Below are 64348 nucleotides of genomic sequence, written 5' to 3'. Positions count from 1 at the left end.
CCCTAAAATTTTGATGTAAATGGATGGGACATGGACATGGACACATCAGGGTTGTTCAAAGGTCCCAGGAAGTTCTAATGTGCAGCCAAAGTTAAGAACCACTTGGATAAGAGGAGGGAGGTCCAGAGATTAAAAGAGATTTTGAAAATTTAAAATATGTTTTCTAAAATTAAGCAAAAAAAAAATCACTGAAATAATTGCAATGGAAGCAGTTAGAAAATGCCCTAGAAAGTAGAACAAAAAGACAGAAACCAAAATATGAGGAGAAAAAGTAAATGAGAGTGGTTTAGCCTACCAAGCAGCTGGAGTTCTGAGCAGAGAGAACAGAGGAAATGGAGGAGAGACATTTTCAGACGGATGAGAAATTTTACTAGCACCAGAGGCCATGAATCACCAGAGGACTCGCTGAGAATCAAACATAACGAATGGTAACGGACTCAGAGCTGGCTACATCACTGTGAAATTTTGGCACAGCAAAGAAAAAGAGAACGTCCCAAGAGATGGTGGAGAGTAAAAACCAAACCAAACCAGGATATATATATATATATATATATATATATATATATATATATATATATATATATAAAGGAATATGAAAATGACTGGCATCAGAGTTCTTAAGAGCAGTACTGAAATTTGGAAGAAAATGAAAGTATTTTAATTTTAAGAGAAGTTTGTTTTAAACCATACTCAGGAAAACTATGAATTAAATATGTGTGTGTGTGTGTGGGGGGGAGGGTGAATAAAGCCAGATGTAGACATAAAGGACTCAGATACGTTACCCCTCATTCATCCCTTCCTAGAAAGTTATTTCCTGAATAAAGGAACAAATCAAGAAGGAGGAAGACATGGGACACTGAAAATTAGGGATGCTACATGGGAGAGTATTAAAAGCCATCCTGGAATTACACTCATGCTGGGACCCCTATTGCATCTGGAGTGTTCCAGGAAAGAGCTCGGGTGCTGATCTCATATAATGGAATAATTTTTTTTAAATGAAGATAAATGAAGACACTAGAGAGGAAAAGAAAAACAGTCAGAAATTCTAAGGAAACAGAAGAGCTGACTAAGAAAGGAAATTTATCATAATACTGACATTTAGAATTCTTTGATCTACAAAGTCTTTTTATGTAACCAATTGATGTTTTTTAAAAAATGTTTTCTGCTGATACCATGCTTAGAAAGGCCATCCCAACTCAATATTAAACACGTACTTACCTGTCTTTTTCTCTAGTGCACTTATTATTTTTCTTTAAATCTTTAAACCACATGAAATATATTCTGGAGGACTCGTGGGGGAACAGCTCTGTGCTGGCACCCGGGAGGGACCTTGCACGCATCTCCTTTGGCCACCTAGGCAGGACTTGAATGCAGCTGATCTGAATCCTGGCAGAAAGCCTTGGGAGCCTCCTGGAATGTGGGAACATGGGAGGCTTGCGAGGAGCTGCTACAAGGCTATTTCTCACTCACTTGCTTCTCTGTCCCCTAAGGGGGATGCAGAGATGGCTTCCCATGGCCAGGTTCTGATGAGGTCTGAGGCTTTCTGTCTCACCTCCCTTAGGGCACAGCTGGAAGCTCTGAAGCGTAGCTGCAGCTGACACTGGCTTCTCTGCACCAGGGTGTCCTGTCATCGGCGCTGCTGTCATCTGGTCCTTTTTGTTTTGCAGTTGCCCTGCTCAAGGGCCATAGGAAGCTAGCACCCTTGGTTACTTCCTTCCACGGACTATGAAAGTACTCAAATATCTAAATCTAAAAAAGAGCTTCTTTCTTTACTGGCTGGCTCTTTCAGTCTTCCTCTGGCCTCGTGCATGAAAGTTTATTGACTTTCATAAAGTCAATAAACTTTCCTGACACAATTTACTGAATAGTTCGTTCTTTCCCTATTGATTTTCCTATTGTTTCTTTTTAAACATTTTCTTATCTATGAAATTATTTCACATATTTGCATTTGTGTCTGGACTATGATTATTTTACCCCAGTCTGTGGTATTTTGGGGGTTTTTTGTTTTGTTTTTTAATGGAAGTACTGGGGATTGAATCCAGGACCTCGTGCATGCTGAGCACATACTCTACCACTGAACTACTACCCTCCCCCTTGGATTCTTTATTGTGTTACATCCCTCCCCATTCTGTTGCCAGCACCATGCTCATTTTTGTATATTTCTAATGCATTTTTAATTGGTGGGTAAAACCCCTCTCATTATTCCTTGCCAGATTTTTTTCTGGATATTCTTACAGATTTATTTTAACAGAAAATTCTACAGTGATTTGGTCAAAACGTCAATTAAAAAAAAAAAACCCAACCTCCTGAAATGTCATAATAATTTCTTTGGGGTAGGGAACTGGTATCTTTACATTATTGCATCCTCGCAACCAGGAATAGGTATTTCTCTCCATTTATTGTCTTTTTCAATACCCCACAATGAACTATCAGAATTTTCTTCAAGGAGATTCTGCATATTTCTTATTAAGTTTATGACTATGTATTTTACATTTTCTGTAACTATCTTGAGTGGGATCACTTTCCATCGTATTTCTTAAATGGGGCTTGCTTGTTGAAGGCTTTAAACAGCGAAATGGCAAGTTAGCAGTTCTTCCAGGGATGGTGGGAGGGCGTGGCCTGGCGGGAGGGCGTGGCCTGCGGGAGGGCGTGGCCTGCGGGAGGCAGGGAACCCGGTTAGGAACCAAAGGTCTGTTGGACCCGCTGCCCCCGGGGAACGTGCTTTGATGCTCTGTGAGCTTTACCACCCTGTCATCCTAGTTTCTTCTCATCCGCAGCTTTTTCTTCCCTTGTGGCTTCTCTGAGGTAGACACTTCCAGAGAGTGACTGCCCAGTGCTCATTTAACCCACACTCTGGAAATAGGCCTCTGAGATCAAGAATTAGACTTTCAAGGAGGTATGAGTATTGAGGAAATTTCAGGATGAAATCAGAACACTTCCCTCTGAAAAAGTCACAAGGTTATTCAAGTCCCCAGACTTTTCCCCTCCGTCCTCAGACTTTAGTACAGAGACGGCATCTCCCAGGAAGCTGCTTCCAATGAGCCTGGGGCCGTTAGGAGACATTACTCTGCCTGTTTTTCCAAAGGAAGGCCGTTTGAAAATGTGGTGAGATGAAGAGATGACCCTGGAGAGGGAGCCTGGAAGAGGCCTCTCCTACGAGGTGAGCACGACTGCTTTCTTCCTCCTCCTGTCCCCTCTCGTACAGCGCCTCTGAGAACGAGGCCAGGTGAGAACAGGACATGTTAAAAAATGAAAAACACTGAAAGGAGCTTCTGTATAAAAATTCCAAGAGCTAGGATATGTGTAGGGGGCCCCGGGGCGTGTGATTTAGAGAAAGGTGTGAGTGCTGCGTCCCAGTGACACCAGCACAGACGAAATGGCGCCCTGCCTTTATTGAAAGACAGCTCCCAGGCTCGTCCTGTTTCTTCGGTGCTCCTTGGACCTTGGCCCAGAGAAGAGGGGTTTGGGGCCAGTATCCCAGCCCTCAGAGGCTCCAGCTGAGCTCCTCTGCCTTTCACTTGCTCCACACTCTCCCCCCAGGAGTGGTTCAAGCCAATTAGTCCTAAGAAGGTGTCTCAGAAATAGGACAAGCCCCCCACTGCTCCCTGCTGCTGGTGCTTCCAAGTACCCAGCAGGAAACTGACCCAGCAGGGCCTGCCCCTGGCAGGACTCCTGGGCCTCTGCTTTCTAGGTCCCAGCTCTTCCGCGCATGCCTGGTGGGTGCCTATGCCCAGGCCTGCACTGGGGCGGGGGGAGCAGAGGGCAGCCCTTGTTAGATGTCCAGCATGGTGCCAGATCCTGAGGGGAGACGCAGGTATTACCCCTGAGACGAGTTACAGCTGTCAAGTCTCAGTTTCTAGATTTTGTCTACCATGTGAGTAGCTGAGTATCTCAATCCGTGTTGGTACTGGAGGTTGTACTGTCAATGCCTCCCTGCTCTTGTCCACATTTGTACTAGGTAACCTGGTCCCTGCCCACTGCACCAACTTTGTCTCAGGACACAGAGGCTCTATTAGTCAGTGGACCTATAAGATCATGAAGACTCCTTTCCAGGGAAGCCGGGAGCAGAAATGAACGAACGACCTCTAATCTTGCAGGAATCTAGTCTTGCAGAGGAAGTGGGCACATGCAGAGAGAAGCAGAGTAAGAGCTGAACAAGAAGTACCTTTTAACTATTCTTAAGATAAACTTCCATTGCACTTTGAGTTTCTGTTACGGGTTTCTAATCCTAGCAACCCATAAAACAATCCCTGTCAAGGCCACACCTATCCCCCAACCCAAACTCTGAGGCACTAGGGAACTTCTTAATACAGAACTAGACCTTTATGATCGAACAAAACAACAGGCTTTCAAACTTTTAGGCAGCCCTTGCTATATGCTAGTAGAGGCAGGTAGAAAGGGAACATGAATGAAATCCCTACTATGTGCCCACCAAGTACTTAACCCTTATATGAATTCCCACCTAACCCCTTCCTCATTACTTTCATGACTGTTGTTTCAAAGGTAAGAAATGTCAGAAAGGCTGTTTAAAACAAAGTCAAGAATAGGCTTCTAATAAAAGACACTTGAAAGTCTGAATCCTGGCCCTATCCCCTTAAAGATTTATGACTGCTGGTTTTGAAATCTCTCTTACAAACTGCTATTTTCTTGTTTATGAAAAGGGGGAAATAATAATGCCTGCCTTACAGGGAGTGGTGTTGGTTAAACGGATGCAGCACAAGCACACCTGGGAACGTTCACTTCGCCTCAGTTAAAGCCCAGGTGACAGCTGGGCATCACACCCAGGTCCATCTGGCTGCCATGCCCGGCTCTGGGCACTCAGCACGGGCCCTTGAAGGGACTGGTTCCCTCACTGACCTGCGCAAGATGTTTTGCAAGGAGGGCGTCAGGCGTTTTCACTAGGAAGGCTGTTACTGGCTTTATAAATCTAGGAGCTGAAACTGGCATTTATGTGTGTGTCCTGGATCTAAGACCAGGAAAAGGGATAAAGAAATCACTGAAATTAGCTTTCCTCTGATTCTTCCTGAAACTATTGGGCTCAAACAGGGAAGGTGAAGGAAGTGGGTTTTGGAGTTAACAGTGCACCCGAATCAGGCACCTGGGCATGATACATGCCTTTCAGAAGCTAAGTTTATATTACTAAGTGCTCTTACTTCTTTCCCTCAAGGCTTTAGCCATAATCCCAAGAGCTAGTTTTGCAAATTTAGATGCTTACTTCCATAAGCACATTTTCATGTAGTTTCAAGGCACTCACGTGAGCCCCATGACGTAGTCACATTGACCTACTCAGCCTGAATTTCATTTCCTTAACTTTGAATAGCCCAGTATTTCCTTCCTAAGTGTTGCTATGAACAAAATAGAAAATGAATGTAAAGGCACTTTATAAATTGAGAAGTTGGAAATAAAAATGTTTCAATATTATTTTTTTCAGCATTAATAAAAAAAAACACTTGTCAAGGTATTTGAAATTTTGTATAAATAAATAGCTCAGTTGGAAAAAAAAAAAGCAGGGTATGAACCTGGTCAAGACCTGGGCTACGTTTGCAGCTCTCCTCCTGACTCAGGTTACATACAACCTGTGTCCAAGCTTCCACTGGAGGTCCTAGAGACAGGGGTTTAAATAGCCAGGGAAAAATAATGTTACTTTTGCTTTAAAAGCTTTATCTTTAACCTTACCCAGCTCAACATCATTCACAGCTGAGGAATCCTGTGACTGGGTCCCTACCTGTAGAAGGCCTGATTTCAAATTTTCTATCAAAAATGACATCCTTAAAATCACAGGCCAGGTGTAGGAAAACTTTATTTCCCAGCTGTATAGACACCCCCACTTCCCATATACATGTCCTCCAAGATAAAAAACAAACAGAATCCTATTTCCAGAAGTTTTATTTCATGTATTGTTTGACGCTAAACTTTCCTAGGCTTTGCACCTAATGTGTGTCAATGTGCAAACTCTACCTCACACAGAGGAACACGGCAGCCGAGTACCTAGAACATGGGAGAGTGCCACATGCCTCCTAGGTGTGCTTACAGAGCTCTTGTCCTGGGCCAAGAGAAAAGGAAGGAAGCCCGCAGAAGTGAGGGGTACCCCATGGTCCCTCAGACACACACTTGGGGAGCTTCTTGCTTGATGACACTCTTCCATCCCAACGTGGTGACTCAAGATGGAATCCCTTTCATCATTTGTCACACTCTTAAAAGACACAGAGAAGATACTACGAATTAACTGACCTTAAATCAATGTTAGATGAAAGAGGAGAAATTAGTACACAAAGAAACACAATACACAGAAGAAAATATGCAATGTTTCATAAGCTGCATACATTTCAACAAAAATGTTGGGGACACAGTTTGGTTATTTAGATTATTAAAAATATTTATTACAAGCGGATTTCCTTTCCCATATTCAAAAGAAAACACATGACTGGAAATATTCAGAGATGGAAACTGGTTTAAACCACTTCCCAAGTCCTCATCAAATATAAGGTATCAATAAAGAAAAAGATATTTTGGAACTTAGAATTAGGGAAGCCTGCACACAATTTAGATGGGGGGAAAGAGAAAAAACAAACTAACCAAAATAAAGACAGATCGTTTACAATTTACAGCCTTTAATTAAGCACATAAAACTGTACTATTTAATATATTTCTCCATGAACTTTTTGTGAAATTCAGATCGCAGTGTATCATTTACAAATCTTTTGTCTTTCTTCTGATCATCTACACCTTTTGCACAGTTCTTGAAAACAACATCATCATCCCATCTGAAGGAGAAAAAGAAAATAGAAGAATCTTAAAATGCTTATATCAAGGCAAGAACACCATGTGTGAACTGCAAAGCTCAGTCATTACACAGAAAGATGCACAACATGTACATCATTTGATGCCACAATTACACCCAAAAGAATAAAGTGTTTCTTAATAGGTTGTTAGCTTGCTTTTTTATAACAGGAAGGGTAATCCCTATCTAGAACCTACACAACAGTCTTATTTCTCCAGGATAAGAAACTTTGGGTTAGAAAGCAGAAACACACCAAGTTTAATTGCATCAGTATTTAATGTCTGCGGGTCTAAGATGAAGAGGCAGCACCTAGTACTACCCCGACTCGTATGAACAGCTCTAGACGGTAAAGGGCCGACTGACTGCAGTTCAGCTTATGTGGTTTAAGGATTTCATACATACTCTTTCATCAGTTAACATCTAGCAGTCATTCACTGCAGTATTTACATTTAGGACAACAAACGAAGAAACCATTGTGTATAATAATTAAGGCTTATATATTGGCCCACATCTATTAACCATGAAGAAAGAGCAGCCGAAGAGCTTAGGGCAGGACTCTGGTTGGAGTCTACTGGTTGGGTTTCATAATGTATAAGCTTAAGAAAAGAAAACCACCCATGGGTGAGCAATAAAATACACAGTTTTATAGAAATTACAGAGTATTTCAAAATAGCATCTAGCATATAAAAAGAAACCCATGTATGTCATATATATACCCTCACAAACGTAAGTAAAGTGAAAGCATACATAACGTGTGTCTGTGTGTAGGTGTATGAATGCCAGTAGAAACTACGTGTGGAAAACAAGCCAAGAACGTGGGCATCTTCAAAAACAGTGTTGTTAAGCCATCACTGGTGCAGTGCAGACATGTGAAAAGCTGAGCAGAGCGAGGTCAAACGTGACCTGCATATTAAGAGATGTTTCAATCCCCAATTTTATCTGCATCCAAGCGAGGCAGAACAATTGTCTAGTCAATACGAACAGAAATGTACTTTTTTTTTTTTTCCCTCTATGCACCCTCTCAACTCACTCCCAAGAGTTTTACCTCTCCTCTTCAACACCAAACGGCTCTTCCCCGGTGCTAACCCCAAAGGTCACCTTGGAAGAATTCACGTCACTTGCTGTCATCAATACCTGGCCCAGATAATCACTCCCCTCCTCTTGACCCGCTTTGTTTGTGTGGCTCCAAGACACTCACCGGCCTTTTTTGGTTCAACCCTTCCTCACTGGCTCTTTCTCAGCCTAGTTTTTTTCATTCAAAATTCATTTAATCAGTATTTGCTGAGCACCTAGCATGTACCGATTATTGCTACCTACGAATAATATGGTTTTCCTTCCAGGAGTCTCGATTTTGCTATGTGCTTGGCAGAGGTTGCCTCTATGATTAGCCAATAAAAACCTTGGGCACCGAGTCTCTCATGGTTTTTCTGGGCAGAAACACTGCGCACATGGAAAAGAATGTGCTCTGTGTGACCCCTCGGGGGGTGGGGGGGTCAGAGCACAAGGAGGCGCGCACGTGGAGGCCCTCAGTGCCACTTCCCTGCATGCTCGGGCTGTGGGTCTTCACTGGGCTACTCAGGAGAACAACTGTGTGCTGAGTCCTGAGTCCTTCCAGTGAGTCTCCCAGTGTGGAGGGTGGTCTTGGGGACCCTTGACACACACACACCTACAGTGTAAGCTTTGTAGGGTCAGAGGCCTGGTGCATTGTTCTGTCTCTAGTATTTAGAGCAGTATCTGGTACATAGCTGGTTATTTTAAGTATATCCTGAAAATAAGTTTCTTTCATTCTCTTTCCATTATTCCAAAATTTCATAGAGAAGAGTATCAGTGGAAAGTGGGAATTAGAAGCTTTACATAGTACAGTTTGCATAAAACTCATACTCTATTATGTGTGTATGTGTATATACCCAACTCATTACTGTACCTTCTCTTAACTTTGAAGTTGGCCTGAGGCTGGGATGGGCCAGTGAGGTTAAGGAGAGGGTTTCCACTCAGAATGTTTTCCATTCGAATCCTTTCTTCTTCAGCTTTTTGTTCTTGTTCCTGTCAACGACAGGGGAAGGTTCATATTTACTTACATTAACTCTGGGGTCAGTCTTATTATATAGCTCGTATTTCAAATGACTTAGGATTTTATGAGGGAGATGGGATAAGCATCAAAGTAGCATTGTTTTTTATTTGTTTTTTAAGACATGACAGAAAAGTTCTCACTAATCCAAATAAAATAATTGGGCACTTTCATTATAAACATTTCATGCTTGCCATCATACATTCATAGCCCATTTCCGACTTTGAAATTCTTAAGCTGCGTATTTAAATCTATTCTCTTTTCTTGAAATACAAAGTTCCGTACTTGTTTATTTCAAGAGTACACCAAGTAAACATATTCTAATTATTTAAGAATGTGTTAAACATGAAAAAGACACATTTACCAGTGATTATCTCAATTTTTAAGAAAGGGTTATACATAACTGTGATTAAAAGTAATTTTACTTTGGATTATTAACAATGTAAACTTGCATCTCTAGGACTGGTGACAAGTTACTGTTAACTAAGAATCACCTTCTAAAATAAGACAAACCATTATGTAAAAAATTGTATTCAGTTAACATGCATTTCTACTAATTTACCTGAGGTTTATCCATTTTACTCTTATGATTTATTGTTACTGACCTTCTATTTTTATGCCTCTCACCTGTCATTAGTCACATGCTTGTCTTCACTTTTATTTCAGCATTAATCTCTTTAAACTCAAATTACCCTCAGTTTGATTCTTAGAAATATAAAATGTCTAAAATCATTAGCTGTAGCTTCTAGATCTACCTGATTCCATGCTATCTTAAACCAAAGATAAATCCCACTTTGCTGTGTTTTGGGGATGACAGAAAATTGCTGACTTAATAGATCAAGGAAAAAAAGACTTTCTGAGAGTCCATTTAAAACGAACCTGTGTTAGACCACTTGGAAAAATAACCTGATTTTCTACACAGGTTAAAGATACTTCATTTTAATAATCAAATGTGAACATCAGATTTCATTTTTACAGGGCCAAATAATTGGGAGGTGAGAAGATGCAATTTTCAGGGAAATAAACAGGAAAATTCCTTTAGGTCATTTTCATACCTTAAGCAAACAAAAGTCAGGAGCATCCACCATAGACTAAGAACAGACAGTTTCCTAAAAGCTATTTTCAACAAATTATACTGATGCTGAAAGTAAAAAGACTTATCTCTGAGGTGCTAGAAAAATTGGGTATCAAGTATACAACGTATCCAAACTTATGACAACATGTGTGATGAAATACAGTCCGGGCCGTTTGACGTTTGGAATGCTGTCTCCTTCAGGGTTACTGGCTGGCTGCCACCCACAGCACTGGGAGAAAAGAAGCCAACTCTTCCCATATTCAAGCACCAGGTACACTGTTTCATGAACATGGGTATAAGGGCTAGACAGCCTGCGGATTGGTCAAATCCGAACCATCCTGCCCTGTAAATAAAATTTTATTATTATCCAATCACATGCATTTATTTCAGTATTGCCTACGGCTGCTTGTACTACAACTAGCAGAACTGAATAGATAAGACAGAGGCCATATGGCCTGCAGCCTGAAATACTTATTATCTGACCCTTTACAGAAAGTTTCCCAGCCCCTGACACAGGCTGACTGGTTTGAAAGCATTTTGGAACGCCTCAAAGATGGGCCATTAAAAGCCAGAAAGTGAAACAGGGATGAAAGAAATAAAGCTGTCATTCAACTCCAAAAACCACCAATATATTCTTGTACAAAGAAATCAGATGAACCCTGCAAAATTGCTAAGATCTTCTGTCTAAAATGTTTACGTTCCCTAAAGGTCAACCAAATGCATTTAAATGTCTCTTTGTGTATCCAGGGCTGTTGGCGAGGCCAAGAAGAACCCTGAATAGAACACCTGCCCTCTTGTGGTGTGCAAGCAGTATCAGGAATGGTCTTACAATTCTTTAGGACTTACGCTCTCCTATGCTAAATTCTGATGAAAAATGGTTTTTTAAAACATATTCTTCTTCTTCCAATCTGAATTCTGGCAGTCTTCAAAGCCTATCACAAGTTCTACTTCTTTTCTGAATTCTTCCCTGATCCTTCTGACCCACATGAACTCTACCTCCCTAGGTTCCAAGCATTAACCTACGTCAGGGCTTTGCATTCTTTTAAATAACAGAACAATTTCTGGCTCAAATAAAATCTTATACAGAAGCCCCTAAAAAGAGCTGCTCTGTTCTGGTTGAAAGTAGAGGCAGATATACGTACTTGAATGTCTCACAGTGCATCAAATTCAGTATGTTCCAAACAGAAATCATCTCTTTTCTCTCCACCGAAACATGCCACTGCTTCCACATTCCCTGAATTAGTGTCCGGCACCATCACCCGGAAACTGCCACATCTGATCACTCACTTTCTCTGGACAATTCTACCTCCTTGATAGGTCTAGCAGCATCTGTTTACTTACTGCCTAATAGGAGTTGGATTTGAGAAAGCTCCTCTATTCCTAAACTCATTACCGCACATGAGAATTACTGGAACAGCCTCCTAGTCAGTTTTTTTTTCTCCACCCACCCTCCACTCCTCGGCCAGAGAAGTCTTTCTAAAATGCATATCCAACCTTACCACCTCCTGCTGAATCCACCAGCTCCAAGTGTCCTTCAGAACAGAGTCCAAACTCCTTCAGCTTTGGTCTACAAACCTCTACTGCTCAGACCTGGTCTTGCCTCCCAAGTTTTCTCTTTTATTGTTACTACTATGCGTAATTCACTAGGAGTTTAAAAGTACCTACTATGGACCCTGTTTACTCCTTCTAACTATCTTTGAGTTAGACTTTCTTTTCTTTCATTGTGTAAGTGCAGAGACTGTGGACTCAGAGAAGCTAGGGAAATTGCCCTCGGTGATACCAAATCTATTGACAGACAGCCTCAGCAAGTGCCTGGAAACAAGGCTGGGGCAGAAGACAAGGAGAGGGAGAAAGATGGCCTCATTATACCTGGGGGTTCTTTGTAGGTGATGACTACATCTTAATCATCTCTGGTTCTTCTGAAACTTAACAGACCCTGACTAAATGTCTGCTGAACAAATAAGTGAATGAAGAGCAACTTAACAAGTACTATCAAGTGTGTCTGAATTAGCTAGAAGAATTTCCAACAAAACCAAAAGACTTAGGGTGTCACAGAAATTACAGGTACTTGCAACATCGAGACACGGCAAGGACGATTTCTAACACAAGGTGATGTTACTTGAATTAAAAAAGCTTTTTTCTGCTTTTGTTCACATGAGAAAAGGTAAATATTTAACACATTGATTCTACCTTCCTGGCCTGCTCCTCAGCGCGTTCTTTTTTAATTTTTTCCAGCTCTGCGAGAAGGGCTGCAGTGTCGTCATCGTCACTCTCCTCTTCGAAGTCTTCATCTTCATCTTCCTCCTAAGACAGAATGGTGATGGCCCAGGAGATTGGAGACACAACATACGTTATTCATTTTTTTTCCCCATAAAAACTGCACTTATCAAATCTCTGGAGCAGAATTAATTTTCCTGGTCGGAAGGTAAATGTATCTAAATATGATTAAAATCAGCAACCAACCAAAATGCAAAACAAAATCCCACAAAAAAGCTTACAACTCCTTATTGAAATGTCAACCTCTGACATGGTTTAGACATTGTAACAGCAAGTGGTATAATAAAGTACCTTTCAAACGTACAGGGTCAAAAGGGAATTTACATACGAAAATATTCCTAAAGCCAGAAAACGAACACTTCACACTAATACACAGTACATACTTTGACGCTGGGAGTCAAAACAATTTTATACAGCTCCAAACAACCAGAAAGTTAAGGATAATCAAAAGTACAAAAAAAGGGGCTAAATTCTCAGAAGAAAATAATTTCAATTGAATAATCATTAAACCTCACTTAAAATTGGGTTCCCTATCTTTAATTACTGAGTTAATTTTTAATTCAGTCTGTTAACTCTAGAATGGCTAATATATATGCTTAATTAGATATTACCCTTGAAAAGTCACTCAGATTTTTCCTCTGTATATAGAAATCTGCAAATTAATTATAGACTGTGTGGCCCCACTAAACTTGAATGTTGAAGTGCCAACCATTAAAAACCTTTCACTTAGATCACTTCTTTCTTTGAGAAAAACACCATTAAGTGCACTGAACACCTGGAAGGGGCATCATCAGTAGCTAAGATGGAAGGGAAGGCCCCTGCGATCGCTGTGGGGGTTGCTATGGATAAGGAGCCCGGTCTGAAGCGTGCCCTCTGGAGGAGGATAACTAGTCAATCTCCATGGCTGAATATAGGGAATTATTTTTTAAGGAAGCATATCTTTTAGTAGATCTCTTCTTTTTTTGGTTCTGCAGAGAGCAAACTTGTTCTTGAAGTTTGATTAACCACAAGATAATGCTTTTTGTTTTAAAATAAACTATAAAGTTTAGTACTGAAGTCAGGGCTACAATTGAATAGCAGTAAGTAAAAATGAATACACAGCTCTTCTTAAAGCCAAAAGAATAAAAAAGTATTTCAGAAAAATGCTAAGTAAATTACTACATGGAGATGAGAGGAGGAAGTAAAACATACATCTGTCAGAGGATCATCTGCATCGAGGTTGGCAGCAGGAATCTGGTCTAAGCGAGGCTTCTTTGACACTGAAGAGGAGGTTGTATGTTCTGGGGAGAAATAAACATTGTTTAGCTTACTGAAACAAATTCCTGCATTTCTTCTAACATTTTAGGGACCCACTGGGCACAAAGAACTTATGTTTAAAGCATGACAGTAGGGAATTATAACCACAGTGCTTGGTAAACAAGTTCTTGGCAAATATTTGTTGAATGAGTTAATGAAAGGATTGATTTTAAAATGGGAACTGTAGCCTTTATCAGGAAAGTTAGGCAATAGTTTACAAATGCTAGAAATAAAAATGGGAGACTTTCACAGACAGAAATGATGGGACCTCAAAAAGTCTGGCTGCTGTAAATAGTCAAAAACTCCTTGATCTGAACTGAAACAGTAACTGCTAAATATCCTCAGATGACCCAGTTCTTTCTAACACAGAAGCATAAGATGGAACTGGAATCAATTTCATCATCATCTCTAATCTAATCCAATCTAATCTAACTAATCCAATCTAATCTAATCATTTAAGAGTGTTGTATCTCACACCAATATTTAAAGGCAAACAAACAAAAATAGTAATCTGTTCCAACTACCACATGAAAGACAAACTATTGTCAACATAATTCTATCCGAGAAATGTCTGGGGTAGTGTTGGTACCTCGGGCTGGGCGGTCTCTATTTTTCTCTCTTGCAGCAGCTCTTTCTCTCTCTTCCAACTCTCTCCTGAAGTCACGGTTCCGAACCTCTTCAGGGGCATCCTGAGTGGTCTGTCTAAAGTAGAAACAAACCCGGGCAACAGTGCTTCTAAAAACACATGGCTGTAGTAACGGAAGACAATTCACAAAAAGCAACTTTGTCCTTAGTCCCTGAAGCATCAAGGCCCATTATGGGAACTGGACAAGATCATTACCCTAATCTGAAGGTTACTAACAAGTATCCTGTGATGTTTCCAATATTTCAAGAACCTCAAACTGAATCACAAACTTTCCCATAATAAGGCTGCAAATTGATTAAAATATCTTTACTTTTTGCTGTATGTCAACTCAGGGCTTGTTACAGTAACACTTTTAATCTCATATTATTAGTACTGACAGTGCTGGTCCCTCAGAGGTAATGTAATAGTTCTTGTTCCATCTATATACAGAAATTCCTGGTTAACTGGAATTTCTGCTTAAGGAATATCCAGCAGCATTTTACAATCATATAGTATAATTTTAACATTAGATAGACTATTGCATTCTACTATGAAAACAGATTAACTTAAGTGATAATAACCCAAACATGCTACTATCTCAAGAACATGCCATTTAACAGATTTTGGTCTTGCTTTGTGAAACAAGAAAAACTTTAAATGTTCATTACCTATATTTTATCTTTGTATGAGAGGGTAGGTCTCTACTTGAATACTGCTTTGAGAGTTGGCTCAAATCACCTTCTCCTTTTCCTCTCCCACCTCTTGCAGGTTCAAAAGTTGGCCTAGCCGCTGTTGTCATCTTTTATGCTTTGAAGGAAAACAGTGTCAAGTTATTTCCAATACCACAAACTCTCATCTTATAAACTATTAATCAATATCCATTGATTCCATCGTGAAATAATTTCCATAGCTCAGTCCCAAAGACTTAGTTAAAATAATCTCAAAAGTTCTCAAGAAAACAAATAATGAGGCTCAGGGTGTTCAAGGAATAAAGCAGAAGTTTAGTACAAACAATTCTGTCACGAAGATCTGAGTCTGTGTTCCTGTTCTCCTGGCTCTGTGACCTTGGGCAAGCCACCAAGCTCTGCCATCTGTGGAATGGGGATATTCCTCACATAATATTATGAAATTATGGGACCTGACACGTCAAAGCCCTTGTAAAATACAGTACTGCCATGTCGGAGTTAAAAAAAAAATCTCAGCTCAACCTTACACCACCAGAATCCTTAAGGTTCCCATTTTATCTAAACTTCACACAGCAGAAAAATAGGCTAGCAACTACAAAAAGAAAAACAAAACAAAACAAAATCTAAAAAATTAACTGACAAAGTTACTTTGTGTGCTGAAAAGTGTGCTCTAACCTTCGATGACAGTTACATGCGCAAAGTTCTCCAACAACATTTTGTTGATTCAAATTTCTCCTGTAGCAGCCAACACAATATAAATCAGATCTTTTGCAAGTTACAATCTAAGGAATGCTCAAAACACAGGAACCCACCCACAGAGGAATCGGATAAACAAAAACCAGGGACCCGATCCTTCTGTTACTTTCGGTTTTGAGCAGCTAAAGGATACTGCATAGCAGATGTGGCCACAAAAAAAAAAAAAAAACAAACAAAACCCTTTCAAGCGTCGGAAAAGCAAGTGTCTGGGGAAACTTGGGGGGGACTGGTATACTTGTCTAGATTTTTTTTTTCAAAAAAGGGAAAGGGATGTATCCAAACAGGGAGAAACAGGGAGGGACGCCGCCGCCTCCCACACCCCTGGATTATTATCATTTTCGCCTCTGGGGAGATCGCCTTCGGGTAGTCACCCAGAATCCGCTGACTCTTCACCCAGGGTCCACTCGGCGAGGGACGGGGGCTCCCGGACCCTACTTAACGCCGTCTGCAGAGCCGCCTTCACGCTGCACCCTCCGTGGCCGGGCTCCGCCACCCGCCCGCCTCTCCGGGGCCTCCTCCGCCAGCGCTCAGGTTCTCCGCCTCCGCCCGCAACCGCCCTTTTCCGCTCCACTCACAGTCTGCTGTCCTGCCGCTCACGGTGGCGGAGGTCCGATACAGCAGCCTCCGGAGATGAAACAGACCCCAGTACGCTTCTTGCTTCCCAGAAACCTCTGCTTCCAGGGCCAAAACCCAAGACCCGGAAGCAAACCCTAAGTTCTCAGGCCGCCCTTCAGAGGCGGTGGCAGGAACCAATCGGCGGAGGCCAAGGCGGAAGTCGGCGTGACGACAGCAATAGGCGGGGCTGAAACGGCCCAGGGGGCGGGCGTTTGAAATCAGTGCTTTGGAGTAGACTCCAAACATCGTTTTATACCTTCAAGAACCAATTACTTAATATCTCTTCCGTCTTTTCCTTCCCCGACCCCCTCCCAGACTCCTTCATTCCGGTACTGCGCGGACGGAAAGCCCCGGGTAGCCGACAGCACGGCCCCGGCTAGCGAGAGAGCGTAGAAAAGGATTACACCAAACTGTTTAAATCCAACGGCTCCTGCTTCCTTTCTTCTGAGCTAGACCCAACAAGCCTAGAGAGTTGGGCTACGGAAAGACTAGTATTTTCATTTAATTGGATATGAAGAAAGAACAAATATGTACGGGGGCAACCACGATCTTTATAAAGGTACCATTCCTGCAAAAATGTTAGTCTTCAAAGCAAAGGATGTAATCGTATTGTTTGTTAAAAGTTTTATTTTTTGAAAAGCGTAAGTTCTAGTGGGAGGGGAGGTGTCACTATTAGAGGTTCATTCATTTATTAACCGATTTTGAACGTTTAGAACAGTGGGCCCAACTGCCAGGAGCACTAGATGCAATTATTATAAGATGGCTACTTATGCATTAGGTGAAGTTTTAATAAGAACGAACAGGAAAAAAAAAATGACCAATTGTCCTTACTCCGCCCCCCCTCCCCCCGAAAAAAAAAGTACTCTGGGAGCAGGGATTTTGTTTGCTTAGTTCATCTTGGTATCTAATCATATAGTCCTTGGCCACAGTAGATGCTCGATAAATATTTGTTAAGTAAATGAAAATTCAACTCCCCCAACTTAGTTTCAAATGTAAAGGGCTCATAAAATTGAACATAAGAAAGCTTTTCCCCCCAGAACTCTTTCTTTGAACTTCAAATGAAACGAAACAGTAGAAAAGGTCCCTTACCACCATAAAGTTCAAGATACAAATCTTGATATTTCTCACAGAAGGTGTTACTCCCCTAGTCTTACACAACTCTGTAAAGGACACTACTGTCATACTGGTTACTCAAACCAAAATCCCAAGGTTCCTAATTTTCCTTCACTCTTCACATCCAGTTTATTTGTAAGTCTTGGCAATTCTACTCTCAAAATATACCTTAAATATCATTCCACAGCAACAACCCTAGTTCAAGTCACCATCATTTTCTGCCTGGATTGTATTTGCTCCCAATGAATCTTCCTGCTTCCACTTTTGTCCTACAGTCAATTTTGCATGTAAGCAGTGAGAGTGCCCTTTTGAAATTGTGAATCAGGTAGTATTACTGTTCTGGCATAAAAATCCACTGCATTTAGATTAAAAGTTGGATTTCTTAATGTGACTTGAGGCTTCTTAGGGTCTGGTTTTTGTTTTGTTTTGTTTTGTTTTGTTTTGTTTTTACCTATTCCTGGCTTTGCTTCTAATCAGTCACTGTCCTGCACACTAAACTCTAGCCACAGCCAACCCAGCATTTCTGTTTCACAAACAAGATTCCTTTACACTAACTTTTCTGTCTGTGCCCCAAGATAGCTGTATTACCATTCTTCAAGTTTCAGCTCAAATATCACCTCCTCAGGTTTCCCCTGACATCTACATTTGTATTCCCATCCCCCCAACACACAAATATCATCATGTCACCTTGTTTTATTTTTTCATAGTACTGGACACTACTGAGTTTATTCTGTTTGTTGTTTATTGCCTTATTTCTTGGCTGAGAGGCAGCATAGCAAAGTCATTAAGAGAAAGGGGTCTATAACCTGACTATTTTGGTTTTAAAGTCTAGATCTGCCCTTTCCTAGCTGTGAAACCTCAGGCAAGTTATTTTCCCTTTCTGTGCCCTCAATTTCCTCATGTATCAAATGAGGATAATTCTAGTCTCTATTGCATAATGTTATTATAAGGATTAAGTGAATTAATACTTGTGCTTAAAACTGTCTCAGCAAACAATACTTGTTAAACAAATGTTAGCTACTATTATTATTAATATTATTTTTATTATTATTGTCTATCTTCCTGTATTAGAACATAAGTTCCAGGAAAGCAGGAACCTTGTCTCTCTTGTTCACTGGTGTATCCTCTGCATATAGAGCAGTGCCTGGCACATAATAGGTGCTGAGTAAGTATTTTTTGAATGAATGAATGATTGATGCACTGTGAAGTGGAGGATTGGTGTAACAATGGCAAAGTGGTGATGCAATTATAGATAACATCCCAGGGTTTTATGTTCCAACTGCTCTCATCAGCCCTGAGTCAATCACCTTGATTCGTTTATCTCCTGTTCTATCACCTAATCTTTTGCTCACCAACCATGATTAATTTCACTAACACTAATAAACAATATAATCAGTCTACAAAATTCAAAGCTTTGACTTAAATGGTCTGAAAGTATTAATAAGAAAAAGAAACTAAAAAGTTTACTTAAATGATTTTAAAGTACTAATAAAAAACCCAAAACTATGAACTTTTTGACTTAAATGGCTTGAAAGTATTAGAAAAAGAAAATAAGAGTAAGTCAAAAACTTACATTTGCCCTCTCAGCCATCTTTGCTGGCAGAAAATCTGTGTAACCTACCAAGAATTCTCATTTTAAACCCATTACCACAAAAATCTGGTTGGGCCCTTATTCTGCCTGCTAATCCTCTTACACTGTCCTTGTTTATTTTCCCCCTCTGCAATAATACAATTTCACACATTCTCCTCTTTCCTTAGAACTATACACTCTTCCACCTTCCTTTCCCTCCTCACTCTCTCCCCTAGGGATGGATGATCTTCTGACTTCTCTGAGATAACAGCTCTTAAACAGGACTCCTCATCTCCCCTCCAGCAGATCTAACCAGGCTGGCTTTGACTATGACCTTACCATCAGCTCTCCATGTGCTAGGAGAGATGAGGTGACCCTGACCCTCCCCCTTGTGTTCTGTATCTGAATCCCTCCAGCCTTCTTAGTAGCCGGCATCGTGCTGTATTGTAGTCTATCTCTCGGAATCTATGAATCTATTTCTTTCAGATCATTCTTATCAGCTTTGGATATGCTGTAGAAAAATGCTTCTTCATTTTAATATGACAAAGGTAGTATTTTTAATTCAATGTGAAAAGGGTGTTGTATATAATAACTGTGATCACAAAACTGACTATTCTTATGGCAGTATATAACATAGGAATTCCAGCTTCCAAGTTTACACAAGCACTGCGACCAGTTGAATTAAACACCCAAAAGGGAAAAAAAAGAAATCACAAAAACCTAGAAAGAAATTTAAGAGACTTTGTACTGTTTGGGGTCTGTAATGACCTTTTGATCAAGACAGAGCATCAAAGCTATAAAAGAAATAATTTTAAAGATTCATCTATATAAAAAGTTAATTTTATGGCAGAAGATGCCCATAAGGAAGTCAGAAGATGAATGCTAGATTGACAGGTAAATGCTGTAGTGCCTATAACATATAAAATGTTACTCCTGCTGCTGCTACTACTACTACTAATATGCATAATATAAAAAATGCAACAACCCAATTAAAAAATGGGCAAAGAATGTAAACAGGCCATTCAGAAAAAGTAATTCCAAGCAGATAAGCAACACGAATGACACTCAACTTCTCTATTAGGAAAACGAAAGTAAACTAGCAGTAAGTCCTCATACTACACCATCAGATTGGCAGCAGTTTTTTTTTTAAATTAATAATACAGTTGGATGGGATTGGGAAAACGGGGATCCAGGCAGACAGTGAGGAGGTGTTGGTTCCCATTTCCCTCACAGTAAAGCTTAAAGGTGCTCGTAGTGACCTATAAGGCTCTCCCCTACCTTCCTGTCTTGCTCATGTCCCTCCAGGCTGCATGCCTTCCTGGTGTTGTCTGAACATAGCTCTTGCCTTAGGCCCTTTGCACTAGCTGTTTACTTGTTCAAGAACACTCTTACCTGTCTTCAATTATTTGTCAAATGAGGTAAACTAACCATGACAATCCTAATTACAGTTGCAACCATTCTCTCACTTTGTCCCCCCAAATCTCGCACTCCTTGTCTCCCTCTCCCTTATCCTGCTCTTTCTACGTAGCACTTAATGACCATCTATGATTCTGTGTAATTTAGTTATATTTATTATTTCTTTCTGTATCTATCCCATGCAGAATATAAATTCTATAAGGGCAGGAATATGTTTTGCCTGGGGAGGTAGACTGAGCATATAAAACAGTGCCTGGATTGGTGCCTGTAAAATGTTTTCAAAATGAGTGAATGAATGAATGAGTAAGTTTTAACAGGAAAAGCAATCACATTTTGTTATAAAAAGTTACTGCCTTAACCACTTATATTTTAAAAGAAAAAAAGTAATTTTCATTCTGCTAGTCTGAAATCCAGATTTGAAATGAAGATATGTCAAGACCCAGAAAGATAATTTCTTTTCAGAAAAGAATCTCTAAATGAAAAAGCATGTGATTATCAGGCTGTATATGTTCCATCAGAATTCTGATTCAGTTAGCCCACTCCTCATCCAAGCACAACTCTAATTTAACCCAGCCTCCCTCCTCTTCTGATTGAATCACATCCTCAATTCTAGTACACCCTCTCTCTTATCTACAAAGTTACTAGCCCACAAAATGTGAAACTTTTGCTTGAAAGTGGAAGAAAAAACCCAACAGTCATGAGTCAGAATCACATTTTAAAGTAATATAAATAATGGCATCTGTTTTAAAATTTTAACCTGAAAATGACCAACTTTCTAATTTAAAAAGTTGATGCTTTCGTCTGTTTTGACAAGTAAAGAGATAAGAAACAGTAGCTTGCCTTCTACCAACAAAATCCTGATTTTAAATGAAGATGCTTTGGAGCCTAGAGAGATGATTTCCTGGTGATAACCTCAGTATGAAATTTGCTGATTGTCCAGGCTAGATTACTGGACAGTGTTATAATTTAACTACCTCTTAATCTGAGCACATGGCTACCTCACTAGCTGGCCAGTCCATTAACACTAAGAAAATTAAAAATAAACATAAAAAATAGTTAAAACTAGACAACAAAAATATAGGAAATAAAGTGACAGAAAAAGACATATCAAATAAATTCTAAACAATAGCAAAGAACTTTAGCAATATTAATTATCCAAAGTATTCTTTAAATAAAGTAGCATTTAATAAGGACGTTAATGTGGGCATCTTATTGCATCACAAAGAAAAATCCACTAGGAAATTATTACACTCATGAACATACATGCAACTAACTACAGTCTGGAAAAAATAAGCAGTAAAAATAAAGAATTAATAGGAAAAACTGCAAATCCACAATCGTGGTGGGAATTTGTTTAACATAAACTTCTCTTAGATTGATAGAGCAAGTAGGCAAATTAACAATATTGAAGCATAGAAGCAACATTGTGCATGGATATATGTGTTTATTGCACTTATATATGTACCATATGTATTTATACTCATTACATTTATATATATTACATTTATATATGTATATAAAATCCTTCAACCAAAACAAGAGAGTACATCCAATCTAATTAAACACCAGAGAGTTCACAGGGGAAAACAAAAACAAAAACAAGAGAATACACAGTCTTTTCAATAAACATTGAATATGTACAAAATTTAATCAAAGTCCCCAAATAAATTTTAATAAATGCCTATGGTTTCATTTCTAAATGATATTTAGTATTGCCAAGTTTTGAACTTTGTATAAATGCATCATATGTGTTCTTTTTTGTTTTGCTTTTTTACTTAATGTGTATTATGTGTAGCTTTTGTATAATCTGTAGAATTTCATTGCATAAAAAATACATAGTATAATTTACTTACTGTAATAATTATGTTTTTAGTATGTGGGTGTTACAAATAATGCCATCATGAGCATTCCTGTAAAAGTGCAGAGGTGCATGTGCATACATTTCATATATAGATCCCATCGTTAGGATAAGAGTTCTCCTTGTACTGTAATCACACCACACTTGATATTGTTCAGCTTTTCAGTTTTAGCTTATCTGCTGAGTGTATAGTGATATCTTATTGAGGTCTTAATTTTCATCTCCTTGATTACTAATCACCTTTTATAAGTTTATTGTCCATCTGGATTTCTTTTGTGAGGCATCTGTTCAGTCTTTCTATTGAATTGCCTTTTTCCTATTGATTTCTATGAGTTCTTAATACTTTAGGCATCAGTTCTCTTTCACTTACTTGTGCTACACATACATTTTCCATATCTTGGCTTCTCTTTTTGGTTTATTTTGATATATAAAAATTAATATTTGGGTAGTTCAATTTATTAATCCTTTCCTTTTTGCTTAGTGCATAGTATTCCTTGCTTTAGAAATTCTTCCCTACTTTTAGATTATATTAATATTCTCAGATATTATTTTCTGAAGGTTTTATAGTTAAGCTTTTCACAGTTCCATCTGGAATTCATTTTTGTGTGTGGTTTGATAGAGAGGTCTTGAAATCTGGTAAAGCAACTCTTCTTACCTTGTCCCTCTTTTTTGAGTACTATTCTCTGCCCTTTGCACTTCAGTATAAAATTTAAAATGTCATGTTCTGTGAAAATACTTCTGGGACTTTGATTGGGGTAACATTGAAACTATAGATCAAATTTAAGAATTGGCATTTCTACAATATTGAGTCTTCAAATCTAGTAATAGGTTATGTCTTTTCTAATTACTTAGGTCTTCTTTAATTGCCCCTAAGTAAATTTATGTTGTCTTCATAGAGATCTTGCAAATTTTTGTGAGCTTTAGTCTTAGATACCACTTAATTTTTAATACTATTGTAAATGATATCTTTCTTAAATTTTAGTTGTCTAATTGTTTACTGCTGGTATGTATAGATATAATTGTTTTTTTAATATTTGCTACTATAAATTCAGACTGTTCTAAACCCTCTTACTAATTAAAATAGTTTATTCATAGATCTTTTGGAGTTTTTACATATACAGTCGTACCTATGAATAATGACAGCTTTGTTTCTTCATTTCTGATCCCCTCCCCTTTTTCTTCCATTCCCTTCTTACATTGCATAGGACATCTAGCACGATGTTGAATAAAAGAGGCGATCACAGGCTTCCTTTTCTTTTTCCTGATCTGAAAGGCAAAGCTTTTAACTTTTAATTATTAAGTATGATATTTACTGAAGGTTTGGGGTAGATGCACTTTATTCAATTAGAAATTTCCCTACAATTTTTGGATTTGCCAAATGGATGACAGATATAATCAAAAACTTTTAAGCATCTGAGATTGTCTTTTAACCTTAGAGTGTGGTTGTTATATTCATTTATTTAACTAACAACTAACCTTTCATTCCTGGAATAAACCCATCTTGATCATGATGAATATATTACAAGAATCATTTACTCAGATTCTATTTAGCACTTTTGCATCTATGTTCATAAGTGAGATTGGCCTATTATTTTCCTTTCTCACAATGTCCTTATTGTAGACTTGTATATGCAGTTTGTATTGTAAGATATGTTGGGAAATACTCTTTCTTTTTCTGTTTTCTAGGAAACTTTGTCTAAGATTGGAATTACTTCTTCCTTGAATATTTGGTCAAATTTACTGGAGTAGCCATTTGGGATCTAGAGTTTACTTTATGAAGAGTTTTGATGACTGCTTTAGTTTATTTGATGATTATATAGACACTCAGCATTCTATTTCTTCTTGTGTCAATTTTACTATTTATATTGTTCTAAGAATTTATTTATTTCATCTGAATTTTAAAATATGTTGGCTTAAGGTTGTTTACACTGTCTTTATTTTCTTTTTTATGTCTGCAGCATCTATAGTGATGGCCTGTTTGTCTTTCCTAATATTCACGCCTTCTATTTTTAGTCTTTACATTTTCACCAGGGGTTTATTGATTTTTTAGACTTTTCAAAAAACCCAACTTTTGATTTTGTTCATCTTCTTTACTGTTTCATCAATTTTTGATCTCATTTTTATTATTTTCTTTCTTCTCCTTTCTTTACTGTACTTTTTTTCTGATTTTCTGCAATGGATACTTAGCTCATTTAGTTTTCCAGCCTTCCTTCTTTCTTTTCTTAGGTATTTATTTAAACCTATAAATCTCTCTTTTAATACTGTTTACCAGCATCCCACTAGATTTGAAATGTAGGATATTCACTCTCATTTAGTTAAAAATATTATTAAATTTTACTTCTATTTCTTTCTTAATAAAAGATTTATTTAGAAATATATTTTTAATTTTATAAAATCGGGGACTTTCTAGTTATCTTTTTAATATTAATTTCTAACTTTATTATTTTGTGGTCAGAGGACATGTTCTGCCTGCTTTCAATCCTTTGACATCTGTTGAAACTTGTTTTATGGCCACAATTTTATGGTCAATTTTGTAAAATTTTCGTAGTACTTGAAAAAAATTATATTCTGCCGTTTGGGAGTACAAAGTTCAATATATGCCCTTTAGGTCAGTTTTTAAATTGTCTCACTCAAATACTCTATATTGCTTTTCAACTACTTGATCATTTAATTGGGTCCTGTTTTATGCCTTTCTTCCCTGGGTCTCTGTCCTTCTGAAAAGCATCTCAGGTTAGGTGATAAATGATAGCATGTAACATGTTAAAAGTTTAGAACTGCTCATTAATATCTGAAATGTGTGTAGAATTTCTATGAACTGAGTCAACATTCAGCATTTTATTGGAGATCATATCTATATAAGACTTTCATTCCTAACTGGTTCAAAAAAAAAAAAAGTAAAAAAGCTATGACTACTGGAAGAGATATAATTTTTGTATATATTTTCAGAAAATATTATCTACATGGAAAACTTTAGAATCAATGGTCAAGCTAATAAAATTAGTAGGAAATAAGAAGTATAATGTTGAAAAGAGATATAGGATCAATAAATAATAGAAGTTAATAGAAAAAAGTGTCCACTCACCATGCACTAAAAAATTACAAAGTTCCTACGAATAAAGCAGAGGAAACAGATATATATCTTTATGGATAAAATTCAGAAACTTTATTGAAATGCTCACAAGATCTGAATAAATGGAGGACTATACCGGTTAATGTGTGGGAATGCTATGTCTACCTCAAACTTTAATTTTATGGAATTTCAATTTAAATCAACAAGGTTTTTATAGAACTTGATAAATTTATTCTAAAATGAATACTTAGATTTAACTTTACTAATCTAGTTAAATTCTTAAAAAGCTGAGGAAGGACATGGGGACTAACTTTACCAATTACCAATAATAATATAAAGCTGTAATAATTTAGATAAAATAATTTGGCACAGAAATGGACAAAAAAATCAACGGTCTTGAATGGAAAGCTTAGAAAGAGAACCATACTTATTTTGGAACTTGGCATATGAGAGTGGAGGATTCCAACTTAGAAGGAAAATGGCAGACGATTGGACTTCTACCAAAAAACCCCAACAACAGTATAGATCCCTACATCCCAACAACAACATCCTAAATGAGTGAAACAAATAAAGATAAAAACCGAATAGATTAAAAGGAAATGAAATCTTCAGGACTTCAAGGAAGAGTAGATTATTTAAACAGGACATAAGGGGACAAAGCATAGTGGAAAAGATTAATAAATTTGGTTACATTTTATTTTTCAAAATAGCTAAAAAAAGACACCATAAACAAATTTAAATGGAGGTAGTGGGCTAGGATAAGACATTTGAAATGATACAATAGATATAGAATTAGTATTCCAGACATTTAAAGAACTTTAACAGATCAGTAGAGAAACAAAAACAATCTAACTAAAAAAATGAACAAAGGATATTACTGGCAATTATCAAAACCTACAAAAGGCCAATAAATCAATGAAAAATCATGTCACCAGGAAACAGATTGCATAACATTAATATTAATATAAAGAAGATAGTTTATTTTACCAATCAAGTCATCAGCAACTAAACAGTGGACGTTTTCAAGTGCACCTAGGGGCATGGAAAAAGAAACTCTCCTGTTCTGCTAGTGAGTGTGTTAATTAGGAAAATCACTAGATAAAGGATAAAGCAACTTGACTTTGCCTAATAAAATACAGAATGCAGTTTCTGTATCATTAAAAAATAACATCAAAATATCTACCCTAAATAAATTCTCACACATAATTACTAAGACATATGTATAAGGTTTTTAATGAAGCATTGTTTACAATACAAAACACTGAAATGTAAACACTCACCAATAAAGAAATGCATTAAAAAAATATATTCTTGAGGGGGAGGGTATAGCTCAAGTAGTAGAGCACATGCTTAGCATGCAAGAGGTCCTGGGTTCAATCCTCAGCACCTTCTCTAAAAATAAATAAATAAACCTAGTTACTGCCCCTCCCACCCTACCAAAAAAAAAAAAAAAAACTAAAAAGATAAAACAAAAATCAGATTTAAACAAATGTATATATTCTTATAGCAGGTTATATATGTGTATATATGAATATATCTTGAAACTGTTAATATTGAATTTTAAAGTTATAAATATATTAACGTATTTGGCATAAAATTATTTATATAAAATAAAAGTAGCGGAAACACAAAACAATACTACATTTGTGGATACACAACAAGCACACACACACACACACAAATGAAAAGACTTCCACAGATAGAAAGTGCACCAAACTCACGCAGGTTATTTCTTCTGGGGTTGGTCAGGAGAAGGAAATTAGGATTTGGGCTTTAGATCTAAAAAGGGACTTCTATTTCATCTGAAATATTTATTTCTTCTATTTAAAAGTACCTGAAGCAGAAAGAAGACCCTTCAGGATGTCTGTTCACCATTACAATGGAGATTCTAGTGAGGGCAGTTAGGCAAGAGAAAGAAATGAAAAGTATCCAAATTGAAAAGGAAGAAATAAAACTATCTTTATTAAAAGATGGAATGATTTTATATAGAGAAAATCTTAAGGAACCACTAAAAATCTACCAGAACAAGTAAGTTCAAGAAGACTGCAGGATATACAATGTCAGTATACCAAATTCAGTTGCTATCTATACACCAGCAATGAGCAATCTGAAAATGAAATTAAGCAATCTGATGCCACAATAACATCAAAAATAATAAAGTGCTTAAGAATAAGTTTAACAAAAGAACTGTAAGATTTCTACACTGGGAACTACAAAACATTGTTAAAGAAGAGCTAAATAAATGGAAAGACATTTCATATTCATGGGTCAGAAGACAATATTGTGAAGATGGAATTACTTCCCCAGTTGATCTCTGGATTCAGTGCAATCTCTATTATAATTCCTGCTGGGTATTTTCCCCCAGAAATTAGAAGTTGATCCTAGAATTGATATATAAACACTAAGGACCCAGAATGGTCAAAACGTCTTGAAAAAGAACAAAAAATTTGGATGACTCACATGTCCCCATTTTAAACCTCACTGCAAAGCTTCGATAATCAAGACATTGGTATAAGGATAGCTCTATAGTTTAATGGATAGTTATATCCTTAAATGAAATAGAATCAACAAAAGTTTCAAGACATTTCAACAGTGAAAGGATAGTTTTTTCAATGACTGTTGCTGGAACAATGGCTATCCACAAACAAAAGAATAAATCTGGATCCTTACACCATAAACAAAAACCAAGTGAAAATTGATCATAGACCTAAATGTAAACTAAAATTATAAAGCTCTTAGAAGAAAACACAAGGATATATCTCCAGGACCTTGAACTAGGCAATAGTTTCTAAGATAAAACACCAAAATCACAAGCAATAAAGAAACCGATAAATTGGATTCATCAAAATCCAAAACTTGTATATTTCAAAAGTCGTAAGAAAGTGAAAAGATAACCACAGACTGGGAGAAAATATTTGCTAATTATATTCAAAAAGGGACTTGTAATCTGGACGTATAAAGACCTCTTGCAACTCAGTAATAAGACAAATATCCCCAAAATAAGCAAAAGATTTGTATAGAAATTTCTTCAAAAAAGATACATGAATGGCCAATAAGCATAGTAAAAAATGTTCAATATCATTAGTCATTAAGGAACTGCAAATCAAAGCAATAAGACATGACTTCACACTGACTAGAAGTGCTACATAAAAAAAAAGGCCAATAACAAGTGTTGGTGAGGATATGGAGAAATTGGAACCCCCATATATGACTGATGGAAATTCAGAATGTTGCAGGCACTTTGGAAAACCAGTGTAGCAGTTTCTCAAAATGTTAAACAGTCACCATGTGACCCAGCAATTCCACTTTTAGGTATCTATACAAGAAAAATAAAAACATGTCCACTCATAGACTTGTACATGAGTGTTCATAACAGCATTATTCATAAGAGCCAAAAGATTAAAACAACCCAAATGTCATCAACTGATGAATGGATAATAAAATGTGGTATATTCATAACAGTGGAATATTATTTAACCATAAAAAGAAACAAAATTCTGATATATGCTACAACATAAATGAACCTCAAAAACATGCTGAATGAAACAAGCCACATATAAAAGACCACATATTATGTGATTCCATTTATTTGAAAGGTCCAGAATAGGCACATCTATAAAGACAAAAAGTAGATTAGTGGTTGCCTGGAGCTAAGGGTGGAAATGGGCTGTGACTGCAAATGGACATGAGATTTCTTTTTGGAGTGATGGGAATGTTTTAAAATTGGATTGTGATGATGGTTTCACAGCTCTGTAAATATACCAAAAATCATTGAATTGTACACTTAAAATGGGTGAAAAAAATTTTAATGTAAATTATATGTCAATAAAACTGTTAAAAAAAAACACTTGAAGCAAATAGTACAAAATATTAAGATAATTAAGATACCAGTCCTGGATGGTTGGAATGCAGATTTTTGTTATATATTCTATTTTATCTATTTTTTTCATTTTTGGCAGGTAATTAGGTTTATTTATTTATTTACTATGGAGGTACTGGGGATTGAAGGCAGGACCTCGTGCATGCTAAGCATGCACTCTACCACTGAGCTATACACCCCCTTTCTATTTTCTCCATTTTTAATGTTTCTCAAAAATAAAAAAAGGCACCATAAATTCCTGGGCCCCAGTTTCAAATGGGATAAATGCATAATTTTTCAGTCTTTTCATTATACTCTTACCCTCAGATACTGTCAGTTAACACCATTCCCAAAGGAAATGGCTTAGAACATTCTCAGTGAAGCCTATCAGTCATACACAGCAAACCCAACTCTTCAACGTAAGCCAAGAATAACTAGATGTATGAGGAAGGCATTTAACATGGAAAACAGACGCTAGAACATCCTGGAATGGTGAATTCAGAGGAAACAGACACATGTAAAAGCAAATGAAACTTTTAGAAATCCCTATTCTGTTAGTACATCTAGAGAGAGAAGAGAAAAATATGCAGCCATGGGAAAGTATCAGAAATGTATAGTAAGAGGAATATTCAGAGAATAAAAGGAATTTCTGAAAATTAAAAATAATTGCTACAAGGTTTGGAAAATATAACAAAAGAATAAAGATGGAAAATAAGAGAACAAAGATAAGAAAATTAGAGGATCAGTCCAAGGGGTTTACTATCCAACTAATTGTATTTCCAGAGAGAAAGAACTGAGAATATAGTGGGGAGAAATGTATTTTAAAAATGGAATAAGAAAATTTCATAGCAATGAAGAACATGAATCTACATCTACCACAGTAGTTGACAAAAAGGACACACCAATCATATCTTAATGAAATCTCAGAAAATAAAGAGCAAAGGAATAACCCTAAAAGTTTCTGGTGAGTGAAAACAGGTTGCACAAAAAGCATCAGAAGACTGATAGGTTTTGGATTTCTAGAAGCTAGAATTTTATGGAACAATGTCTTCAGAATTCTGGGGAAAAAAGCAGACAAGTAGAACAAAGACATTTTCAGACATGCATTCAGTTATGTCTGTGGCCAAAAACTTTGAATTCTCTTTTTACATTTGAGGAAATTCCCACATTAAGATCCCTGCCTTGCCAAGGTTGAAGCCATAACTCAATCACCCAGCATCTGCTGCATCCATATGACCTTGGCTCTTCCAGTCAGACGTTTCTATGGAAGAGCTCAATTTGAAGAAATGTGTGGAAGTTGATTTTGTACACACTGTGTCCCTAAAGAAGGGTGGTGAGAGACTGAGCTTTCAGAGGCAGTGGTGGCATGCTCTAGTTGGTAATGTCCCTTGCTCAGGGTCTTTGATGCCTGTGACCAGAGGAGGTATAGGAATACCTTAGTATAGATGGTTGGATAACTTGGGTATTGCTTTTGGAGGCACAGTCACCAAAACTTATTCAGTGGTCCTCCTGGAGATTCTGCGAGCTACTTCATAATCCCTAATGAAAATTCCAAGGATGCTCCTGGTGGATATGCTCCACCAACACAAGGGAATAAACCCAAAAAGAAGACTGAGATGCGGGCAGGGGTGGGACTAGGGGATCTGGATCTAACATAATAGAGAGGGGAAAAGAATCCCCACGTTTGCAGTGACTGGAAACCCCAGGATGCAGGCTGTGTCACAGCCTAAAGACTAACTGGTCAGATTCGAATAAGCATATGGAGGGCTCCAGGAAGAATATTTCTGAAAAGAGAAATCTGATTTAGTACCTGATGTGCTTTATATATTTAGAAGAGACTGATACTACTAGAAATGAATTGGGGAATAAATATGTATAAAATCAAGCAAATGAAATAAGACAATTATTAACTATAGGATAAATTAAAATAAAATTTTATACATGAAAGTCAGTGCAGTTATGGTACACTACATGGCTCAGTTGTATCTAATTTTATGTGATAAAAATTCAGACTTGATTTACCCCCCCAAATTGATAACAGCTATATGAGAGGAGAGGTTAGGGGAAGTCTGTGTGTGCTGAGATGGCGAAAAGAACTAGATCCACGTCTTTTATAGTATGTGTCCACAATATCTAAAACTGAAAAGTCTAGAAATACCAGAAAAACAAAACACAGGAAACAGCTAAAATATGTAAGAGTGATTGCCTTTGAGGACTGGGAATGAGGGAGAGGAAGTATATTTGTCAGGGTTCTTTATTTGCATCCTATAGAATTAGCTTTATTTAGCTTAAGGTGAAGGAGTTTGTTCTGCATTTATTTGTTTTTAAGTATTAAGCAGTTTATGGAATCTCTGGGAGAATTCGAAGAACCAGGATTACATACTATTCAAGAAATGTATTTAAAGTGTATTGGCAATCCAAAGAAGCATATGTTAGAAGTTGCCTTAAAATCTGAGTGACTCTTTTGGAGATATGGGTTCAAGAAGACTTTTGGCCTCTACCTCTCTCTGCTGCTACTTATCACTCTGACTGCCACAGTATCCATGTAAGAGGAAAGAAAATAGAGTAGACACTGAAGTTTATATTCCCATGCTTAATTTATTATAGGTTAAAATGAAACCATAATGTGACATTTAAGTTGCTGAATTAAAGGTCAAGTCCTAGTCTTTGTCATGATTTAATCTATGCCATTCAATGTCAGGGTTTAACCTGGGCTGTTCATGCCTGGTACTTCCAGCCATGTGTCTTTCTCCTCTATATCCATACTCCTGGATGTTCCTAAATAAGGATCCACACCAAATATTGGCATCTGAGATAAAGAGTCCAGGACAAGCACCTTTTAATCTTCTTTTCTATGCATCTTATTGAGAAGGGATGTTGAAAGCTTGTGGAGCAGAAATATGCAGGTATCTTAGAGAAAGAAGTTGTGGTATATGTATCTATAGATATACATATACATGTATACAATGGAATACTACTCAGCCATAAAAAAGAATAAAATAATGGCATTTGCAGCAACATGGATGAACCTGGGGATTGTCATTCTAAGTGAAGTAAGCCAGACACAGAAAGAAAAATACCATATGTTATCACTTATATGTGGAATCTAAAGAAAAAGACAAGTGGACTTATTTACAAAACAGAAGCAGACTCACAGACATAGAAAACAAACTTATTGTTACCAGGGGAGAAGGGGGTGGGAAGGGATAAATTGGGAGTTTGAGATTTCCAGATACTAACTACTATATATAAAATAGATAAACAACAAGTTTCTACTGTACAGCACAGGGAACTATATTCAATATCTTGTAGTAACTTGTGGTGAAGAAGAATATGAAAACGAATATATGTATGTTCATGTATGACTTAAGCATTATGCTGTACACCAGAAACTGACACAAAATTGTAAACTGACTATATATATATATATACACACACCTCGGAAAGTTGAATCCTAAATTGGCAGCGAGGAAAACCAAGAAGCAACACAACTGTCTCTTAGAACTCAGAAGACTTAAGATTCCATGGCAGCAGGGACCTCTGGATGTGGCAGTTAAAATGAGGCTAAGGAGGATTTACTGAAAGTCTGTCTAAGAAGCAGTCAGAACCTCAGGTCCCCTCCCTTCTGCTGGGCAGCAGGGTAAACTGCTCCTCCCTCACCTTGACAGAAGACTAAGCTTCACTTTCTAGAGTAGGTAAAAAGGATGGTTTCTGGACTGGGCATTTCCCAGACCCATTGAGAGCGTGATTTTCGTAGGGAAAACCAGTTGATTTAGTGAACTTCACAAGTGGGATATTGGAAAATTTGGGACCCTTTTCCCATGTGGGGGGGAAGCCAGGCCCATCTGCTCAGGAGGAAGATTGGAATATCCGTCACCGTTGAATACGACCAGCCCTAGAGATACCTGTATCAGAGGTTTACCCAGGAAACAGCCCAGCCAGATCACCATGCAGGAAAGCAGTCACCAAACTCAAGCATGCATCCTGAGCTTCTAATCAGTTCTTTGTACTGTATTCTTATACTTGAACCGACTGCTAAAGATCACCAGAGCCTTACACCTGAAAGATAGAAACCAAATCAAAACAAAAAGGAATAAAAAGAAATTTTAAAGAAACAGACTGTGCAGGGGGAAAAACAGCTACAAAAGCCATTGACAGTTTAGTGTTTTTTCAGAGATGGAATAAATGCACCCATGAAACAAGAACAGGAAAATGGGAGGAGGGGTAAGGAAGCTATATACATAGAGCCAAAGGAAGAGAAATGAGCTGTTGGAAACTAAAAATTTGATAGGAAAAATGAAAAAAAGACAATAGAAGTAGGTTTGGAAGATAAAGATGAAATTTTTTTCAGGAGATAGAACGTAGTGATAAAGGGATAGAAAAATGGGAAAAGATACAAGAATTAGAGGTCTGATCCATGTATCCAGATGCAGGAGTTAACGTACAAAGGAAAAGAGAAGAGGAAGTTGTCAAGGAAGTAGCTAAAATTTTTTCCAGAAACTAAAGAACCTGAGTTTTGAATTAAAAAAAAATTTAAGAACACTGGAACAAAGAAAATCTCCTATAAACTAAGAGGTAGGGAGAGAAAACACACAACAAACTAAGACTAGGAATCAGATTTACATCTCCCTTATTTGCCACGCTATACTCACAGAACAATTTTTAAAAAGTTAGTAAAATAAGCAAAAAACCTAGTGAGAATTACAGATATAATTAAAATCAGAATTAAAGGTATAATTAACACATAAAAAATGGTAAGGTAATATTTATCTGCCTCTGGATGGGGAAGCAACTTTCTAAACAAAAGCACGTAAATACACACACACACACACACACACGAAGAAAACTTGGAGGAATTATTTTTTAAAGACATAGAGGAAAGTACTTCCTTATTTCCAGAAATCAATCAAGCTTAAGAAATTCATCAAATTTAGTCATTCTGATAAAAAGAAAATACTTCAATTGTTAGAATTGCCAAGTTTCCTTAGATAAAGATTTTCTGTGTTACTGGGGATACTAAGGATAAAATGGAAGAGTATCTGAAATGAAAGGGTGTTAATTCTCGGCTAGCACCTGTGGCTTTGTGAAAGCAGCACAGAGGCAGCCTCACAGTAAAAGCAGCCGTCTCAGACCCGCAGAGACGTGACACATTTGTCTGGAGAGCTGAAGGATCGCGGTCATTGTCCCTGGCAAATTCTGAGCAGTTTTGATTTGAGCACAGAGTTACACTTACAAAATCAGAGAATCTCCTTTGGATGCTCAATATCTGAAGATTAATATATATGTATTAATTATTTATTACAGACAGATGGTAGCCTGGCCTCATTCTTCCTGGGATCCTTAGAAATGTAGATCGGAAATAGTTTGTAAAACAGATATAAAGTGCTCAACTCAAAGCTTATTTTAATTGTCTATTAATAATTCAATAAGAAATGAGGACTTGTGTGGTATTCATAATCAGCATTTTATTGTTTCTTAGGGGAAAGGCCCTTGGCGTGATATTTAAATTTTTGATATTAATTCTTCTAAACTGTTCCACTTTCCTCTTTTCATTTCTTTAGAGCAGGTTTTCAGATAGAAGAATGAAATATTTGATTACATATTTAAAAAAAAGAATTTTAAATAAAGTCATTGTGGAAAAAATTTTAAGATTAAAAAATGAGGGTGAGATGGGGAGACTATCAGACGGTACAGGTAATCTTGGCCCTTGTAGATCCTCCAGGTCTAGCTTGAGTGTGATAGCTGTAAGTAGAAGAGGTAGGCAAGCTGGATCCTTGGGTTCTTGACTAAGGAAGGTGAAGGGATCACAGAAAGCCTCCCTGGGGTGTATAGCTGTCCTTGCGGTCTCACAGTAGACTATCATGGGGTCTCCTGACAGTAGTCACTGACCACCTGTCTGGGGACAAGGAGATGTACTAACCAACAGTGACTAGGATAACTGTATTGCCATCTGTAGAAACAAGGACATCCAAAGGAGGAAGTCAGTTTCAGAAGGAAGATGAGCAATCTGTACTAAACAAGTCGATTTTCAGGGGCTCTGTGGGCCATCCAAGGTGGAGAAGCAAGGCAGAAGCTTAGGAGAAAGTCAGTGCTATTTAGACAAAGCTATGGCAGTAAGTAATATCTTTAAAGAGAGAGAGTGTGAAACAAGAGAAAGCCAGGAACATAAATAGGAAGTTTAAAAAGAGAAATAAAAAGAGTTAAAAGAGAGATGAGAATTGAGCTGTGAAATAAGCCTGCGCTTCTGTAGTAGAAGCAATGGAACCAGGAGAGAGAAAAGGACTAGAGAGTCGAGTAGTATCAGTGCCCTGGAGTCAGAGACATTTTAGGAGGAAGGAGGAGGTGTTCCAGGCATCACTGACGTGGCAAGAGAAAGGGTGACCTCTGGAGCAGCATGTGGGAGACAGTTTGATGATTTACAGAGATCAATTTCAGTGGAGAAGCGGGGTCAGAGTCAGAAGATGAGAGATGAGGAAATGTGTTTGTGAAGGTAGATTGTTGTTTACATTTTGACACGTTTAGTATCAACAGGAAGGTGAGAGAAGGGACAGTAGCTCAAATCAGGAAAGAGACTGATGACTGATGATTTAAGTAAAAGATGATAGGGGTTATCTAATTGGTGATAGTCCTGGAGTAAGTGGAAAGTATCTAATAAAGGAGTTTAAATGGCGAGATTAACTCTGGAGAAGAGGAGTATCTTCTTTTCCCCTGAGATAGGAGAGCAGGGAGAAAGATGGGGTGTAACCAAGAGGAGAGAGGGTGCAATGTGTGCCAAATGGTTCTACTGAATTGTTTTTCTACTTCTCAATTTCTTCCTCCATGAAATGGGGACAATGACAGTACCAACGTCATAGACTAGTTGTGAGGTTTGAATGAGATACTATATATAAAGTGCTTGATGAAGAGCAAGGCAAAATGAAGTTCAAATAAAGGTGATGCTTGCTGTTGTAGAAATGAGAAGTGCCAGAAGAGAACCATAGGAAATGAAAAGAGTTGGTGCTTTCTTGGGGCAGTAAAGGAAGATAAGGGGTCAAGTTCATTCACTTGGGAAGTGGTGGAATTTAAGGACTGAGCAGGAAGGAAATTTTGGAAGAGAGAATGTGGGAAAAGGGAGACACTTTGACATTTAATAGCATAAAATAAAATGATTTCAAGACATCAATAAAATGGACACAGTTTAAAAGGCCCCAAGTTTAAAAAATAGGTTTCAAGCATCCCATTCTCTTTCTAGCTTACATTTCTTAGTGTTCTACCAGAATTATTTGACCTAATGGAGACATTCAGCCCATGAATCGAATACTGTTTCATGCTCCATCACTGCCCTCATGTTCTCACTTCCTTTTTCACCCTGGATAGATTTACTGGCTCATCATTATAATCACTCTCTTGTCCCTCCATCCAACCCATCAAGATCTTTGTTTCTCCCTCCTTGAGATACACATGCCTGGAAACCACTAACCCTAATGAAACTTTATGATTTACTTTCTTCCCATCTTTTGAGTCCCCTTATCTGTGAAGAATAATTCCACAAAGTCATACAGTATGAGTTAGGGAAACACATCAAGATCAAGGCACACACAGGCTCCCTGTTTCTTCAGCATCTTCACAGAGAGGCATCCCACGTCGAGGAGGGTTTTGTTCTAGTGGAGGCCCCCTCCCCCTTTTCTCTTCCTTCATATAGGGCTTTGACGGCAACAACCTTCTTAAGAAAGGGACATTCAGACTGCTTGGGGAATTGAGCTGCCTAGATGTCATGCCAGCCATTTACCACTGTCTGGGAAAGCAGCGGCCCTGTGCTTTAGAGGGTACCTGGGGACCTTGGATCCTTGTGGATGGCATAGCCCTCCAGTCATGGGAAGGAGTCTAGGCTAGCCTGTTGTTCAGGTGTTTTGGGATCAACATCTAGGGTCATTTTTGGACAATGCTGCTCCTTCATAACAGTCTATCCCCAGGACTCGGAGTGCTCATCAGCTATATGTGGAATAGGAAGAGAGGTTATCTGACTTCCACCCAATCTTTAGAGTCTAAGTTAATTGCATTTGTCATACTTCCTTAAGGATGAGCCAGATTGTTGGTTACTTCCCCTCCCCACCAGTTATTAGCAGTACATTCTCTAGAGAACTTGAGGTTGTTTCTTTCACCCTTTGACACTGAAGTTGGAAAAAGAGAGGAGTGTAATGATCCTCTGTAACCCTCCTTCTGCGTGTTCCTTGGGGCATGAGGCTCCAGCTAGAGCAGAGGTGCCGAGAGCTACCACTGCTCACTCATAGGGCCCCTGCGGGGCTGCAGCAAACATTTGTTTGATGCACTCTTACGAAACCTACCAACAGGGGTCACAGAGAGGAAGCCCTGCCTGGCTATTTTTGCCCCAGATCCCAGACCCCAAAGAAAGGAAAAAGGCTTTATGTTTAGTCAATGAAGCCAACTTGTGGTGACCTCCCTGAGGATAGGGGTGGTGGAGGATTGGTCCCCCGCCCTAGCGCCCTCTTGCAGATAAGCTCTAGGGACCTCTGGTATGTCTTGCAGACCACAGGAGATGTGGGGGGGTTTCTATGACTGAACAGTGGCAGGCAAGGTGATCTTTTATAGTCTTACTGGGGGGACTGCAAGGTGAGAAGATTAAGGGCCTGATCTCTAAAGGCATTTGACCTCCTCCTCGCCCCATTTCTTTGGCACAGGTTTCTTCTCCTCCCTGATTCATGTGCAGACCCGGATGGTGTTTCTTGCCCTGATAACTGCTGACTCTGCTCTACTTCTTTTCCTCCCATTCTGGCAGCTTTCCCAGGGGAATCTTTCAGTTCCCAAAAGGACTCTGAAACCTGTATAACTTTCAGAGCCCACAAAACCTGGATCTGCTCTTGGTTTCTGGCAAACTTCCAGGGAATTTGTCCAGAACCAGTAACTCACAAATGTCCAACAATTTTATAAGGTGACTCCAAGTAGATTCAGAATCTCTAGGAAGTCTCCTCCAATTTCATGCACCAACTGAAGATAAGAGCAGGCACGTCTGTCCCTCCGGACAGGTGAGCCTGGGTAATTTCCCTTGTAGGAGGGAGCCAGGCACTAACCCTCCGCGGGCTTGCCAGCCTTTCCCGTCCACTCAGTGACACGCTGTCTTCTTGGCAAGTCCTCCAATCACAGTAGCTCTGGCTATAGAGGAAACTGAGTTTACAAAATTGCTTTTGTTTTTGAGATATGATTTCAGACTTGTGCAGGGTCAGCAGGTCTTTCTCTCCTGTATTTTCTTGTAAGAAATCTCCAAGGAAAGATTTCAGGCAAAATACCTGTGTTTTGTGGACTGATAGCGTTTAAAAAAGAGGCCTTTTACTAGACAGTTGGAGGAGATGATTGGATAGCTGGTTGGATTCAATCAGGATAGGATCAGGAAGGATGGAATTAGGGTGGGGCTGATTTGAGCAGAATCTTGAAGAGATACTGGGTCCTGATTGTTGGTTCTTGTTTTCTTTGGAAATATTTCCTTGAGGGAGTACATGTTTTCTTGAGAGGAAAATCATCTCGAATTTTATCCAAAGCAAGACTATCAGAGGAGACTTCACTGAGAAGGTGATGTTTGTGCTGAGACTTGAGAGTTGCCTGGGTGCCAAGACCACCAGACAGGAGACACAGCCAGGAGTGTGGCTGGAACTGAGAGAGCAGTGGGTACAAGGAGAAAGGGGTGAGGTAAGAGGTGATCATGTAGGGGCCAGATCATGCAGGGACTTTTAGGACATTTGGACGATTCTAGGTGGGATGGAGTAGATGTACTTGAAGTTTGAGGAGGGGGGAAGGTGTACTAGAACATTTAGAGGCTGGAAATTAGGAGAGTATAAAAGGATTAGGAAACAGTCTTAAGGGGCACTTGGAATGTGTTAATGAAATAGTTTGCTAATGTGCCTTTTTTCCCCTGCCATTAATGGGACTGTTACTTTTGTTTCACTGTTAAGGCTGCTACTTGCTATTTTTACATTGAAATTCTTTTTTTTTTTTAACATTTTTTATTGATTTATAATCATTTTACAATATTGTGTCAAATTCCAGTGTAGAGCACAATTTTTCAGCTATACATGAACAAATATATATTCATTGTCACATTTTTTTCTCTGTGAGCTGCCTACACTGAAATTCTTTATCTTACAAAAAGAACTTTCTCTTGATGTTTTCAAGTAAGAACTTAAAAACGCCCGTGAATAGACGTTGAATTTCACTAAATCCTTTTTTGGTATCTACAAGATGGTATTTTTCATTTCTTCCTTAATACTCTGAATTACATCATTAGATTTTCCTATATCGAATTATCCTTGCAATCCTGGAATTCTGGGATACATTCTATTAGGTTAGAATGTATTATTCTTTTACTATATTGCTGTTGTTGGATAACACTCTACTTTATGCTTTCATCTATGTTTATAAATAAAAATGGCTTGTAGCTTTATTTTCTGTTGTCCTTTTTTTTTTTTTTTTTTTTTTGGTTTTGCCATCAGAGATCAGAGTAGCCTCATCTGAGTAGCTTTCCAACTTTTTCTATACTCTGAGACAACTTGCATAATAAGAGTAAACTGTTCCAAACAGAAACAGACTCATAGAAAACAAACTTTTGGTTATGGGGAGGTGGAGAAGGAGGTGGGGAGGGAGGTGGACAGAGGGAGCTTGAGGCTTGCAGATACTAACTGCTACATATAAAATAGATAAAAACCACATGAAATCATTGCCATGTTGTATTCCATTGTATGAATATACTACAATGTATTTTTCCATTCTACCATTGATAGGCGTTTGGCTTGTTTGCAGTGTTTAGCTACTAGAAATAATGTTCAAACTATTCTTTGCTGTGACTTTAGTGCACAGCCACACACATTTCCTAGGATGGCTGAATCATAGCACATGGGTAAGCTCGATTTTAGAGATACTGTCCAGATAGTTTTTCAAAGTGAAGGTAATGATTTCTATTCTCCTTGGGGTATGAGAATTTACCTTGTTCCACATCAACACCATCTCTTGTAATGTCGGTCTTATAGAATTTTAGCCTTAATTTCAGCGGGCAGTTATATTCCATGGTGATTTTATTTGTAGTTCTCTTATAACTTTTTCCAAACATTGGCTTTCAACCTTTCTGTATTTTTTTTTTTTCCTTCTAGGTTTTGTTTTCGACACTGTCCTGAAGACACTACATTTAGAATACCCACCCAGGACTGGGTGATTCACTAGACCTCAAAGGACACAGCCAGGTGTCAACTGAGGAACATCATCTAGTTGCAGGCTCAGGCACCATCAGTCCTGGGCTCCCCACAGTGGACTCCCCTGAAGAATATCTCATTTGCATAAAAGTCCACCGGGGGTTCCCGCAGACTCAAAGATATTCAAACCCACTTTTGAAAAAGTAGCATTTTTTAGTATCCTCTCCTATACAGAACAAACCTAAAAATTTGGGAGTTTGTTGTTTATTAATGGAAAGTATGAAGTCTAAGGCCAAATGTACCCAGAACCCAAGTTGTAGAATAATGATATTTCATCCAACCAAAGAAGAGTTTAACGATTTTGATAAATACATTGCTTACATAGAATCCCAAGGTGCACACCGAGCGGGCGTGGCTAAGATAATTCCACCAAAAGGATGGAAAGCCAGGCAGACCTATGATGATATCAATGACATCTTAATAGCCACTCCCCTCCAACAGGTGGCCTCTGGCAAGGCAGGTGTGTTTACTCAATACCACAGAAAGAAGAAAGCCATGACCGTGAGCGAGTATCGCCACTTGGCAAACAGTGACAAATACCGGACTCCACCACACTTGAATTTCGAGGAACTGGAGCGCAAATATTGGAAAACTCGCGGCTATGATTCCCCGATCTACGGCGCGGACATCAGTGGCTCCTTATTTGATGAAAACACCAAAGAGTGGAACCTGGGTCACCTGGGAACCATTCAGGACCTGCTGGAGCAGGAGTGCGGAGTGGTCATCGAAGGCGTCAACAGCCCCTACCTGTACTTCGGCATGTGGAAGACCGCCTTCGCCTGGCACACGGAGGACATGGACCTGTACAGCATCAACTTCCTGCACTTCGGGGAGCCCAAGACCTGGTACGCGGTGCCCCCGGAGCACGGCCGGCGCCTGGAACGCCTGGCCAAGGAGCTGTTCCCGGGCAGCTCGCGGGGCTGCGGGGCCTTCCTGCGGCACAAGGTGGCTCTGATCTCGCCCACGGTCCTCAAGGACAACGGCATCCCATTCGGCCGGGTCACTCAGGAGGCTGGCGAGTTCATGGTGACGTTCCCCTATGGCTACCACTCTGGCTTCAACCACGGCTTCAACTGTGCGGAAGCCATCAATTTCGCCACCCCGCGCTGGATCGACTATGGCAAGGTGGCCTCGCAGTGCAGCTGCGGGGAGGCGCGGGTGTCCTTCTCCATGGACGCGTTCGTGCGCATCCTGCAGCCCGAGCGCTATGAGCTGTGGAAACGCGGGCAGGACCGGGCGGTGGTGGACCACACGGGGCCCACGGCGCCTGGCGGCCAGGGCCTGAGCGCCTGGAGGGACGTCCGGGTGCCCGCCGAGGCCACGATGGGTCCGAGGCACCGCCCACCCCGCCTGGCCTTGCAGAAGCTGGTGGCCGCGGGCAGTAGGACCCGCCGCCAACACTCTGTGCGTCCGGCGTTCCGGCGCCCCTCATTGGCACGGGGTTCTACCTCTGCTGCTCAGTTCAGTGCTGCCACTGCCCGCAAACCCCCGGAGCTTGGCCCAACCCCGCCGCTGACCCCAGGTCCATCCACCGCGGATCTCCATCCAACTGGCAGATATGGTCGCGGTCGTCGTCCTCGGGAACAGGGGACTCAGGAGCTGACTGTCCAGGCCCGGGTTAAGAGGCGCCTCTCGGGAGACGCTACTCAACACCCGGAGGCTCAGCCCTTGCCTTTGGAAGGACCCTCCATGGACAGCCGTGCACTGCTGAGCCCTGGACTCCAGCATCCTGCTTAAATCTTCCGAGGACTGCTGTTTCCCCATCCCCTAACCCCAGGGGATGCCTTTGTACCCACTGCTCTTGTATGTGGAGGATCCTTGAGACTGGCCACGTGTCCATTTCAGAGCTTGGGTCTTTGCAGGTCACTGGTCTTGCATGAGAATCCCTCCCGTGTTGCTGCTGGACCAGCTGGGTCCATGCTATTTACCAAATTCTCCAAAGTTTGTTCTTCCTCCCAGACCCGGGGATCTCTGGAAACTGCTCCCTCCTGTGTCACCAGCTGAGCTTGTGGGCACCACAAGTGTGTCTGGGAACTTGGTTCTGGGCACCACAGTGTGTCTGGGAACTTGGTTCTGCTGAGTTTGCCGGTGTCCGAGCTACCTCAGCCTCCCACCCCGGGGGCCAGCTCTGGGTGCTGCGGAGCTTTTGAAGTTCCTGGGCGTTGTTTACCCTCCACTCTCCCTCCTTTCCCTTTCCTCCAACTCCTTCCCCTCATCCCCCCTCCTTTTTTTTGACCAAACTAGCTCCCTTTGACCAGTTAGGTCAGTGGAGGATCAGATAATCATTTATAATCTTTCTGAGGTGTTGGTTTATTGAAAAGTGTTCTCTGCCAGTATTTGTTCACAAATATGTGAAAGATAATCAGAATGTGAAAATCTGACTTTATTTCTAGTGTAGTTTATTCAATCGAGATGTGGTTACTCTTTTCTGTTCTTTTCTTAATAAATATAATAAACGATTTCAAGAAAAGCGTATTTTTATAAGCTGGTTACATTATGCGGTGTTGGTGAACGAGTTTGGGGGGTGGTTGTTGGGTTCTGGCTGGCTGGCAGGGCTGGGGGATTTGGTTTGCAGCCATATCTTGAGGGTGACTTGGTGGAAATCAGCCGGTACTTGGCTGACCCAAGCTGCTGGGAGAAATGAGAAAACATAAGACAGAGAGTGCCGTCATCTGAAAATCTCCCCTCCAAGTCTCCGCTGTCTTCGATACTCTGTATCTTCCACATGACTGAGTCATTGATTCGTCCCCATAAACACGCCCACAAGGAAGTGAACAAGATCATTTCAGTCAGTGATGTGTGCTGTGAAGGAATGAAAGGGGAGGGGATGGATGCCAGAGCAGAGTGGGCAGGAGCCAGGCTGGTTCAGGTGGTCAGGGAAAGCGTCACAGAGCAGGAGACCTTTCCGAGTCCCAGCTGACAGGAAGGAAGGTCCAGAGCAGATTTCCATTTAGAGGAAAGCGCAGATGTAACAGGCCTGCCATGGACCTGGGTGGTTTTTTCCTTCCAGGGCTAGAAGGGAAGCTCATTTGTGCCTGGGGCACAGAGAGGAAGAAGGAGAGAGGCGGGGTCTAGGGTATGTAGGACCTTGTCGCTTACTGTAAGTATTTGTGTTTTTTCAACTTTAAATAAGAAGGCACTGGAAGTTTGAAACAGTATGACCTACATATTTAAGTTTACTTCCGTAAGTAGTATGAGTTAGAGCTCTATGCCTCCCCCTCCCCGCCCCACCAAAAAGAAAGAGTTATTGCCAATACCGCTACCACATGTTGAATAGTCCATTCTTCCCCATTGGTTTGATGCACCACCTCCATCTTAGTCAGATTCCCACATATACATGTGTCTGTGTTTGACCTCTCCATTCTGTACATACATGTATTTGTCCATTGCAGCTCAAGTATTACAGTTTGATAGGGGAGAAGTCCCCACTCTTTTCTTAAAAAAATCCTTCTGATCAGAGACATTTTCCAAATCTGTTTTTATTTTATTTTCCTGCTTTTTTGGGAGGGGAGAATTTAATTAATTAATTTTTATTTTTTTCAGTAGAGGTACTGGGGATTGAACCCAGGACCTTGTGCATGCTAGGCATTACACTGTAGCACTGAGCTGTACTGTCCCCTAGAAGTTGCCCCTCCTTTGTTTCTCTTTGAAGGAATCATCTCAGAGATTTTTGCTCAAGTGCTTTACTACTTACTAGATCTCTCATCTTGAGCAAGATTCTCACTATCTCCTTGATGCAGTTTCCTCTTATGAGAAATAGGGTTGACAGGATTTACCTTATAGGGTCATTATGAAGATTAAATAAGTTATTCTATATAGAATGCATTGAACAGTGTCTGGCATTAGATAGTCACCATGTATTAACTACTTTTCATAACATTGGTTCTATTAGAGATAAAGAGTGACATCTGTTTATCAAAAGATGTGAAAAAGAGAGTGAAAAGACAAATCAAAGATGGAGAACAGATAACATACTCCTCGTAGTCAGTCAAGAACTGATAAACAGAGCATACAAGTACTACAAAGAGAGAAAGATGGACAAAATGCTTGATTATGCACTTCATAAAGGAACAGATCCAATCAGCCAACAAATATCAGAAAAAGGTTTTCACCCTCAGCAGTAATCGAGGGAATGCAAATTGCTATGCGAGCTCTCTATGCCCTCACCTGATGAGCTAGAACTAAAAAGGTTGATAATCCCTAAAGCTTTGCAACAGTGAAGAGCAATGAGCACCCTCACGTGCAGCAAGAGAGTGTGTACACTGGGGAAAACTGTTGGAAAGCTGTTTGGCGAGATGAAAGTTTGAATTTACTCATTCTGTAGCCAAAGGTCCACTTTTAGACATGAATGTACATGAGCTTCGTTATACATGTCAGAGAATTTTCAGAGCAATACTATAGGAGGTCCCCTTTGGAAAGACTGTGGCAAGTTTGTCTGGTTGAATACTTTACCGCCCTGAAACAGAACAAAGTCCAGCTACCTGCAACAACATCAATTAGAAAAATACACCAAAAGAATACATTAAAGTGCAGAAATACAATTGTATTCATATAAGGTTACAAAAAGTTTCCAAAAATGGACCCAGTTATAATATTAAAATATTTATCAAAATTACTATGCCAATAGTTAGGATGAGTTCAGTCTAGGAGGCTAGGGGGCTGTAATCTGGGAGGAAAAGCACAAGCCAGGCTGCCCTGCGCCTGGCAACATTGGATCTCTTGACCCAGGTGTTGGTGCCACTTTTGTTCACCCTAAAGTGGTTTGTTAAATTGTACATATATGCTTAATAGATTTTTACAAGCACTTTATATTTCATAATTTTAAAATGATTTTTAAAATGCTCTAAAAAATTGTCACGTGGTGGTTCATACAATCATTTGGTTTATAGTTTGTTGTTTTATAGACTTTCAAAAATCTAGATTATATTTCTCCTTTTTTCATTTTGATAATGTTTATTGATGCCGTCTCTTGTTTATTATTTATTTTATTTAGATATACTTAATTTTTCAGGACACTTTTAGATTTACAGAAAATTGAGCACGTGGTTCATAGGGTTCCCATCTGACTCCACTGACATTTCCCCCTATGTAACAGTTCAATTCCTATGGTACATTTATTATAATTAATGAACTGATATCAAGATGTTATTGTTTACCAAAGCCTATAATGTGTTCAGATTTCCTCTGTTTTTACCCAACGTTTGTTTTCTGTTCCAAAATCTCATCCACACACCAAATTATGCTTAGTTTTTATGTCTTAGTTTTCTCTCGGCTGTAACAAGGTCTCATACTTTCCTTGTTTTCAACAAAATGTTTATATAGAAATGTGAACATTTGGAGGAATGCTGGTCGTAAATATTACAGGATGCCCCTCTATTGGAATTTGTCTGAGGCTTTTCTGATGATTAGCTGGGCTTTCTGCATTTTTTGGAAGAAGATTACAGAAGTAATTTTATCATATTTTAATCACGTCACATCAAGGACAAACACTATCCTTGGAATTTATGGCTCTTAACCTTGACCAGAGTGCAACAGTGTTTGGCAGGTGCCTCCTTTATAAAGTTACCTGCCCTTCCCCACACCCCCCACCTCCACTTCCCACTCTGTACCTGCTGCTGTCACTCAGGGAGCAGGGTGTGAACACTTTCTTCCTTTAGGGTGAAGTAGTATGTAATTTATTTGGAATCTTCTGTAGTGAAGATAATTTGTCTCTTCTCAATTTTAATTTCATCAACCATTTATATAATCATGAGGTCATAGACATTTATTTTATACTTTTTGGGTCATCATTCAGCTGAATGATGCTGAAATTGGTTTAACTTTGGCCACTGGGGCTCTGTCCTCTGTTTCATGTGGCCCTTTGATGTGCCCACATCATTGCCTTTGTTTTTAGCATGTTCTTAGTTTCAAGACCTACAGGATGTTCCAGGCTCACCTTTATTTCCCGCTAGCCTCCTGGAAACTTTATTTCCTTTATCAGTATAGCCAGTTCATTCTTTCTTTTATTTTATTTATTGTGTCACATTTCTCTTTTAGTAACATTTCTATTTTTGTATATGGTTGTTTTCCCTTTTGTTTTTTAAATCATTCTATCATTTTTTTTTTAATCTTTCCTTTTCTTTGGCATAATGCTGGGGGGTTTTGTTTGCTTGTTTTGCTTTTACTAGTCCCTTGAGTTCAACATAAAAATCAATAGATTTTTGCTATTACGTGGATATTACTGTGGACACTCTGTGGATATTAACTTTTAAATAAATGGGGTTGGGTTCATTTTTTTAATTGTGGAGTTTCAATTTTGTATGTGGTCAAGACTTCTGACCACGACTGCAAATATGTCAGTCTTACCTCGTAATTCTCAGTGTTTGTAGTGCATGTCTCAGTGCCATGTGTGGGTAGGTGTGTGAAGTGCATCGCTGTAATATTTACGCTGCGAGATTTTCTTTTGATAACAATGAGATGTCCATCTTTAATCTTATAAATATATTTGATATTAATTGGGCTAGACCAGGTTTCTTTCGTTTAATAATATTTGTATGGTTTGACTTTTCCTTTTCTTTCCTTTCAAACTCTTAGTTCGCTTTAAGATTGGTTTAAGGAAACCAAGGGGATGGACAAAGTGAGGTGAGGAGCCAGGACCCTAGTCACGTGATTCCAGATGATTGATGCTGATCAGATTAAACCCTGGCCCAGGTATAAAGCCAGGGGAATAAGGACGGGGGTCTGCATTTGGAGGCTAGCTGCCAAGACAGCGCCATCTCTCTGGGTCCCTGAATACCTCCTCTCTGGGTCCCTGAATACCTCCACCTGGAATCCAGATTGTGTTGGTAGCAGGTGGGTCACTGTATTACTATTAATTGTGCCTGTGAGCTAAAGAGATATTTTTATGTCACAAGTTTAAAGAAGTGACTGTAGTTACCTATGTATTTCTGTGTGTGTGTGTGTGTGTGTGTATATATACATGAATATAAACATATAACAGAGAGAGAGAGGGAGAGAGAGAAGCACACATTGGGATATCAAGTTCCTAGTTTTTATTTTTAAACTGTTTTTAAACCTGTGGAATTGAGTGTTTTTAACATTTTCTTGGAAAAATCACAAAGATTTTCAGAAAAGAACACCTCATTTAGTGATACTGCAGATATCTCTTGGATATAAGGTTTTTTATTTCCTTTAGATATATACCCAGAAGTGGGATTGCTGAATCATATGGGAATTCTCTTAATTTTTGGAGAAATTGCCATACCGTATTCCATAGTGGCTGCACCAAATTGCATTCTTAGCAAAAGTGTAATTTTTGCCCTTAAATTCTAATTTTGAAATTAGCATTGCTATACCAATATTTTATAATGTGCTGTAAAATCAATGTTTCTATTGTCATGCATGCACTTACTTTCACATATTCTGTATTCCTTTCTTTAGGTTTGGCTTTGAAACTTCCAGGAAGAGACATCCTGCTGCAGTGAGGTGAGACGTCACCCACGCACTCAAGCCTGTGGGTCTGCCTCGGAGGCTCTTATCCCCCTAACGGAGGAGACTCGCAGAGCTGCAGGCTGAGGCACGACTTGGCTCAGAGAGCCTTCTCCACTGGGAAATATTCTCTCCTTTCGGCACAAAATACTGACCAGCCTGGAGTCCCTCTGCTGGATCGACAAGCCTGGAAGAAGAGACAGCACCTCGCTTGTTGACAAGTTCAAGTCCCAGTTACTGCCCCACAGATATATCGTAACTTTTCTAATGATTAACAAAGAACAGAGACGACATCCGTCCCCAGCATCCTCAGGTGTCTGAAGCCTGCCTGAGAGCCTGGGAGTCTGCTGCTCATCCTAGTGCAGCCATGAGGGCCAAGCACCTTGGTCCCCAGAACCCAAGGTGTGCGATTATGACCTTCCGCCCAACCACGGAAGAATTCCAAGATTTCAACAAATACATAGCCTACATGGAATCCCAAGGTGCACACCGAGCGGGCCTGGCCAAGGTAATCCCACCCAAAGGCTGGAAAGCCAGGCAGACCTACGATGACATCGATGACATCTTAATAGCCACTCCCCTCCAGCAGGTGGTCACTGGCAAGGCAGGTGTGTTTACTCAATACCACAGAAAGAAGAAGGCCATGACCGTGAGCGAGTATCGCCGCTTAACCAACAGCGACAGATACCAGACTCCGCTGTACTATGATTTTGATGATCTGGAGCGCAAATACTGGAAAACACGCGGCTATGATTCCCCGATCTACGGCGCGGACATCAGTGGCTCCTTATTTGATGAAAACACCAAAGAGTGGAACCTGGGTCACCTGGGAACCATTCAGGACCTGCTGGAGCAGGAGTGCGGAGTGGTCATCGAAGGCGTCAACAGCCCCTACCTGTACTTCGGCATGTGGAAGACCGCCTTCGCCTGGCACACGGAGGACATGGACCTGTACAGCATCAACTTCCTGCACTTCGGGGAGCCCAAGACCTGGTACGCGGTGCCCCCGGAGCACGGCCGGCGCCTGGAACGCCTGGCCAAGGAGCTGTTCCCGGGCAGCTCGCGGGGCTGCGGGGCCTTCCTGCGGCACAAGGTGGCTCTGATCTCGCCCACGGTCCTCAAGGACAACGGCATCCCGTTCGGCCGGGTCACTCAGGAGGCTGGCGAGTTCATGGTGACGTTCCCCTATGGCTACCACTCTGGCTTCAACCACGGCTTCAACTGTGCGGAAGCCATCAATTTCGCCACCCCGCGCTGGATCGACTATGGCAAGGTGGCCTCGCAGTGCAGCTGCGGGGAGGCGCGGGTGTCCTTCTCCATGGACGCGTTCGTGCGCATCCTGCAGCCCGAGCGCTATGAGCTGTGGAAACGCGGGCAGGACCGGGCGGTGGTGGACCACACGGGGCCCACGGCGCCTGGCGGCCAGGGCCTGAGCGCCTGGAGGGACGTCCGTGTGCCGGCCGATGCCGTACTGGGGCTGAAGCAGCGCCAGCGCCCCCGCGCCCCGTCGAGATTTGTGGTCCTGGGTAATGGGACCTGCCGGAGTGCCCCTGTGTGTCCGGAGTCTCCGGGCCCCTCGCTGGCTTGGGGTTCTTCTGTCGCCCACCTCAGGCCTCCATCCACCAGCAACTCCACGGAGCCTGGCCTGACCCTGCCGCCTACCCCAGGTCCATCCATCCCTGATCTCCAACCAACAGGCAGATGTGGTCCTACTCGGCGTCCACGGGAACAGGGGATTCGTGAGCCGACTGTCGGAGCCCGGGCTAAGAGGCGCCTTTTGGACCTTGAGGCTCAGTGCCTCCTTGCCAGTGAGCCCTTGATACACAAGACTTCACCGCGGAACTCTAGTCGCCAGCATCTTGCCAAAGCTTCTGGGTGCTGCTGTGCCCCTGATCTTCAACCCTTGGGACCCCCATTGGATCCAGAAAATCCTATGCACCCTGGCCCGTGCCTCACATCCTTGGACAGTATTACAGCCAGTTTCCTTGACAGCATCCCTCTGATTCCTCCCAAAGTCACTGCGACTGAGAGAATGTTCCCCAGAGACCCAGCTGAGGACTGCAGGGCTCCTGTGAACCTCTGTGAGGTTATAAGTTTGGAGCACTCTTATGCCTGTAGAAACCAGGTCCCAGATGCCGAGACCAGAATCTCCCACATCCCTGGCTGTGATTCCCTGGAGCTAAAACTAGAGGTAGCTGCCTCTCTTGAGTCCTGTAATGGGTTCTCCACCAATGGATGCTCTTCAATCTATGAGCCCATGATGACTGAAGAATTTGCCAAATATGTCTTTATCTGAGTCTCAACCCCAGAAACCACAGAAGCTCCCAGCCAAGTAATAATCTGGGCTGGGCTTGTCCCCAGTGGAGATGCTTTATGTCCAAGAAATGACACATTTCCGAAGCTGCCAGATGCTTTCTCCTACTATGACAACCAGGGCTCCCAGCAGTCTCCAAAGTGGACCTTCCCATCGGGACAGCTGCCATGAAATGTACTTCTCAGGGATTCTCACCCCACTCCTGAACACTGATGGGCCTTTGGCCTCTGCCTTGGCCTAGATGCCATGGACACTGCTTGTTTCTGATGGCACCCTCAGGGTACCTCCCTGCAGGGGTGTGCCCCTAATCCCCACAGTAATTCGGGGCAACACTGGATGATACTGAGAATCTGGCTAGGCCCCCTCCATCCCCAAGTCTCACCTGGGCCTCTCTGTCACTGATCCTGGCCACCAGTGGACAGTGCCGCAGCCACAGGGAGCCTCAGGAGCTTCTCACCCTGCTGGGATTCTGACACACCCTACCTCCCGGGCCACTGCACATGCCAAAACTAGCTAGACCTTTGCCCATTTGGATCTGCTCACTAGTTCTGTCTCATGGATATTTGTAACTTTATTGATGTTTATTAAAGTTGTTATCCTGATGTGTAGCTGCAACTTTCTTTCTTTTTTTTTTTTTTTTTTAGTTTTGAAAATCAGAAGAATCCCTGAAAGAAAGTCCCCTGGCAAGCACCCACCTGCTCTTTTGCCTGGTATAATGTCCTCATTCCCACGCCCTTCTGCCTACGTCTTTTATTCGGTACCGCTCTGCGGTGCTCCTTTCTGCTAGACCGGATGACTGCCAAGTTTGAATTACATTTTGCACAAATAAACTTTTAATATACCTCAGTTTCTCTTTTTAACAATCTAAAACAAAGGGATTCAAGAAAAAGAACATGAAAATGAATATATGTATGCATAGGCATGACTGGGACGTTGTGCTGTGCACCAGAAACTGACACGTCGTAACTGACTGCTTCAATTCAAAAACATTAAAAAATAAATAAATAAATAAAGGGATTCAGAAAAGTTAAAAGTGAAAGAACAGAGCTATACCAAGAAAAATATAAACAGAAACCAGGAGTCATGAATCTTTAATGTCACACAAACTAGATTGAGGCTCAAAGGTAAATGAAAGGGTCTAAAAGCTAAATTTCACCATGAGAATATAGCAATCATGAGGACCCAAGCAACCTTGGAAAGTGTTAATTACAGAAAATAAAACAAGCTGAAAGGAACACATTAAAAATAGGAGAATTTAAGTCACCTTATGTGATCTTGTGATGTATAATATGAATACATATTTAGTCTTCATCCCTGTTCCTGGTCCCTAGCTCCTAAAAGCCTTGGAATTTTCTAAGTGAAGGGAGTGGCAGAGGTGTCTTTTGTTATGTTAATGACGCAGGTACTGGAAAGCCCCTAGGTCACAAAAGGATGGGGGCTGGTTGCCAGGGGAACCGATCCTTTGGTTAGAAGGTTGGAATTTTGAGCCCCACCCCAGACCTGCAAGGAAGGGAGAGAGGCTGGAGGTTGAATCAGCCACTAATGGCCAATGGTTTAATCAATCGTGCTTTGTAGTGAATCCTCCATAAAACTCCCCAAAAGGATGAAGTCGAGGGAGCTTCTGGGTTGGTGAACATGTAGAGATTCGGGGACAGTGTCATGCCTAGAGAGGTCTGGAAGCCCGGTGCCCTTTCCCCATACCTTGCCCTGTGCATCATTTCCCCCTGGCTGTTCCTGAGTTATTACAAAAGGATACAAACCAGTGATCTAGTAAGTAAAATGTTTTCTGAGTTCTGTGAGTCCTTCTAGCAAATTAATCAAACCCAAAGAGGGGGTTGTGGGAACCTCTGACTTAGGCAGCTGGTCAGTACAGGTGACAACCTGGACCTGCAACTGATGCCTGAAATCCAAGGAGAGGGTGGTGGGAGCTTCCAATCTGTAGTTGCTGGCTGGGAAGCACAGGTGACAACCTGGAGCTTGTGACCGGCTTCTGAAAGTGTGGGGGGAGGGCAGTCTTGTGGGACCTGCTCCTCAACCTGGGAGATCAGATGCTATCTCCAGATAGGTGATGTCAGAATCGGGTTGAATTGTGATGCTTGGCTAGTATCCCAGGCATCATTGGTGGCTGCTGTGGGGGAACTGGAACACACATGGGAACTGGATGTTCAGAACTCCCTTTTACCTTAGTGCAAGACAGACCTTTGTTTAGACGATAACGAAGGAGTGGAAAAGAACATTTTGGAATCTGTAATTGGTCTGCCTGCAATGGAATTATATCAGGGCTGATTGAATAAAATAATTCTTTCAGTCATATCCATCACATAAATCTTCACTAATTTTTTTTTTGGCTGAAATCCCATTTCCTTTGTACAAGAAACTGCTGAATCTAGAATTCAGATCCTGAATGAACCGAAAAGCTGGGAGATATTTTGATAACTCTAGTTGCTTAGAGTTGAGGGTAGAATTGTTGATTTTGAGTGACATGCATGCGAGTTTGAGGTTGTAGGGTTAATACTTAACGTTTTGTGTGATAAGGATTCACGTGGCTCTCTAGCAACTAATGCTACATCCAGAACAGCTCCTGGGATTTGGGAGTTCAATGCTTATTAATTTAAAACCATAGCATCTGAGGAACATGCCATCTGGAATCTAAGTTTTACAATAATAACACTTTGTCCAGTCGTGGGAAAAAAAATCATTTCACAATTACATTGCTCACATGGAATCCAAAGACTGAACAGGTCTGGCTAAGAAGTAGAAAACCAGGATGTCTGATAGTATTGTCATAGCCACTTGGTCCAGCAGGGGGCGAGAGGGAGGCAGGTGTGTTTACAGGGAAAGAAAAACCCCAGCGGTGAGGGAGCATGGGGGGGGGGGGGGGGACTAAAAGCATCAGACTCAGGCATAGGTGGGTTTTGAAGATTTGGAGGGAAAATATTCGGAGAATTGCTTATACCTACGATCAAATTACGGGGTTAAAAGTCAATGGCTCCTTATATGGTAAAAATTCTGAAACCTGGGAACCATTCAGGACCTGCTGGAGCAGGAGTGCGGAGTGGTCATCGAAGGCGTCAACAGCCCCTACCTGTATTCGGCATGTGGAAGACTGCCTTCGCCTGGCACACGGAGGACATGGACCTGTACAGCATCAACTTCCTGCACTTCGGGGAGCCCAAGACCTGGTACGCGGTGCCCCCGGAGCACGGCCGGCGCCTGGAACGCCTGGCCAAGGAGCTGTTCCCGGGCAGCTCGCGGGGCTGCGGGGCCTTCCTGCGGCACAAGGTGGCTCTGATCTCGCCCACGGTCCTCAAGGACAACGGCATCCCGTTCGGCCGGGTCACTCAGGAGGCTGGCGAGTTCATGGTGACGTTCCCCTATGGCTACCACTCTGGCTTCAACCACGGCTTCAACTGTGCGGAAGCCATCAATTTCGCCACCCCGCGCTGGATCGATTTCGGCAGTGACCTGGGAATATGGATTCTGCATGATCTTTGCTGAAATCTGAATCAGAGTTAAGGGAGATTTCAGGTGAGCATCTTTAAGAGGATAGAAAAAGAGGGGCAAGTCCAGAAGGAACCTATAACCACCCTCTGGGAAAGGTTAGACTAATGACATTAAGACAAGAGCTTTGTAAGGTACTGATATTGTGTGTGTGTGTGTGTGTGTGTGTGTGTGTGTGTGTGTGTGTGTGCGTGTGCGTGTGTGTGTGTGTGTGTTGCCGTCTTTTGTTTTCCTGCAGCAGTAAGAAACGAAGACTTTGTATTCTTGGAGCAGCAAGGAGTTAGGGAGTAGGGAGATTTTATCTTCCTTTACAGCCAGTCTTGGAGATAAAGGAATAAGATGAATTTCGCCATGGAGAGGCGAGGACGATGGCCGAGTCCCTGGGATGCACTCTAGAGAAGAAAGCAGACTTGGGGTGGCCTGCCTGGGTCTTTATGGGCCTGGGGAACAGAGCTTATATTGTAACAATGTCTCTGTGTTGTTCTCATCCAGGGCCTGCGAGGAGGTTCAGTGAAGGACGTCTTTCTCTTAATGGCATAACCAGAACTGTGGCATGAGATTCTGATGTCTCTGGAAATGCCTATTGTAGGGGATGGGTGGGGGAAGCTCTGCCTGCCTCCTGTTAGAGCTTCTGATGGACAGTGGGTTCTTTTGTATTGTTGGAGACCTGAGACTTGGCTGTTGGCCAGGGAAGCTTGGTCCTGCAGATGGAGAAAACTGCAGAAGGTGGAGTTACACAGGGTGACCTCTGGCACCTGAGATAACGAGTTACAAGGGCTAAGTGAGGGCAGTGAGGGGGACTGTGAAGGGAGTTGGTGCTGCTGAGCTGGGCCCCCAGATAGGCTGCGGTAGATCAGAGGTGCTGTGATTAGGCCCCGGTCCTGAGCAGCACAAAACTTTCTAGTCTGAGTCCCCCCACTGCTGCGCCTGCCACTGTATTTTTGCACTGTCTCACCGGTTCAGTCCTCCCATCAGTACATCCAGGGCCATGGGGGCTGCTTCAAAGTGGAGCCAGATTTCCTGGGCCTGAGCCATGACCCTGCACTGTTACCAGGCTGTGAGGCATCTTCCCTGGCTCCGCTGCACAGCTGCAAAGTTTCCTTCCTTCCTGCAGAGAGGGGTGACTCCCCGGGTGACTCCCGGGAGAGCCTGATTCTGTCCATGATGAATCTCCTTTCATCCTGGGTATGGGAAATTCCAGAAAGGCTATTACTCTGGATGGTAATAGTAATTTTCTATTTAGTATTCTTTCCCTAGCACCTCTCCTGCAGCCTCTTATTTTTTTTTTTAATGGTGAAGGAACTAAATGTGATGTTGTTGATGTGGTTGGTTCTGTGTTTTCCCTCCATCCTCAAACTCAGTCCATCGGTGGACCCGCTCGGTATGCAGATGTGCAAAGCTGATTCTGAAGTCTGATGTGTTTAGTAAAGCAGCCCTTTCCGTTATCACACCTTTAACCTTTCCAGCAAGTGCTTAGAGAGGGGGGAACTGGACCTAGAGTTAGCAGAGCAGCATTCACACCTGCACTTTGCTTCTTTCAAGTCTTGTGACCTTCAGCAAGAAATCACTGATTTTCCTCTGAGCCAAAATGACAGCGTGAGAGTTTTGTGAAGTTGCTGGGGATGTAAATGTGACAGGCATGTAGGAGGTGCTCCGTTAATTTGCATGTGCATCCATACACTCTCGCCATCTAGGGCAAGCCCGTGGCCAAGGACATGTATTTTTTTCTCTGATGCTCAGTTGTTACTTTTCTCACCACCCCTAAAGGCTTACCCATTACTTTTTCTTTAATTAATAGACTTTATTTTTCAGAGTGGTTCACAGCAAAATTAAGTAGAAAGTACAGAGAATTCTCACATACCCCTCCACCAGCATCCACCTCATTACTACCCCGAGTCCGCAGGTTAATTTATGGTCTACTCTTGGTGTTGTGCAGTCTATGGATTTGAAGGAAGTCTAATGACAGGTATCTACACTTGTAAAACCATACAGAATAGTTTCATTGCCTAAAAACCCTCTGTACTCTGTCTACGCACCTCTCCCTCCTCCCAAACCGCTGACAACCATTGATCTTTTTACTGCCTCTTTAGTTTTGCCTTTTCCATAATGTCATTAGTTGGATTGTACAGTATGCTGTCTTTTCTGACTGATGCCTTTCACTTAGTAACATGCTTTTAAGTTTCCTCTGTATTTTGTGATTTTATAGCTCATTTCTTTTTATTGCTGAATAATATTCCATTGTGTGATGTGCCACCGTTTATTTATCCACTCACCTGCTGAGGGACATCTTGGTTGCTTCCAAGTTTTTCTGCAATCATGACTAAAACTACTATAAACATTCATGTGTGGGGTTTGGCGTGGATGTAAGTTTTCAACTCATCTGAGGAAATAGCAAGGAGTGAAATTACTGTATCATATGGTGAGAATATATTTAGTTTTGGAAAAAACTGCCAAACTCTCTTCCACCCATTATTTTTACTGGTAGAAAACTTCTTTTTTTTTCCCTCATGATCCACCACCTATTTGTGCATAAGGTCACACGCACTCATTTGCAAATTCCACTCCTTGCTGTGTTTGTCCTCACTGAAGTGTTACCAGGGCAAGGTCAAGATTTCACAATCGGTCAGGAGCCAGAAGACCCAGCCTTTATTCAGACTCCTACACCGATGTGTTGAGTAATCTGTCAACAAATCAGGTCTTTCCGTTGGCTGTCTGCTTCCCTGTGGAGGGAAAGGGAGCTCTTCGCGACAGTGTGCCTGTGTTAGGGTCTGCACGTAAGTGTAAGTGCAGGCCAGTGCAAACGTAATTTGTGCTAAATAAATATCAGCTATTACTATTATTACTTATAAACCCAAACTTGTAAGATGGACATTAGAACCTGGGCTTAAGTGTAACTTGTAAGAGGTTGGTGTTCAGGTCTTGGGACTCCTCTAAGATTTATGAATAGCCTCAGTTATGAATTTGCCTGACTGCCTGTCTGACTACCTGGCCGCCCTGAGTTATTCATAGAGATTAACCATTACAGCACTCAGTTTCCGTGTGTGTAAGGAGTGCTTTCCAGGCACTTAGAAATAACTTCGCCACGATGTTGATTTCATTGGATGTGGCTATGCAGGGATTTTGAAGTTGCTTGCCCCCGCCACAATGCTCAAGGTGGTGGGAGTGGCAGCAGGGATCTGGGTGGGCAGAGACACATGTCCTTACTTAGTTAATACAAACTCCTCCAGAAAACCACTGAGTGATGGGAGTGATTGGTGTTTTAGGGTGAGCTGGGCCTGGAGGAATTTGGGGACCACAGGGCCTTTGAAATCGCTCATAATTCACAGCCGTCCCTGGAAATGGCTCTATCTTTCCTACCGGATACAAATCCTGACAACAGGAGGTGTGTATGTTCTGGTTTCGTGCAGTACCAGCTAATGTGGCTCGTGTCTGACTCACATTGAATTAGATGGGACTCTAGCAGCAAACTGGCGTTCACTCAGTTGAGAATGGCCATTCCAGCAACTTATGAGCAACCCCAAATCAATGCCTTGCAGTCAATGTTTTGGAATTTTGCTGAGGCCTGTATTTGAATAATGCAGAGGGCTATCAAAGAAGGCGACAGCTCCTGGGGAGACTGCAGCAGAAATTCTCTGGAAACACATCTCCCAGGTGAGAGGTCAGGTATGAGAATTGAACAGGCAGTGGGTCTGAGGCGATACACGAGGAATCCTGGCTTCAGATGAGGATAATATTTAGTAAAGCGCTAGCATTAGGAGTCTGCATAGATCTCAGGATCCATTCCCTGTGAATGTCAAGGGTCCACTGAATAAATTTCTTTTTCCGGAGAAACTTCTTCTTTTTTGCATTCTTCTTCATGGAAGTCTAGTCAGTTTACAATGCTGTGTCCGTTTCTGGTGTACAGCATAATAGTTCAGTCATACATATACACACATGTTCGTTTTCAGGATTTGCAGATACTAACTACTATATATAAAATAGATAAATAAGTTTCTTCTGTATAGCACTGGGAACTGTATTCAGTATCTTGTAGTAACCTATAATGAAGAAGAATATGAAAGCTGAGAAGCTTCTTAGTAACTAGGTGGCTTAGCCTCACCTCTCCTGTGCTGGTGTCACGTTGACTGTCCTTACACATCTCCCTCTAGGACCCCAATTACTATATATACCTATGGTTCATCTTAGATCTGTATTATCTGATAATACAATGTTTGTCTCAGATCTGATAATCTGTATTACCAGATTAATACAATCGGTTATTATCTTTCTTGATTTTCTCTGTAGAGTGGAGATGCAGTGACAATGGTTGATTCAATCAATGACTTGGCACCAGCGATAGAAATGAAAAAAAGAGCTAGCATTGTAAGAAATAGCTAAAATAAATGAATAGTTCCTATTATAATGTTATTGCTTTCCCATTAATTGTCTTTTAGAATAAGGTGTCCAGTTCTGAGCTGGGAGTTGAGCCAGGTAACTTGCAGAGCCAGAGAATAAACTGTATTTCTCATCTTCCAATACAAGACTTCCGTTTATTCACTCAACAAATGTTGTTAAGGCCCCTCCCTGGGCCAGGCTGGTACCAGATGCTAAGAAAACATAATACGGAGTTTACAGTTTGTTTGGAGACAGACCAACAACTAAGCAGTTTCATTGCATCACAGCTTCTTCCCAGCAACCATAGCCATAGCCAGGACCCCCCCAGTCCACTGGCTTCAGAGCCCCTGAAGAAGCATATCTTTTACTGGGAACAGTAAAAAGGCCCATGAGGCTTTCAGAGGTGTTTTAGTCTGTTCTTGGGCCCATGGCAGCTTTCCTGATCACTTTTCTCAGCCGTGCCTGACAAATGGGCACAGGTGACTTTTGCAGGGAATGACGGCTGCTCCAGGCCTTCCTGTCCTGCCAGGGCTGCAGAGGCATGGGGCTGCCTTTGAATGCCCCCACCAGCCACTTCACTCTAGGAGTGAGTGCAGTTCACTGTGAAATCCCTCCCTTCCTCCACCCACGCCACTGACATCCCTCGGCTCCTTTAGGGAGCCGGTCATTTCAATTCCCTTTCCTGTGTTCCATTCTGCCTTCCCACTCTCTACCCGCTACTATCTTCCCCAAACATGTCTTACTAAAATCCATATCTTGACACCCTAATCCCCGATGAGGGATTTGCAGATGGGGCCTTTGGGAAGTGACTAGATCCTGAGGGTGGAGCGTTCGTGAATGGGATTAATGTCCTTCTAAGAAAGATGAGTACTCTCTTCACCATGTGAGGTTGCAGCAAGAAGGTGGCTGTCCGTAAGCCAGGAACCAAGCCCTCACCAGGAACCTGACCATGCTGGCACCCTGGTCTTGCACATCCAGCCTCTGGAACCATGAGAAAAATGTTGTTTAAGTCACCAGTTTAGGGTATTTTGTAAAGCAGCCCCGTGGACAGAGACATACCCCTAACTACTTGTCTGCAGTTCACACTGGCTACTCTAGGAGAAAGGTAAAAAGAAGGAGGCTAGCAAGATAGGACACATGGTTACCATACTATGAGGGTCCACAATGTACCAAGACCCCTGACTCGCAGTTTATATACCATAGTTCACTTTGCCTTCCAAGAGCTCAGTGTGGAGTCTGGCTGATGGAGATTGGAAGCTCAGCTCCACCACTGACTAGTGAGAGTGGACAAATGACTCAGCACTGGGAGAGCCCAGCTCCCGGGAGAACCCAGTGGTCATGGCACACACCCTGCGTGGGAACCCCTGCCCTGCACTTATAAACCTTGTGACCTTGGCCAGCTGCTTTTGGAAGTGATAATAACAGTACTTACAACAAGAGGGTGGTTCTGGGGGTAGGTGGATGTGGTAGAGCACGTGCTTAGTATGCATGAGGTCCTGGGTTCAATCCCCAGTGCCTCCACTAAAAAAAAATAATGAAATAAAATTTTTTAAAAAGAAGGTGGTTGTGAAGCTCAATTGACTTAATATAAGTAAAAGATTTTAAATAGTAACCAGCCCGAGGTAAGAACAAACTATTATTTCACGTATAGTAAAATATTTCTTTAAAAAGTGTAACTTCAGCACAGTGTTTAGCAAGAAGCACACAGCCAAGTCGAGCTATAATTGATGTTTTTATCATTATTACTTATTTTGTATTACTTGAACAATATTATTATTATTATGACTTTTAAAAATTAATGCTATTATTACTTTCAGACTTAGAGGTGACAGACCGGCAGTTGTCCCTGCTAAAGTACTTAAAAAGAGAATGACAGAGGTAAAGGCTACAGCTTCTGTCACTCAAAGCGTGGCTGGGATCTGCGACACAGACATCGCCTTTGAGTTTGGTGGAAGTTGGGAAGCTCAGACTCCAGAGCAGACCTAAGACTCAGAATAGGTTACTCTAATTCGGAAAGATACATGCACCCAGTGTTCATAGCAGCACTATTTACAACAGCCAAGACATAGAGACAACCTAAATGCCCTTCAGCAGATGACTGGATAAAGAAGGCGTGGTATATTTACAATGGAATACTACTCAGCCATAAAAGAGAATGAAATAATACCATTTGCAGCAACATGGATGGACCTATGGATGGACCTAGAGATCATCATACTAAGTGAAGTAAGCCAGAAAGAAAAAGAAAAATACCATATGATATCGCTTATATATGGAATCTAAAAAAATGACACAAATGAACTTATTTACAAAACAGAGACAGACTCACAGACAGAAAACAAACCTATGGTTACCAAAGGGGAGAGGGGATGGGGGACAGGTAATTAAGAATTTGGGTTTAGCACATACAAACTGCTATATATAAAACAGATAAAGAACAGAGGCCTACTGTATACAGCAAGAAAGCCATATTCAGTATCTTGTAATAGCCTATAATGAAAAAGAATATGAAAAGGAATATATATATATATGTATAACTGAATCACTATGCTGTGCACCAGTATTTAACACAATGTTGTAAATCAATTATACTTCAATTAAAAAAAGAATCTACAACTTTAAGAGGCAAGCTCAAGATAGAGAAGCACCGCCCTAGCACGCTGGTCCTCAACCCACTGGAATCACATTTGAAACAGACTGATGCCCAGGTTCCCCCCAACCGCCTCCACAACCCCCCGCCCCCGGCCACTGCCCTGAAACTCTGTTTCCACTGGCTGCAGTACAAATGTGAAAACTGATGTGCGGTCATGGTCACGGTCGACGCCCACCCACCCCGCACTGGTCCCGGGGGAGTTAGGCTGCAGGGGTGGATGGGAGTATCGTTCCTTCAGCAAGTGCCAGTGAGAGTTCGGGTTTGTTTTCTTTCTGGTCAGGCCCAGTGGAAGGACGGAGGGACATGGAGAGGACACATTCTTCCCCCCCGCCCCCGCCATTCCTCAGTCTTCATTCCAGCTGTGGACACGTGACAAGGCTCAGCGCAGGCTTCCTGGCCAACGTTTCTGTTTCTCTTTGTTGCGGGTCACAGCGTCCCGGCCGTGTTGGCTGGCAGTGACCCTCTCAAGCCTGTGTGCGCGGGGCTTGCGTTTTGTGCAGGGGGAGTTTGTATTTCCTTGAAATGGGGATACCCCTCCTTCCTTCATCCACCCCTGGCCACTGCTCACAGCACCCAGAGGCTGCCCTGTTGGGGAAAACCTATCCAAATGTCTCCTGACACTTCCTCTGAGATCTTTGACCCCTGGTGGAAAGTTTCCATTCCCACCAGGCTCAGGCCAGTTATCTGAGTGAGCCTTGCTGGCAGGACGACAGCTCGTGCCCCATCGTAAGGCTGAAGACTCTCCTGGGGGCAAGTCTATTATTGTTATTTTGTGGGAATGAGGGTTCTGCGGGTGTCAGCATTTCTGAATTTTCCAGAGCAGCTAAAAACTTGGAATTTTATGGGAAAATAAAAAGGAAATGTTGGCAGCCAATTAAAAGAAACTTAAAAGTCCTGAGGGTGAAATAAAACATTTCCCAAGCTCAGAGATGCCCCCGTTCTGAACAGCCCGTTTGGTTGTGGAGATTCTACCAGCCATGGTGACTAACCTAGATGATCTCACTGTCCTTTTGGAGTGAGGAGAAAAGAGGAGACCCCTGGGGTCCTCTAAGTCATGTGGTCAAAGGATTTTCACTCAGTGACTTGTTAGTTTGGTCGCACCTCTGCACCCCTTCTGAAGGCCTAGGCCATGGCTGTGTCTGATGCTCCCCATCTAAGACCCTGTGTGTCCTCTCTGCCTGGCCTGGGGCCAGATCCTGTAGGAGTTGTGTAGAGTGTACTCTGTTTCCCTAGGATAGCAGCACAGAAGGAGAGAAAGGGGGATCTACCCTCCCCAAGCTTTTCCCTCCCTCCCCCTCTGCCCTCCCAGGACACCAGAAGGTCCCAGCATTTGACAGCGCTCCTTGTTTAATGCTGCCATGCCTCTGCTGGTGACTGAATGTTTCTCCCTCAATATTCCCTTTATACCAGATGATGTGACTTGTGTTTGTTGCTAATATTAGATTTGCAACAGATGCCCTCATTGTGGGGCCCTGGGGACGTGTAAAGCAGATTAATCCAGCAAAGACAAAGGCCTCAAATGCTCGGTGACGTTCATAGCAGAGCTGGCTGCAAGGGGCAGGGGGCTCTCACTGTGTTGAGCAAGGTCGGGGGACAGGCCAGTAAGAGACCCGGGAACTGAGCCCACCACCCCGAGGCCCTTGGGAAGGTGGACAGAGCTCTTGGGGGGAGTGGGCCTGGGGCGTAATGCATCAGGAGGAGGCAGCTTCATCTGGAGACCTACAGTAATGTGGTAAAAATGACAAGTCATCCAGTCCTCACTGGAGGCCACAGTCAGGAGCCAGGGGAACCAGATAGCAGGTCTAGGCAGATGGTGGAGAGTTCAGCGAATGTGGCTGAATTCCTGATTCTTTGTGCTTCTTTCTGTTTTTTTCAAGAAAATCTTTTAAGACAGACTAGAGGAGGGTGGTTACCTACTATGCACCTCCTGGGTCTTAGCATGGACCACTGGGACTCCATCCTTTCTTTGCATCGCCCTTATTTTCTTATTGCAAGATAATTTGTATTGTGGGGCATGTGTGTGTGTGTGTATGTATGTATGTATTTATTTTTACTGAAGCGTAGTCAGTTTACAACGTGTGTCAATTTCTGGTGGGCAGCATAATGTTTCACTCATACATATATATATACATATATTCATTTTCCTATTCTTTTTCATTATAGGTTACTACAAGATATTGACTATAGTTTCCTGTGCTCTACAGTAGAAACTTGTTGTCTATTTTATATATAGTAGTATCTGCAAGTCCCCAACTCCCAATTTATCCCTTCTCACCCCCTTTGCCCCCTGGTAACCATAAGTTTGCTTTCTATGTCTGTGAGTCTGTTTCTGCTTTGTAAATAAGTTCATTTGTGCCTTTTTTTTTTTTTAAGATTCCACATATGAGTGATATCATATGGTATTTTTCTTTCTCTTTCTGGCTTATTACACTTAGAATGGTGATCTCCAGGTCCATCCAGGTTGCTGCAAATTGCATTATTTTATTCTTTTTTATGGCTGAGTAGTATTCCACTGTATATATGTATATCTATCTATCTATCTATCTATCTATATCTATAGATACATATACCACAACTTCTTTACCCAGTCACCTGTCGGTGGACATTTAGGTTGTTTCCATGTCTTGGCTATTGTAAATAATGCTGTTATGAACATTGGGGTGAATGTATCTTTCCATATTAGAGTTCCATGTTGTGTTTTAAAATATCTACTGAATGTGTTTTTCTTTTTTTACAGATTTTTATTTAATTGTCTTAACCCCTAGGGAAGTTACTGTTGCACAGCAAGTTGGAGACGGCATCTGTCTGACTCTGTCACCTCCTACACATGCCCACCTGCTAGCAGAGGTTAACGTCCTAATGTCTGCTAATGAGCGTTTTCTGTCCGTAGTGATCCCAGTGGCCCCAGTGCTAGTGCAGGACTGCCTGAGACTTGCTCAGGGCCAATGGATCAAGGGTGGTTTTTGTCTCAGGAGGGTTGTGCTGGAAAAGTTCTGTGTTCTAAAGGTCCTTTCTTGATCTGGAATTGAATTGTCAAGTTGAATCCTGCAGCTAACCTGTTTAGAACCCAAGTCTAATCTTTCTGAAAATAAAACTAGAGCCCTAAAACTACCTGTCTTGCAAATTCCAGATTTTTGCTATTGCTTTTTTTCCCCCTAAATGAAAGACTGACCACCTACCTATAGAGAAGCTAGATGGAAGAAACAAACTAGCGTTTATTGAGCTTTGCTATAAGTTATTAACTGCTTCACATGGTTTAGTTAATTGAATTCTTATTTCATAGAGATCAGGTCGGTATTATTATTCTTGTTTTGCAGATGAGGGATTTAAGATTCAAAGAGCTCAAGCAGCTTCTAAGTGGCAGAGCTCAAATTTAAATCAGTCTCCTGATGCCCAAACCCCTGCTTTTCCCATTTATTTGCACTTTTGGAGTTCTTTTGCAATTGCCAGATGTTGTTACATGCAGACTAAGACAGACACATATAGACAGAGATAGAACTGAATGTTTTCCTTAATTTTTTTATAGTGATAAAAGCAAACAGCAATTGTTTTAAATTTATAAGTAATTATAATGGAATACTTAGGCAAATGGATTTCTGACATAAAAGTTCAGAGTTCTGTGTTAAAAATCAACATGACCTAATAGAAAACTTCAATTATGAGTACCAGGATGGCTGAGACCATGTTTTATTCACTCTGTGTCCCCAGCAATTAGCACTGAGCCCAGCTCGCAGTGAGGA

The 64348-nt window shown here is 41.1% G+C and overlaps 4 protein-coding genes across 5 annotated transcripts; 3 read left to right on the top strand and 1 right to left on the bottom strand.

Moving 5' to 3' along the window:
- Positions 1-5871: 5871 nt before the first annotated feature.
- Positions 5872-16289, bottom strand: CWC15 (CWC15 spliceosome associated protein homolog). 2 transcript variants are annotated; one of them, XM_032488302.1, is made up of 7 exons: positions 15936-16131; positions 14791-14929; positions 14087-14199; positions 13393-13481; positions 12115-12228; positions 8706-8824; positions 5872-6764 (listed from the first exon to the last, which is right to left on the bottom strand). In XM_032488302.1, exons 2-7 carry the CDS (start codon positions 14919-14921, stop codon positions 6635-6637), a joined length of 696 nt encoding a protein of 231 aa, XP_032344193.1. In that variant the 5' UTR covers positions 14922-14929; positions 15936-16131; the 3' UTR covers positions 5872-6634. The 2 variants fall into 2 exon arrangements, with proteins under 2 accessions (XP_032344193.1, XP_032344192.1); XM_032488301.1 differs by lacking the exon at positions 15936-16131 and adding an exon at positions 16140-16289 and having other exon boundaries at positions 6332-6764.
- Positions 16290-16347: 58 nt separating this feature from the next.
- Positions 16348-42751, top strand: KDM4D (lysine demethylase 4D). The gene is made up of 3 exons (XM_006186518.2): positions 16348-16738; positions 18364-18457; positions 40201-42751. Exon 3 carries the CDS (start codon positions 40510-40512, stop codon positions 42034-42036), a length of 1527 nt encoding a protein of 508 aa, XP_006186580.1. The 5' UTR covers positions 16348-16738; positions 18364-18457; positions 40201-40509; the 3' UTR covers positions 42037-42751.
- A 5382-nt stretch (positions 42752-48133) lies between these two features.
- Positions 48134-50062, top strand: LOC102523759 (lysine-specific demethylase 4D-like). Its single transcript, XM_032490427.1, has one exon. It carries the CDS (start codon positions 48134-48136, stop codon positions 50060-50062), a length of 1929 nt encoding a protein of 642 aa, XP_032346318.1.
- Positions 50063-53093: 3031 nt separating this feature from the next.
- On the top strand, positions 53094-53578 carry LOC102524020 (lysine-specific demethylase 4D; the record flags this gene model as incomplete). The annotated part of the gene is given in 2 exon segments (XM_006186519.2): positions 53094-53169; positions 53172-53578. Coding segments are annotated over 2 exon segments (483 nt in total), but the record flags the coding sequence as incomplete, so codon positions are not given.
- Positions 53579-64348: the final 10770 nt, after the last annotated feature.

The sequence above is a fragment of the Camelus ferus genome, chromosome 10 (assembly GCF_009834535.1).
Source record: "Camelus ferus isolate YT-003-E chromosome 10, BCGSAC_Cfer_1.0, whole genome shotgun sequence".
Taxonomy (NCBI): domain Eukaryota; kingdom Metazoa; phylum Chordata; class Mammalia; order Artiodactyla; family Camelidae; genus Camelus; species Camelus ferus.
Note: the sequence above shows the minus strand (reverse complement) of the source record. Positions and strands in the feature narration are given on the sequence as shown.

Coding starts and splice junctions, on each gene's coding strand:
- CWC15 (XM_032488301.1), bottom strand. CDS start 14,921: ATGACAACAGCGGCTAGGCCAACTTTTGAACCTGCAAGAGGTGGGAGA. Junction 12,229..13,392: donor CAGATGATCCTCTGACAGAT/GTATGTTTTACT, acceptor ATTCTGTCTTAG/GAGGAAGATGAAGATGAAGA. Junction 6,765..8,705: donor AACTTCAAAGTTAAGAGAAG/GTACAGTAATGA, acceptor TTTCTCCTTCAG/ATGGGATGATGATGTTGTTT.
- KDM4D (XM_006186518.2), top strand. CDS start 40,510: ATGGAAAGTATGAAGTCTAAGGCCAAATGTACCCAGAACCCAAGTTGT.
- LOC102523759 (XM_032490427.1), top strand. CDS start 48,134: ATGAGGGCCAAGCACCTTGGTCCCCAGAACCCAAGGTGTGCGATTATG.